Source organism: Nelumbo lutea, chromosome 4 (genome assembly GCF_056320005.1).
Source record: "Nelumbo lutea isolate HS-2025 chromosome 4, American lotus-T2T, whole genome shotgun sequence".
NCBI lineage: Eukaryota > Viridiplantae > Streptophyta > Magnoliopsida > Proteales > Nelumbonaceae > Nelumbo > Nelumbo lutea.
The window spans coordinates 4496816-4557763 of NC_142687.1; the positions used below are offsets into that span (position 1 = coordinate 4496816).

General features: G+C 38.4%; 2 protein-coding genes across 7 annotated transcripts; both read left to right on the forward strand.

The window, feature by feature from the left end:
- Positions 1-32087: 32087 nt before the first annotated feature.
- On the forward strand, positions 32088-37069 carry LOC148853479 (squamosa promoter-binding-like protein 16). Of its 5 annotated transcripts, XM_088940974.1 has the most exons (6): positions 32200-32399; positions 32495-32545; positions 32623-32719; positions 32824-33415; positions 35087-35223; positions 36185-37069. In XM_088940974.1, exons 4-6 carry the CDS (start codon positions 32937-32939, stop codon positions 36820-36822), a joined length of 1254 nt encoding a protein of 417 aa, XP_088797100.1. In that variant the 5' UTR covers positions 32200-32399; positions 32495-32545; positions 32623-32719; positions 32824-32936; the 3' UTR covers positions 36823-37069. The 5 variants fall into 5 exon arrangements, with proteins under 5 accessions (XP_088797101.1, XP_088797099.1, XP_088797098.1 ...); XM_088940973.1 differs by having other exon boundaries at positions 32190-32545; XM_088940976.1 differs by lacking the exon at positions 32623-32719 and having other exon boundaries at positions 32219-32399.
- Positions 37070-40255: 3186 nt separating this feature from the next.
- Positions 40256-60057, forward strand: LOC148853480 (F-box/LRR protein). 2 transcript variants are annotated; one of them, XM_088984117.1, is made up of 10 exons: positions 40256-40715; positions 40850-40957; positions 41041-41133; positions 41253-41390; positions 41550-41654; positions 41785-41824; positions 43253-43450; positions 56799-56989; positions 58757-58875; positions 59441-60057. In XM_088984117.1, exons 1-10 carry the CDS (start codon positions 40494-40496, stop codon positions 59901-59903), a joined length of 1677 nt encoding a protein of 558 aa, XP_088840243.1. In that variant the 5' UTR covers positions 40256-40493; the 3' UTR covers positions 59904-60057. The 2 variants fall into 2 exon arrangements, with proteins under 2 accessions (XP_088840243.1, XP_088840242.1); XM_088984116.1 differs by having other exon boundaries at positions 40261-40715; positions 56796-56989.
- The last annotated feature ends 891 nt before the right edge of the window (positions 60058-60948 follow it).

A 60948-nucleotide genomic window follows, 5' to 3' on the forward strand; every position in this document is an offset into this window, starting at 1 on the left:
CCCATTCACCACAATAGATCTAAATGGATGTGTTTTGGGGACCTGTGATTCCTCCTCCTTGGGCATCGATGGCTAGCTTAGGGAAAGATATGAACAAATCTAGTTGTTTACTCTATTACAACTATAGGTACATAGTGATCGCTCAGATCATCAGAGTATAAAAGATATTGAATTGATATCACATTGACTGTTGCGATGAGTTCACAACTCATTGGTTGCCTGTAATGAGCTTATAACTCATTGAATGCCTGCGATGAATGTATAACTCATCGCACGATTGAGACAAACTCGTACTTAAGACGAGTCGCGGTGAACTTAAAGAGCGTGGTTCTATGATAGACTTCGGACGCGCACAGTTTTGCGATGAACTCGAGACCATTACAAAACCACGAGATCACTATAGACCGAGAATAAATACCGGTTACACGTGCATCTTTAAATTACACGCATGATAATGTGCCACATGGGTTTAATAAAAGTGTGCCCACTAAATAAATGACGTCACTGGTGCCACGTTGGTTAGATGGATCACGAAAGAAAATAGTACACACAAATTATGAGAATCCTTAGGCGAAAGAAAAGTTTATCCTTGAGAGATCTCATAAGACACATGACGAAACCCTAACAGTAAATTTACAGTGTATCTCTCCTTTATAAGTGCACAAATACGATTTGTTGGAGGTTTGAAAAATCTATGATATGGGAAAAATATGATATGAAAAAGAATTTTGACCAATCAAAATCCATTAGTTGTTTTTACCGTATTATATCTTTTCTATATCATATTCAATATATAGTGACGGTGATTCGTAAAGTCGTCGATGTTGCAAATTGGGACAGCCGCAACGTTCCCGGCTTCACGTGGTTTTTTACATGCCGCTGTCGTCGTATGGTCTGGTATGACGGTTTTACCCCCCAAAATATTACTTTTATATAACGAAATTACCCTTCTCAATTCAGGCGATCCTAATCCTACGGTCAATATTACGAAATTACACAAGGAGAGTCGAGACTGCATGGAGATCCGTCCATTGCACTAAATAAATTGGACAACGGTTTGATATCCAGAGATTTCTCATCCGCACCTACCGAATAATAAATAATATATAACTTTCGGGGTAAAATATCAAATTTACTTCAGATCAGATTATAAAAAAAAAGGGAAAAAATAACAGTGCAACCGTTCTTCTTTTTTTCAAAGAAGAAATAGAGACGTGAGTAGCTTTTCCCCCTTGGTCTGTCTTAGGTCTTAATGTGTATATAGTACTAGTTCGTCCTAAAATGTAATCCTAAACATGTATTTATAAGGCGATGATAAGATAGAATGATAAAAGTAATGTTCATACGTATGCCCTTTTTCAGGCCATGAATACTTCTTTTGTGAGCTCCACGTTAGGTAAAGGTCACGTTGGTTGACCATCTGGGACAGGGATGTCACAAAAATTGCATAAAAGTCGTTATGTCAGTGCTACTATTTTTTGTTTTCTATCTAGTACTCTAAGGTTAATAAATAAAAGGTAAGACATACAATAGCAATCTCCCTATATATGTTAAGCCTATCAAACATACAATCCTTGATATATACGCATTAGTTAACATCATGATGTTGTAGTGCCTAATGGTGCGTTTGGTAACATTGAAATGGGGTTTGATATTTTAGAGGTTGGATCCCATATGTATGTATTCATGTATAAGGTGACGTTTGATTAATCTGAAAAGTTAAAAAGATATTATTTGTTTTTGAAATATTAAAAGAAGTATAGGTGTTTTTTTATTTTTTAGAAGCTCTAAATCAATAAGTTTGTTTGTGTTGGATCAACCCTATAGCATTTGAAAATCATTCATTTTACTATTTTACCCCTATAACATACTATTCGGAAATGTTGAGTTCAATTCGCATTCTCTCATAAAAAATAATTTTTAACTACAAAATAATATTGAAACAATACGAGTAAGAAATAATAAATTAATAATTAATAAATAACACAAGTAAAATTAATAAAAACAATTGATATTTACTAAAAATATTAAAATAATTGATGGTGCGTGATCTATATACTCCTAGCTGGAAGATGATTTGAACTCCAGTTGCATGGCGAGGTGGACCAAGCTGCAAAATAGTAGATCAAAGAACCCGAGGTGGCTAACCCGATGAGGTCGCTCCAATGCTTAAGTCAGTATTATACTGTGGATGCGAGTTGAATACTTGAATGCTTGAATGCTAGTAAGTAAATAATCACGCATACCTTTGCCTTGGGGTTTCATGTCCTTATATAATGGAGTAGTAGTGGGCCTTACGAAAGACCTCCGGGATTTATGGGTTGTGCGGATAAAATCTGTTCCATTTTTTAAGGAGAGCAAATACTCGAGCTCCGAATTTTGCAAACTGGGTTCGTTTGGTTGAATTGTCACCCCTCGAGCAGATCGCGTCTACGTGTCCCCTTCTTACTAGGTTATGCCAAATCACCCTTCATCAATTGCCCCCAACCTCGTGTAGGGGTCCTGGCCCGGTGCGGGGAATTCATGATGAGTCCAGGTAGATTTGGCACGAAGTCTAGGCGACTTGGAGGGCGAATTGTTGGTCAGACCTGTTCAATCATCTAGCTCAACCACGAAATGACCCAAATCGCATCTCGGTCACGCACGGACGTCACACTATTTATAAATTTCACAAACACCAAAGGGCACGCTCAATCGATTTTGTCCTCGAGTAGCGTGCAACCAGTTTTCATGGGAGCCATTGGATTGCACAGATCCCAACCGTTGATTACCAGATGTGGTGGACTATAAATAGGGGGCTGAAGGGCCCATTATCCTTGCCATAAATAGTGTAACTGAGCTCTCCTAAGATTGCATCAAAGTCCTTTAGCTTGCCATTCTCTCCCTTGTGTCCAAGGTCGTTATCGACTTCTTTGGTGAGTTCGTCTTCTTTCACTAGTTGTTCAATTTTCCTTTTCTTGTCCAATATGTCTAGTGCTAGTATAGGTAGGTTATTTAGTCATTCTAACGAGCCTGAGGATGTCAAGGTGCAATCCTCAGCTCCCGTCGGTGAGGTCAGCTCTTTGCTAGAGAGTTCCTCTTTAAACCTTTTAGGAGAAATGCCTTTACTTGACGTCAGGCCATCTCAGCTTGAGGAACCCGAACCTCAGGTAGGGCGGACGACCTCCGAAGAGGGGGTCTCGTCTTCTACTCGAGGTCAGGATCCGGACAACTTTGGCCTTCCACGATGACCTCGGATAGCTTGTTGTCCTTGATAGCTCGTTACCGTCTCCCCGACACTCTTATTTTCAACATTCCTTTGCGTTAGTACCATTGGGTTCACGGTCATCACGAACTTACTGTTTTTGAGGAACAGCTCGTAGCTGGGCTGCTCTTCCCGCTCCACCCCTTCATCGTAGAAACCATTAAGTTCTTTAACATCACTATTGACCAACTACACTCGAACTCTTGTTGTTTTTGAGGAGCAATTCGTAGCTAGGCTGCTCTTCCCGCTCCACCCCTTCATCGTAGAAATCATTAAGTTCTTTAACATCACTATTGACCAACTACACCCGAACTCCATCCGTACCATTGTTGATACGATTTCACTTTTCCACGAGTATAACTGACCTCTTACCCTAGACATCTTTAGCTCGATTTGTTCCATTAAGAAAAACTCTTCTTGCCTGCACAAGGACACCCGAAAGAACTACTATATCTCACCTCGCCCTGGGTTCAAGGTCTTGTTCGGTAACCCGAACAAGGTATCGGCCTAGAAGAGGAGGTATTTCTTTGTTCGGAACCCTAAAGGATGCCCATTCCTGACTTACTGGCGAGAGGCCATTAAGGACCCCGGGGTGAGGCTGGATACAGAGACTAAGGCGGACATCCACTCTTGGAGGGACCTCGGCCTTGAGATGGAAGATATCCTGGACGAGGAGAAGCTTGTACAAGCTGGGTTGAGTCCTGGTAGGCCTCCACCTTGGCACACACATTACTTCTCCTTTTTCCTTTTCACACTTACTTTAGTTCACAACTAACTCTTTTTCTATTCTCTTGCAGAACCTATGGTGGGTGTTGACGTTGTTAACCTTTTAAGGAGTGTTCAGAAGGGGAAGAAGAGAAAGGCCTCAAAGAGGTCCCGTCGAGAGGAGGCCACCTCATCGGTTCCTATCGAACCCGAGGTTGCAGCGCCAGAGCCACCCTCTACCGAGCTCCCAGGGGAGGAGGTTCACCCCCAACCTCCGGTTGTTGACTTGAACGAGGATCAAGATGAGGGAACCCCACCTCGCGAGCCCGAAGGTACTTCAGTGCCTGAGCCTTAGCCCCCCTTAGAAAAGGAGAGCATAATGACTCCGAGGCTCAGGCTCCTTAAGAGAAAAGATGTTGTGTTTCCTGCGGAGGTCGCAAAGTGGCTGACATGCCAACAAGTCAGCTCGGAGGGAGGGCAACTAGCTATTGTATGGTGGTAAGTAACCAGCCCCTTCCTTTACTTTCTTATTCTTCTGTCAATGACACATACACTTTCTTTCTATATTTTAGGTGAACTCTGCTACCCACTCGCTCGTCTACCAATCTAAGATCCGCTTGAAGTGAGCTCAGAAGGCAAAAGAGAATGCTCGAAAGCTTTACCGCGAGCTAGATTTAGCTCGGGGTGAAGTTCTTAGAGCCAAGAAGGGAGCTCGGAGCTAGGAGGAGCTGATCCTAGTGTTGATGGAGGAGAAGAAGAAGCTCAAGGGGGAGAAGGAAGCTCTCCTCTGGGAGAATGAAAACCTTGAGGCGATGATCAAGGAGTGCATCAAAATCTTCGACACCACCATTCGGGAGGCGAGGATTCAAGAAAGAGATCGTGCCATCAAGGAGTCCCTTGAGTTTCACGACCTCTAGGTCGAGTATGGCTCTGGCTCATACCAATCAGGCTTTAAGCTCTACAAGTGGTTGATGCAGTAGAAGTTCCCTAAGCTCAATTTCGGATCCATCTCCATGTCCACCGTTACTAGATGGTGAAGGAGGCTAAAGAGGAACATGACTCCTCTGACCGTCAAGGGATGCAGGTCGAGATGACGTGGAGGAGAAGTGTTGGTTATCCCAAAGTGCCAGACTAGCGAGCTGGACTCCAGGTGGGAGTAACCTTATGTTTTTGTATGCCAAGGTGGATAGACACTGTAGGGTATATACCCAACCTGTCTATGCACGGGCTACTTAGAGGCAATTGGTTATCTCTAAGTGCCAGACTAGCTAGCTGGACTCCAGGTGGGATTAACCTTATCTTTGTTGTACGTCGGGGTGGATAGACACTGTAGGGTATATACCCGACCTGTCTATGCACGGGCTACATACTTGCCCAAGCTGAGGAGGCGATTGGGGATCATTGCGCCTATGCCGAGGAGGCGAGTAGAACTTATCTGCCTATGCCGAAGAGGCGACTAGGACTTGTTTGCCTATGTCAAAGAGGTGGCTAGGTGTGACTCACAGTCCTCTCTCCAATCGATTGTTTTTTTTTACCAGTTCAATGGTCACATAAACTTAGAGAAATTTTACCTAGGAGTCACGGGCTCATAAGTAGTACCTTCTTAGGTTATCGATATTCCATGCTCGAGGTACCTGCTTCCTTTCCAAAGTCTCATGCTCATATGTTCCTTTCCCGAATACTTTCTTCACATTGTACAGACCTTCCCAATTCGGTCCGAGCTTACTTACGTCGGGCTCAAGTACCATAACTTTCCGAAGAACCATGTCGCCAACACGGAACTATCATTTTCTAACCCGAGTGTTATAGTACCGAGCTACTCTCTGTTGGTAGGCTGTAGTCTAAATGTAGGTCGGGTCTTGCACCTCATCTACCAGGTTCAGGATGGTATGGAGTTCGTCATCATTTGTTTCCTCATCATAAGCCTCCAATCGTAATGTGGGTACCTTGATCTCTATCAGGATCACCGCCTCTGTGTCATACATGAGGTTGAAGGGGGTTTCACCCATAACAGTCTTGATAGTAGTTCGGTAGGCCCAAAGGACACTAGGCAATTCGTCACCCACAATCCCTTGGATTGAGTTAAGCGAGCTTTTAGTTCGTGAAGTATCGCCTTGTTAGTTACTTCTACTTGTCCGTTCGCTTGGGGGTGTGCCACAGAGGTAAAGTTTTGTTGAATCCCCATCTCGGCACACTAGTTTTGAAACTTAACATCTTTGAACTGCTTCCCATTGTCGGATATCAGCACCCGGGGTAGTCTGAAGCGGCATACTATGCTTTTCCAGAAGAAATTTTGTATGTTACAGGCTGTGATCGTTACCGGGGGTTCGGCTTCCACCCACTTCGTAAAATAATCTATTGCTACAACCAAGAACCTCCTTTGCCTTGTTGCTGGTGGAAAAGGACCAAGAATGCCGATTCTTCACTGCGCAAAGGGCCACGGGCTGGTGAGGTATTTCAAATCAGTACCATGTTGGTGGTGGATGTTGGCATGCCTTTGACACTTGTCACACTTTTTGACAAGCTCGAGTGCATTTTCCTTCATTGTAGGCCAATAGTAGCCTTGCCTTAATACTTTCTGTGCGAGGGCTCTACCCCCAAGTGTCCACCGCACAAGCCTTCATGGGTTTCGTGAAGTACGTGCTCAGCTTCTGAGGGTCGCAGGCAGTGCAAATAAGGGAGTGTGAAGGGTCTTCTGTATAACTGCCCATCTATGAGGACGTACTTGGATGACTGGCGCTCTACCCTCCAAGTGGGTCCCGTGGAGCAGATAACCAGCGAGTGGGTTGATCCAGCTGGGTTCCACTTGTGACACAGGAGCAACCTCTTCTACCCCCCCCCCCCCCCGAGAATGATGGGCTGAGGCAAGTCCTCTATGTACATAATTCGCATAGTGTTGCTGCTTGTGCTCGCTAGACGTGACAAGGCATCGACCTCAACATTCTTGGACCTCGGAATTTTCCTAATAAAGCAAGAGACGAAGCTGTGCAGGATCTCTCTGACTCTGGTCAAGTAAGTTGCCGTAGTTGGGTAACGGACTTCGTACTCACCAGTGACTTGGTTGACCACTAGTTGTGAGTCGTTGCATACGATGAGGTGCTTTGTTTTCATTTCCCTTGCTAAGGTTAGCCCGACGATCAGTGCTTCATATTCTACCTCATTATTCGATGCCTCGAATCCAAACTGGAGAGCACACTCCAGCTTCACCTCGCTTGGGTCGTACAGTATCAGTCCTGCACTGCTTCCCTGCTAGTTGGACGAGCCATCAATGTGGAGGATCCAGGGCTCCTCGTCCCAGGTCGGTTCCGCTCTGACTGGGGCTGGCACCGTACTGGTTGATGCTCCCATCGTGTGAGCAAGCTCGATCAACTCGGGGGTCGCTACGCCGAACGTGCACTCTACTACGAAATCTGCCAAGACCTGGGCTTTGACTGCAGGTTGAGGGTCATACTAGATATCATATTCGCATAGCTCGATGGACCACTTCGTTAATCTTCCAGACACCTCGAGCTTGAGCAGAATCTACCTCAGGGTTTTGTTGGTGAGAACAACAATAGTATGGGCCTGGAAGTATGGTTGAAGTTTCCGGGATGCTATGATCAATGTGTATGTTAGCTTCTTGATCTCCGAATATCTAGTTTCTACATCCTGCAAAATTTTACTAACATAGTAGATGGGTCGTTGAACTTGATCTACTTTTTTGATAAGTACCGAACTAACCACTTCATCGTTCGCAGAGATGTATAGTTTTAACACGTCCCCTTCTTCGGGTCGAGTTAAAACTGGGGCAGTACTTAAGTACCTTTTCAACTCATCAAAAGCGAGTTGACACTCTTCACTCCATTCAAAGTTCTTGTTTTTTTTTTTATAGCTTTAAAAAATGGTAGGCACCGGTCTGCCGATTTAGACATGAAGCGGCTTAGGGTGGTTATCCAGTCAGTCAGCCTCTGGACCTCTTTTATTTTCTGGGGTGGTCTCATATCTAGGATCGCTTTTATTTTATTTGGATTGGCCTCGATGATACATTGGTTGACTATATAGCCTAGGAATTTACCTGAAGTGACTCCGAAGACACATTTATTCGGATTTAATCTCATGTTATATCTTCGTAAAATTTGAAAAACATCTTTTAAATCATCCAACAAAGAATTTGAAAACTGGGTCTTCATGACAATGTCATCAACATAACATTCTACTTTGTCGCCAATCAAAGGCTCAAAAATTTTATTTACAAGGCGTTGTAATGTTGCTCCATCATTTTTCAATCTGAAGGGCATGACCTTGTAATAATATAACCCGAGCTCAGTTATGAAAGCGGTCTTGTCTTCGTCAGCGGGATCCATCCTAATCTGGGTGTAACTGGAATAGGCATCCAGGAAGCTCAGCAACTCATGCCCTGAGGTCATGTCCATTAGGCGATTGATCTTGGGTAGCGAGGAGCAGTCTTTCGAGCAGGCTTTGTTCAGCTCGATGTAGTCGACGCACATATGCCATTTGCCATTGGCCTTTTTCACTAGAACCGGGTTGGCCACCCAGCTCGAGTAATGGACTTCCCTGATGAAGTCTACCGCAAGGAGCTTCTTGACCTCTTCACCGACTATCCCCCAACGTTTAGGGGCGAGGTTGCATTTCTTTTGTCTTACTGGCTTGACTAAAGGGTCGGTATTAAGTTTACGAGCTATAATTTTTGGATCAATCTCAGGCATCTCTACTGCAGACCAAGCAAAAATATCTAAATTTTCAAGTAAGAAACTTATTAGCTGGGTTCGAAGTGGTTCGCTGAACAAGGCACCGATCTGAAGAATTTTGGTTGGTTTGACAACAGAGACTGGTATGTGGGTCGTTTCTTCTTTCAGGGCAGCTCGCTCGTTGGTATACTCCACCGGTTGCTTGAGCTTGACATCCTCTACCAGTTTTGTTTTTTTCTTTTAAGGCAGCCATGTAGCACTTGCGGGATTTGAGCTAGTCACCTCGCACGACTCCCACTCTATAAGCAATTGGGAATTTCATTACTAAGTAGTAAGTGGACACTATCGCACGTAAAATGTGTGTGATAGGCCGACCTACTATTGCATTGTAGGGGAGGGAGTCGTGACTACCAAGAACGTGTGCTCAAATCACACAATGTTTGGCCATGTGCCGGCTTCCACGGGTATTGTGATTCGACCAAGAGGTTTGACCTCCTCACCGTTGAACCCTATCAAAGGCGTATCTACCGATCGGTCACTCTGCTGTAAATCGGTTCTTCGAGCCGAGGTCGCTTTGTTGGGTTTTCACCTTTGTTCTCCAATTTGTGGACCGAGGTCCTCCCTGCACTGATGTACATCCGGCAATGATGAACCCGTCGATGATCATGTTGATCACCCTGCGGACTGGTCTTTCCTCTGGCAATTGTCGCGGTGGTTGCTCATTCTACCTGTTGATTTCGGGGCCTTTCTCCTCTAGTCCCCCTATCGATCTACCCGTCGATCTGCTTGCCCTCTCTCTTCTCGCAATATGTAATTCTTCAGGTACCCACAGTGGAAAAGTTCCTCGATCTCATCGTGGAGATTCCTGCAATTCTCCTTGTCGTGTCCATGATCTCGGTGGAAATGGCAATAGAGATTCGGGTTTCTTGTTGCTGGGTCTTCCCTTAACCTGGGAGGACATTTGACGAAGGAGGAATCCTTAATAGCCATTAGGATCTCTCATCGCTTAGCATTCAAAGGCGTATAGCTCGTTCTCTCCATGGGCAGGGTCTTAGAGCGCAGACCTGGCTTGTAGGTGCACGAGGGGACCAACTTCTTGATTTGCTTCTTCCCCTGCTCGGGGACTTGCTCTTCTTTCTTTTCTGCCCACCATTGCTTGTCCCTTCATTCTCTCTCTTCCTCTTTTTCGGTAGTGGATTGTTAATCTTTTGGTTGATCTCCTCCTCGGTACCAATGAACTGATCTACCAACTTGAGGAACTCGGTGATATCTTTTGCTTTGTTAGCTACGACGTGCCACTTGAACTCTTTATGGGTGATTCCTTTCTTTGCCGTAGTGAGTCGCACTGCTGGATCAATGTTCGGTATCTGCAAGCAAGTATCGTTGAAGCGCTTTATATAGCTTCTGATTGATTCTCCTTCCCTTTGAACCCCGTTCAGAAGGCTTTCTTGCGACTTTAGGCACTTCTTGCTAGCTCGTCAGCCCCAGCTAGGTGCATCTGAGACTGGAAGGAATCCACATGATCGTTGGGGTCAAACGACCCGTCATACTTATCCAACAGGGGCACCTTGAAGTCTTTTGGCATTGGAGTTGCTAGGAGCTTGGGAGACAGAGGAGATGACCGGCAAAGCAACGAAGGCACAATCTTCGTTGCCACCGAGCTCACTTCTTCCTTTTCTTTAGCTTTCTCTGCTTGCTAGCTTGGCTTCGTTGGCGGACTGTTTCTGGCCGAGGAACGGCATGTCTTGCGACATCGTCGCTGCTGCTTCTTCACCGGCTCGGCATTGGTACTGCTGATTTCAGTATGATCTGGTATTTCGGCATCACTATGGACATTATTGCGAGGTGGATCCTGGTTCCTTCTTGTCGGGTTCTCTTGGTTGTGGGGTTCGCACCAGCTATCACGAGGGACGGAGGGGTCCTGCCTCGAGTTTGCACCCTGGACTCTAGGCTGGTTGTTATCTCCTTGCAAGCCGTTATTTTCCTGCTGGGAGTGTCGAGACGGATTGGCCCTATTGAACTGACTATCCCCGGGCTTGTTTTTAAAATTTCCTTGCGAGACTTGAGTAGTACACTGACCATCTTTCCTCCCACAGAGCGAAGCCTGACCCTTGGGAGGAACTGACACCTGCGAGGTCCCTTGGCCGGTTCAGGTTCTAGCCCAGACGTAACCCTGGGTGCTGGGGTGGAATTGGCTGCTGATTCGGCTGCAGTGCTGGGAACTGCTGTTGGTACAGATAGTACTGTTGATAATGTTGGAACTGTTGGACCTGTTGCATCTAGATTTGTATTGTCCGAACGCACTGAACGAGGTCATGGAATTGGGAGTGCCCGATTCCAGGAAGGACCACAGATGACTCAGAGAAAGTTGCACCCACTGGGGGAAGTAGGACGCTCACTTGTGTAGTGGCCTGCGGTACAGACAATGACGAGACTTCTGAAGATGTGAGAGGAATAGTAAACTAGCCAATGCATACCGTAGGACCTTGGGGGAAGGTTGATTGCTGATCTTACCCCCCGGTGACGTTCATCTCGATGCTTTTTCCTATGTTGCTAGAAGAATCCATTGGGACAAATCGAAAAATAAAACTGCAAATAATATTGGGATGACCTTTCGATCGATTTCCCACAGACGACGCCAATTGATGGTGCGTGATCTAGATACTCCAAGCTGGAAGATTATCCAAACTCTAGTTGCGCAGCGAGCTGGACCAAGCTGCAAAATAGAAGATCAGAGAACCCGAGGTGTCTAACCCGGCGAGGTCGCTCCAATGCTTAAGTCAGTACTATACTGTGGATGCGAGCTAAATACTTGAATGCTTGAATGCTAGTGAGTAAATAATCACGCGTACCTTTGCCTTGGGGTTTCATGTCCTTATATAATGGAGTAGTCGTGGGCCTTACGAAAGAGCTTTGGGATCTCCGGGTTGTGCGAATAAGATCTGTTCCATTTTTTTAAGGAGAGCAATGTGTTGATAAGGTTTATCGTCTAACTCCGATTCAGGCAGAGCTGGGATGAGTCTCGTCGCGATCCCGAGAAATTCGAGGTCCATTGGGGAGGCCTTTGGAGTCGATTACGTGGTGCTTCGGCTCGTTAGCTCCGAACTGGCACTTCGATTCTTTTGTCCCGAACTGGATTGGGTGTCGAGGTGTCTCTACAACAAGGTGGTTTTTGGGCCGAGATGGTTGAATACCGGAGCTCCGAATGTTGCAATCTGGGTTCGTTTGGCTGAGTTGTCACCCCTCGAGTAGATCGCGTCTACATGTCCCCTTCTTACTAGGTCATGCCAAATCACCCTTCATTAATAATTAATAACTAATAATTTGTAAAAATAAATAATAATTAATAATTTACACAAATAAAATTTAAAATAATTTTAAATATTAATAAAATAATTAAAAATACTGATTATTAATTAATAAATAACACAAATAAAATTTAGAAAAAATAATTAATATATAATAATTAGTAAAAACAATTAATAATTAATAATTAGTAATTTACACAAATAAAATTAAAATACTTTTTAAAAATTAATGAAATAATTAAAAACTATTAATTAATAGAAATAATAAATAATTAGTAAATAACACAAGTCAAATTAATAAAAATACATATGACTAATAAAAAATAATAAAATAATTAATACTCAACTCAAAATATTATGAAAATATTTAATAATTAATAAAAATAGATAATTAATAATTACTTCAAATAAAATTTATACAAAACTGAAAAATTAAAAATAAATTATTAAAAATATATAAATTCCATTGATAATTAATAAAGAATAAAATATTTGATGATTAATACAAGTAATAATATAAAAATAAATTATTAAAAAAATAAAATAATATTAAAAATACAAATAATTTCCACATAGTATAGTCCCTACACATTCAATTCTCAATTGAAAGGAATATAATATGGTTGTCCATAAGCTTATACATAATAAAGCGATGACATATTGCATTGAATACCACACCCAAGGTTAGATGGTTTATCCATCCATCTAACACTTTATACAAAGAAGTTCCAAAAATCCATTTAGGTATAATATTTTTCTAGGGCTTGAATAATTTCTAATTATCTTTATTCTTATTGGTTCATTTTATTTCCTTTAATTTCTTTTTATCTTTTATATAGGGTAAAGTCTTGAATTATGCCAGCATGTTCTTTTGACTCTGACCTCTAACAATGATTAAAGTCCTAATTTACTTCGTTGAAGATCCTTTCTTTTAAAAACAAATTCATTTCATATCCATTCAATCCAACCTTTACCAAGACAAAATATCTTAATTTCCAAAACAAAAAAATAGTTCCTCTTCTTCCAAAGTACATCTCATATTCTAGCTTTACCATGTTTTATTTGGTTCTTTACTTTTCTCCATATTCTAGCTTTACCATGTTTTATCCAACTAGGGTTTCCTTTCTTTATTTTTATCCTTGAAAAATTTAATACCGATTCCTTACTGCACTATTTACTAAAAAATGTTTTGCTTTTGTTATAAAAACAAAAATACATTTTAATCACCAGCCTAATTATTTGCTATTCTAGTCCCAACTATTTCTTCTAATAGAATATAAAAAAGAGAAACAACGACAGTGGTGAATCCTAAATATTCCAATACAGCAGTGGAGATTTGCTATAACAGTCCCAACGGAGTTCCATGGAGAAGAGAAAATATAGGGAAACATGACACACCATAGATAAAAAAACAACGGAAATGGAGAAAAAAAAAACAAAACAAAAAACAAAACAAAAATGATGGATGAAACGAAGCAAGAAACAACAGCAAGCAACGACGAAGTAGAAATACCTGCGAGATAATGGATAAAATCGAAAATGCTAGAGATTGGACACAGAGAAATTAGAGAAAAAAACAATCAATAGTAGCAAATAGAAACCCTAAGGCTTATGGAAGAAAGCGTGAAGAAATCAAATCCATCTGCAAGTCAAAACCATATACCTGAGAGAGAACTCGATGGCGGTGGAACTCTATTCTCGTCCCAGTGAAGGTGTTGAATAACCTATCTTTTTTATTTTATACGAAGGATAAAAACAAGTCATTTTAAAAATTTTGCAAGGATATTAATATCTTTCACACAAGTCTGAAACGCGTCTGACAACATTAAGAACCTAGTCCGCCTCTTATCAATTAAGATCTGAATTTGGATTTTAAGCCTACTAATCAGAGAGCAATGCAAACAAAGGTGGCGTCTGAAAAATTAGAGTTTTCAGATTTCAAACCCCTTAAAAGCGTTATCAAACACCACGTAAATCGTATCTCTCAAAAGTCATATAATAGGTCTGATATGATAAGCCGTGTTCATGCATAAAATACAATTTAGACACATTTCAGATGGTCATAATGACTTAAATAGATTGCTTTTTTTTTTTTTTTTACAAAAACTATAAAAAAACTAGTTAGAAAATAGATTTATTGTATTCAGATTTCAATCATTCCATAACTGTTTTTTCTACTTCTCAATTACACCTTTATTAAATGCCACCTAGCTATTGTTTGCTATTGATATAACATATATCGAGTAATTATTCGAGCATACTACTTCAACTACCAAATCAGTCATTAATCGTCCACGTTTAGAATTTTACCTAAGCATTTTTTTAATCAATTAAATCTATATTATATATAAAAGTGTGAATGCAATGTGAAATTTTTTTCCATTAAAATTACCCGACCTCTATTTCATTATTTGATAAAGGGTATAAAAGTCATTTTGTTATAGTTGGAATGCTAGCTTTAATGGCTATTATAATGGTCATATTTCTGTATTTAATCCATCTTTAATTGTAAGGGTTGAAAATGTAACTTCAATTATTATTTTCCACCTCATTTAATCCGCTCTCATTAAGTCTTGAGCTTAAGGTATTAAATATCATTTTCTCTTAAATCCTAAGTTATTTTCACTAATAAATGCTACTAATTAGATCTGTATCAATATTTTTAACAATATAACCCATATATTTTAAAAATGACTCAAAAACAAAACCATTCTTTATCCAAGTGGTGGCTAAACAATTCAACCATCCGAGTATGATCAACCTATGGAGTCATAGAAAGGTAATAAATATTTTTAAAATAGAAATAAATATATAAATTTACAAAAATATATAAAAAATAGAAACATTTATTATACTTATATTAATCAAATAAAAAAATAAGTATAATAAACAATAATTATTTTTATTGATAATGAAAATTAAATACATAATTTAAAATTGATCAAAAATATATAAAAAATAGAAACATTTATTATACTTATATTAATCAAATAAAAAAATAAGTATAATAAACAATAATTATTTTTATTGATAATGAAAATGAAATACATAATTTAGAATTGATCAAAAATAAAATATAATTTTGGGATACATGTGTTAACATTTAATGTCATAAATAAATAATAAAATATATAAATAAAAAAATATACAAATTTTGCAAGAAAAGTACTCAAGTACATGTATAATGTCATGTACTTATCATATTAAAAAAAAAGTAAGTGTGACATTTCAGAATTATTTGTATACACAGAAATATTAAAAAAATTATAAAAAAATTGAACACATCTATAATTCTATATTTACACTACTATTAAAAATATAAATAAGATTGTGGAACTTTCTTTTAACTAAAATCAAGATTTTAAAAACCAACCCAAAAACGAAACCGCTTTGGATTCCGATTTTTGTCAATGGTTCAACCATCCTGTTTGAGTGAGTCAAACCAGTAAGATGTAAAAGATAATGTAACTTTTTATTTTGATCGTTAGATTAAGATTATGTTAAAGTCCACAATATATATACATTATTATGAGAATGGAGTGTGAGGCTTTGAGAAGGAGGTGATTGGTTAAAGCTGAGAAGTGATCAGAAAAAAGAAAGAGAATAAGAGAAGTGTCGTTGGAGGCGGTTGTCACCATGTGTCACTGACCATTGTTGTAGAACCATTTTGCCCTAAGAAGAAGAAGAAGAAGAAGAAGAAGAAAAAGAAGGAGGAGGAGGAAGAGGATTTGCCACTAGCTATCTCCATGTTCATCATCACTATCGCTACAACACTAGTCGCTCTCTTTTTACATCTCTCTCATCTCTCAACATCTCTCTCAAATTCCAAATCGTTTGTTTCTTTGGTGTATCTCAGATTTTAATATAAGATCGACGTTTAATCTTTCATCTCTTGCATTGATTTTTCAATGAGATTATGAGATATGAAAGTTTCTTCTTTCAATTTTTTTTTCTAATTTCTATTTTAAAATAAATAAAAATTTTGGAATTAGTTTGAATGCAACTCGAGAACCATTAGCCGGGTTGAAAATTTTAATGGTTAAACCATCCGGGTCAACGGTTCTCTGACCATTTCAATGTTTTTTTTTTTTTTTGTAAAATAGCAATTCAAGGCCAAAACAAAACTGGTGACATGACCAGTTCTCAGGCCAAATGGTTTGATCGTCCAATCTAGTCTAGTTTTTAAAATAATGACTAAAATATTCATTCTTTTAATTTAGTCCCTATTTAATTGTAAGGCTTAATTTGTAAATTGAACTATTACTTTTCACTTTATTCAATTCCCTCTATTTAAATCTTACATTTTTTTTTATAAATGAACAAAAGAAAAAAGATACACCAAAAAGATAAAACACTATTCAAAGAAGAGTCTAGCCAAATAAGTAGCCCTGTCAATGATACTTAAAACTTCACAATTCGATCTGATTATCACATATTTGGATGGGGTATTTATGTAATCAGATTTGAATTTTGTAATGTGCAATTAATTAATAATAATAAAACAATAAATAAAAAATACATAAAGTTTATAGAAAATTTTGAATATATTATTATTATAATTATCATCATTTAGAATTGCCACATGCAAAGCATCTGTACATTAAATAGTCAAGGTAAAAAGTACGAAATCCATGGATTTGCAACCTCTCCATGGTATGGCTATTGAGCAACATATGCGCCTTTCTCTGCCCCACCCTCAATTCCCCTATAATGTGTAGGTATGTAATATCAAAATAGATAAATTTACAGTATTTCTCAAATTGTTCACTTTGAAAAATGAAATGTATAATATGATATAGTAGTATTGTAGGTATTGATTTGTACCTTGGATAACATTACTTCAACATTCAAAGAAAGTAGCCAACCAATTCTAACATGTGCGAAGAACCTATTAGGAGAAAAAAAGTATCCAAATTCTAGAGCTTTTACAAGGAAAACTCTTGTACAAATCTATACTACTTTAAAAAGTACGAATAACCTCAAGAATATTTCTGGAATTTTCTTAGGACAAAACTTACCCTTCTATATTTAAAAAAAATGAGGGCATATAGGGTAGTTGGTTATTGATATTAAATGAGTTGAAAAGAGATAATTTTAAGATATTCAATGCATTCAATTCTCCCTCATTAAATCCAATATTTAATGTATTAATTTGCATTCACCTTTATTGAATCATATATTTAAGGCTTCTTTGTTTTTCTTATCATTAATTTCTATAATTAAATACAGGCATAATAAATTAATAATTTCAATAACATAAAAACTTATACTTTTAATATCTACCTAAAAAAATTAGTGTTTTCATCTAGGTGGTGGTAAGAAATTAAACCATTTGGGTCAAATGGGCAAATCCATGTTGCCATAATTAAATAATTAAATTCAAAAACATATAAAATGCAAAAAATATAGAAATTAAAAAAATAAGAACGTTTTTAACATCATTATTTGACATATTAAACAATAATCATTATAATAAACAATTAGGGGTGAGCAAAAAAATTGAAAAACCAAACTGAAAAATCGGTTAACCAAATCGGTCAGTTTGGTGTTCTTAAAAAACCAAAGGTATTGGTTCAGTTTCGGTTAACCACTATAGAAGACTAGCGGTTAACCAAACCGACCAATATACATATATTTCTATATATTTGATATATATTTATGTATATTATATATATTTTATATATTATAAATTAATAAATATGCATTATATATAAATATATATTTATTATTTATTATTTAAAATATAATATTATATATAAATATATTTAGAATTTTTTTTATATTTATATATATTTTTTATAATATATATTGTAAAACTAAAAAACCGAAAAACCGATGAACCAAACCCACGACTAACTCAACTGTTCAATAGGTTAACCAATTGGCTTCAGTTCGGTTCTGGTTACCGGTTTTTGGAAACTAGTAGCATTGGTTCAATTCCAAAAAATGCCCCATGGTTCAATTAACCGAATCGTGAGCACCCCTATTGATGTAACGGATTCCGGTCATGTATCATTTTTGTGATGTATCAATTTTTTTTTGGCTAAGTGCCTCGTCATTTGACCTGCTCCCAGGAGAGGATGGTGGAGCTCCCTGATGGTGAACTGCCTGGTGGTGAGCTACTTGGTGACAAACTCCCTGGTGATGAGCTCCCTCATGGTGAGCTACCTAGTGATGAGCTACTTGGTGACGAACTCCCTGGTGGTGAGCTACCTAGTGACGAGCTACTTAGTGACAAGCTCCCTGGTGGTGAGCTGCCTGGTGACAAGCTCCCTAGTGGTGAGCTGCCTGGTGACGAGCTCCCTAGTGGTGAGCTACCTGGTGATGAGCTACTTGGTGACGAACTCCCTAGTGGTGAGCTACCTAGTGACGAGCTACTTGGTGACAAGCTCCCTGGTGGTGAGCTGCCTGGTGACGAGCTCCCTGGTGGTGAACTACCTGGTGATGAGCTACTTGGTGACGAGCTCCTGGTGGTGAGCTATCTGGTGACGAGCTCCTTGATGGCTAACTGCCTGGGGGAGAGCTATGCCGAGCTGGGGGAGAGCTATGCCAAGCTGCCCGAGTTATGCCGAGCTTCTTGATGGCGAACTTCCCAGGGGAAAGCTAGGCGGCCTATAACTCAGAGGATGGTGGAGCTCCCTGGTGTAGCGCAACCCAACTACCCTTTGCATGAGGTGATCTCCTCTCCTTTGTAGGCGGTGGGAGCTGAGGGACCTACGAGAACTCCATCTTTTCCTCTTCTTTGTAGGCGGTGGGAGTTCAGGAACCTGCGAGAACTGAACTAGGGGGCCCGGGGGTATTTACCCGATGGGGACTCTCCGATGCCTAAGTTAGCACTCTGATTGTCGAGAGCTTGAAGATGATATTAGAGGAATGAGAGAGCTAGAGAGCAGGGATTACTTCCATTTTTTTCACTCTCTCCCCTTGCCTTTGGGGGTTGGAGTCCTTATATAGCAATGTCCTATCAAATCAGGCATGATCGCCTCTATCAAGTCAAGCATAACCACCTCTGTCTCTCTACCACAGTCGTCGCTGTCAGAGCTGAGGCATCGGATGCAGGCAACTATTGCGGAGTACGGATCTGCCAGGCAAGGCGTCGCCTAGCGAGAGACGTGGGCGCAAGTCTCCAGATTTGTCAGGTACGGTTGTCAGGTAGGAGATCTTCCTGCGATATGCCAAACTACTCTTCTGTACCGAGCTACCCTACAAGTGGCGAGCTGCCCGGGGGAGCTATGCCGAGCTCCTTGGGCTATGTCGAGCTGCTTGTGGCGAGCTCTGCCGAGCTACCTAGCTCCTTGGTGGCGAGCTCCTTAGAGAGCTGCCTAGCTCCTTGGCGAGCTCTTTGGTGAGCTATCGAGCTCCTTGGCGAACTCCTTGGTGATCGGTGGGCATGTCTTATGGGTTACCAGGTCGGCCAGGTCGGGTTGTGTGCTAGGTTGATCTAGGTCAGCTAGGTCGGCCAGGTTGGATCATGTGCCGGGCTAATCCAAGTTGGCTAGGCCGACCAGGTCGAATCATGTACCAGGCTGATCCAAGTCGGCCAGGTCGTGCAGGTCGCGCGCAGGTCGTGCACCAGGCTGGTGCCCGGGTGGGACACCAACTTGGTAAGTTGTTGCCTGGGTGTCGCCTAGTTGTCACGAGGTGCCACGTGTCACAGTTTCACTAGAGGGCCAAATCTACCCTCATCACCTATAAACAATGTTTTAAAAACTGACTTGGAGGCCAACCCGCTTTTGCCTTCAGATCACAAGTCACTAGTTCGACTATCAAGGTCAAATGAGTCAAACCGCTCTGCATCAACACAATATGTGTGTATGTAAAAATAAATATTTTATCAATAAATAGTATAATTATGTTTTACATATATTATAGTTATACTTTACATATATTTTATGATTATGTTTTACATATATTATATATAATATATGTATTATGTTACATTTATTTATATATTTTTAATTCAAATTTTAATTTTTTATTTATAAAATATATTAAAATTTTAATTTGGGGCCAAAAATGGGTTTTTCGCAAAAATAACAAGGCAAGGCACTTAAGTCCCTTGGGATGTATAGATATTCAAAAGTTACTCAAAAAAAAAAAAGATAACGCTAATAAGACATCAGAGTGCGAAGTTATGGCTTCCAAAAGTTTGCACATAATTAAGCATGCAACATGTAACTTGATTATCGGGTCGAACAGGGCAATGGTTAAACCACATAGGTTAGATAGTTTTTAACTGAAATGGGGAGTTTTAGCAGAACCAAACCTAGGATCAAGGCCGAGTGACAGTTCGAATGGTTCAATCGGCCAAGTCAACAATAGGTTGAAAACATTGATGATAAATAAGAAATGTTTTTTTATTAATGATGGAAATGGAATGTAAAATTTAAAACCAATTGGAAGTAAAACTATTTTCTATTATCTCTCATTAAATCTCATATCTAAGGTATATTCTCTTATTAAATCCTATATTTAAGAAATATTTTTCTCAATATTATTAAATTCTACTAATTAAATCCATAACTTCAATTTTAATAATATAAAATAAATATTTTGAAAACAAAACCATTTTCTTTCCTCTCGGTGGTGGGTAAGCAATTCAACCATTTGGGGTTAAATGCATTAATAGAATGATGAAAATGGAATGTCAAAAATAAATATGAAATGTAAAGGTATTTTTATAAATAATGAAAATGGAATGTCAAAAATAAATATTAAATGTAAAAGTATTTTTATAAATGATGAAAATGGAATGTAAAAATTAAAATTAACCTAGAAATGAAATGATGTCATAGTCAAATAATAAAATTTTTAAAATTGAAAATACAAAGAATCACAAAAATAAATGTTATACATAAGATATAATGTTATGTATTTATAAAAAATAAAATATTGGGTTAATCTATAATATTATACATTCATAATATTGAACAAAAATAAATATTATACATAAGATATAATTTTATCAATAATGAAAATGTAATACAAAATTTAATATCGACCTAAAAATCAAACTTTTTTTTGGGTCGCGGGTTAGTGGTTTAGGTCAAATGGATTAATCGATGATATGATAGTTAAATAATAAATATTTAAAAGTAATCAAAAGTACAAGTAATCAAAAGAATATTTAAAAAAAAACATATATTAATTATTTCTAATAAAAATTAAGTGTGATAAGTAAAAACTATTTATATAATGTAGATGGAATATATAATTTAAAACTGACCTGAGAGCAAAGCTATTTTCTTATCTAAATGATGGGTCAATGATCCAACTTTTCAAAGAAATTCATGATGTCATAATTGAATAATAAATATTTAAAAAAAGATCGAGTACAAAATAAAAAAGTACAACGTTTTTTCAAAGACATGTCAGCATTTCTATTATATAACAACAACAACAACAACAACAACAACAACAACAATAATAATTGTAATTTAAAATTTATGCGTATGCACATTTAGTACATGTATTTAAGTTTATTTTAGTCATATTGTTACTTTTATTAAATTTTAATTTATATCTTAACTATGATATATCTAAAACTCAAGTAATTAATATGAAAAAAAAAATCATATGTGCAACACATGCGCTTTTACTAGTCATGTTAAAAGCAACTGAATCTATTGCCCACAACTCAATGCACAATTTGGATGAGCTGTAGACACTATTATACACATCGGGCCAGGCTATCTATCACGTGTGAATACACCAGTCACTACATGACCCATTTGGGCCCATCTATATTAAACACTGGTGTGTTCACTTGTGATGTGTAGTCCAGCCCAATGTGCATACTTTTGTCTCCGACGAATCTAGGCTTGTCACTGTAGCCATGCGTCAAGAACATAATTGACAACATACAAATACAGAAGATGTGTGGCTACAATTAGGGGTGGATTCAAGCTGAAACAAGCCAAATATCTAGCTATTCAAGCTTGGCTCGCTAATACACTATGTGGCTCGAGCTCGATTCAAGATAGAGACTTGAGCTTGAATTTGGCTCGAGTCAAAAGCTCGTAAGTTCGAGCTTAGCTTGGCTTGGCTCAAGTTTGACTATGAGCCAAATGTTTTATAAAAATAAAAATTATTTTTATTTGACATAAAAGATTAGTTTATATATATATATAAAATTCTGCATATGTATAATGTTTTTATATTTATTATTTTTTATATCTATAATATGTATGTATATATATATACATGCATATATGTAAAAGCTTGATTAAGCTTGTGAGTCTCACGAGCCAAGTTTTATTGGGCTCGACCTTGGCTCAATTAGCAAACGAGCCTATCTATTAGGCTTGATTTCAACTCGAATCTCAGTTTAAACCAAGCCGAATTGAGTTTTTCACAAGCTGAACTCAAATAACTCATGAAAAGCACGACTCATGGCCGCCCCTAACTACAATGTATTGGGTTAGGTGCATTGTTAGTAGTAGAGAACTCCTTGTGGGTAAATGTTTCCCATGTTTGTCTAAAGGCTGTTTTTGGTTTGATATAAAGACAAAGTTACTTTTGAGAACTTTCCTTAATTTCCCGTTTATGTTTTATTTTGTGTCAAGCCAAACATAGAGAACTCCTTGTGTAGTGGTACGGGAAGAGTTGGCATCAACTTTAATTACATTTGTTTTATTAGTTTGAAAGGAGTATAAATACAAATGTACGGTAGAATGCAAAACCTTGTATTTTGTATTATTTTGTATGCATTTGTATTGTAGATATTTGTATTTTTACTTTTTTAAAAATTACCAATATCCTATACGTTGATTCCATGGTGTCAATGGATCAGTTTTGAATTGGACCCTGTTCAAATCAAAATCAATTTAGATTGATTATGCAGATTAATAAGACATATTAAATTGGACCAGTTCAGATTTAATGGTCTAAAGTATTTAATTAGATTGGATTGAATTTGGTTCATCCATAATGAATTTATACTACATTGGGTCAAATGTTAATGACCCAGGTTTGGGTTAGACATTAAATTAGACTAGTCTAAAATAGTCCAAAATATTTATCGGAATACCGGATCGATTTGATCTCCATATCTCAACTTATATTGGATTGAATCGGATTGGACCAAATCCGGGCCAATTAACACCCCTGATTGTTTCTACCTACAGAAAAAAAAAATGAATAAAAAAATACTACAACTGTTACATGTGGTACAATATCACTCTATCGTCGTAGGGTTTGGGCCTTTGCCTACATTCCAAAAGGTGAGTGGTCAACTCTCCCATATGCTTATTAAAAAAAAAGGAAAAAATAAATAAAAGATTCCAAAGGGCAAGTAGTGTTGGTATTGCTTAAAAGCATAAATTGTTTTGTGCCGCTGCATGATGGATGCAGACAAGGACGCAATCAACAAGACAGATTCAGAGGATCTTACATTTTGAATTTGCCATGTCAGCTTCCAAGTGGCAGAATCCCCAAGACTGTCGACTAACTAGATTAGGAGTTTAAATCAGCCTCCCTACAAGTTATCGAGAATGATGTTATCATCGCATTACACGGTGTGTGAATGTGCTGTGGGACGTTGTTGGGGGCAGTTTTATGGGAGGCTGATTCAGTCTGACTTTCCTCCACCACGTACATAAAATACAAAACTTGTTAGGTCATGCATTGTTGTCTATATGCAACGACTAGCTGCTAACTACTATAGGCTCTGTCTTGCGTTTACTGTTGATAATATTTAAATTAATGGTACTTATATGTTCTCACAAGTGGTGCGAGGTTGGGAGTACAATATTTCGAATAAGGGAAAACAAAATTATAGAATTTAAAAAAATTTTAATTAATTATTATTTCCCACGGATAAGGGCTTATTTCTTCTATGCCCAAGTGAACTCTTCCAGTACCACACTTGGGTGTGTTGGCCCTACTCAACATGAAAAAGTTTCGATTCTACCACTATAGGAATCAAATCAATAAATATTTAAAATTTGTAAATACTCAACTGCTAAAACCCTGGCTTTCAAAAAAAATTGGCTAAAACCTTGGGTTCCCAAATGCCATGAAAACTGAAGCATTCCGAATTCCAAAATGTAAATTAATTTTCCCTAAATTCAAGAATCATAAATTTTAATGCTCCTAACTCTGGACACAATTCACTTTCTGTATCCCACTAGCAATCTAATATTATGCCGACATTTTACTAAGGCAATTTGAGGAAAAGGAGTTTCTTTTTTAAAAAAAAAAAAAAGAAGAATTTTTATAAGAAGGTAAAAGAATTTTGATTCATGTAAAAGAATATAGTGATCGATGTTCTCTTATTTCAATTTTGTAAAGCTCAGTTTGGAAAAAGTATAAATACAAATATATATATATATATATATATAAGATTCTGCACTTTATAAATTTATATTTATAAAATATTCCCAATGTACGATGAGATGTGCATGCCCGGCACTCGTGAGACGCCAATGTGATCTCCCCTTGTGGAGGCATGTCTCACACAAGTCTTAATTAGTTATCTCAAATCTTTTACGTCTATCAACCATGAGCTGCTTATCTTTGGTAGTTTACAAGTAAATTAGTATTGGTTGTTGTAACCTTATACATGTATTTGGTGGCACTTTATTCCAGTCCATGATTAAAAAAAAAAAAATAATAATAATAATAATAATAATAATATCAGCCTGATCTAGACTTATGATTAACCATAGGGGTAAAAAAAAGGGACAAGATCGACTTGGTTCAGTTCAGATTAAGTTTACAGAAGTACTTTGATTATTAAGTATATGTTTGGCATCGATGTTGCAGATATAGCATAGTTTTTTCATGCACATCAGAAAATGGTGCTGCTGATGTGTGGATTGGAAGCACTGGTACCCATTATAGGAAGTCCACGTCATTATCACATCATGTCCTCGTTGGCAGCAACAAGCTCTAATATGAGAAAACATCAAATTCAATGCTGTTCCAAACCATGCCTTTTCGATTTCCAAGTCATGGCTTGGAGCACCGTTTTTTATAGAAAAATGATTTCAAACATATTGACATTTCCTAGAGCACCGTTTTTTTTAATATAGTGGAGCAACAACATCGATGCCAAACAGACATTAATTTATGAGTTTAAAGATGTTTGGAAACCTGAAATTGAAATTTGAGTAAAGATAAACTAGTTTCTATTTATTTTTAGAGTCCATTTCTTCAAATAGAAATGCAATTGCACACTAACCCCATCGCCCCACCAGGGCATGGGTTGTTACAACAACTACTCCCAATTAGACTTGTTCATGGGTCTGGCCGGGCCGGGCTTTTACTCTTCATAAACAAGATTTTGTTAGGCCCGAGCCCAGCCCGACCAACACCTGTTTCCAGGTGTTTCAGACCCCCAATAATTTTTAATAATAAAAAATATCTTATTAGCTTCCCAAAAAACTAAACTTTGAAAAAAAACTAAAAAAAAGTATGTATTGACCGTTTCTAAGTACCAATACGATACAACCGAAACTTGTATTGTATCGATACTTTGAACCTTGGCTTGACCTCACAAAAAGATAGGTCGGTGCCTGTGTCTGTGTTCGCCGCCAACCAAACAATAAGAAAGGAATATAACAAAAGGGCAAAGAGAAAGGACTCGCCGTCGGTGCCTAAGTTCACGTCTGATAAATGAACGGAGTTGATATTCTGAGTGTGAGAAGGAGAAATGAGAAGAGGAACAACCGAACAATGAAGAGAGAGAGAGAGAGAGGATTCACCGCCAGTGCCTGAGTTTGCGTGACTCGCATAGTCGCATTTGATAAATGAGCTGCTGAAATCAATTCTATGAGAGAAGGAGAAGTGAGAAGAGGAATGAGAGAGAGAGAGAGAGAGAGAGAGAGAGAAGACTCACCAGTCACCGCCGGAGTTCACTGGTTGCGCCAGTTTTGTCTTCTTGAGAATGTTTGGCTATGTGAGGCTATGATTGAGAAGGGAGTTCATTTGGCTAAAAGAAAGAGATGAGTGATAAGAGAGGGGTTAATATTTAGGGTTAGGGTTTAACTTATACAAAAGTTGGGTCGGCCAGGCTCGGGCCAAAGTCCAACCCATAAAATAGTTGGGCTCAGGCTTTTAGGCCCGAGGTCAAGCCCGCGGGCTAAAATACATGCTCAAGCTTGTCTGGGGGCCGAGCCGACCCGTCGGGCTACCCAGACCATGAGCAGGTCTCCTCCCAATGCAACTGGTTTGTCTGGAGAAGAGTGTTGGTGGTCAAAAAATGATATGGACAAAATATGACTGATAAAAATGTAAATAATTTTTTAGCAAGAAAAAAGAAGAAAATTTAAATTAAATACTTGAAAATATGTACATCTAACCATTGGGAGGGTAATTGAAATACCAATTCAGAATCCCTCCTGCAAGCCTTAATAGCTACTCCATGAGATGAGCTAGTATATTATGCTGTCTATTTACATACTGATAGTACATACATCATCAAAAAACGTCCTAAGAGAGTGGAAACTATTGCCTTCCATTCAGCTTCAACTGTAACCATTATAGCTACCTCTGCACTGTAACCATTATAGATTAAAACATAAGCATTTGCTACTCAATGCATATGATAAGAGAAAGCGCCATCTGTATACAAAGCATAAGGCTTGAATTTGTAAAGGTGGGGGAATCTCTATTGTGTAGCTTTAACTGCCCAGATGGGTTCATGACACATTTTCGTGTGTCTTTTTGAGATGGATGAGTGAAAAAAAAAAAAAAAAAAAAAAAAAAAACTAGGAAGGATAGGATTTTTTAGCTTCCAACACTCTTCTTAGTGGATAGAAGAGTATTTATAGAAAACCATTTACAACACTCTTACAAAGAAGTCATCTATTACAAGTGGGCTAGGAGAGTTCACTTAACATAATGGAATGGTGAAATAGGATTTATGTAGTTGACTCCTTATAGTTTGGACAAGGCTTAGATGATGATAATAATAATAGTGATCCACCCAGCTTTAGCTTCAACCCTTGAGAAACCTATAACCTTCTTCGTATTTGAGTATGGATGATCACTTCTACCTTGGCTTGGCATAGCATGGGTCTGAACTGACATTAAGCTCAAAAATTTGTGGGTCAGTCTTGGATCATGGGTTGTGGTAATAAGGAATGGTTTAAAGGCTTATAATTTAACAATGGATATAGCACTTAGCAAAAACGGAATGGTGAAACATGCATGAGTCATGTGGTTGACGTCAAATAGTTAGGACAATGCTTAAATGATAATGATGGTGATAGTAGGGACCTTCTTAGTACTTGAGTAGGGGTGATCATTTCTAGCATGGCCTGGCCCAACTAGGCCTGAGCTTAGGTCAGGGACAAGGTTTGAGGTAGTAAGGAATGATTGAAGAGCTTATATACAATAATGGATTTGGTACCAATGGAATAGAAGTGATTTATTATAAGTTGAATGGGCTAAAAGGGGAAAGGAGTATATCGAAAAGGATAAGGGTAGAAGTAGTAATAAATGATTTAAGTGCCAATAATTTTACAATGGATATGATATTAAAGGGAAGGGGGAAATAGAATTCATGTATCTGACCCATATAGTTGGGTTTAGGCTTGGATGATGATGATGGTGACCCACCATGTAGTTGGGACAAGGTATAGCCATATATGTGATGATGATGATGATCCCTCCAAACCTTATGTTTCTCTCTTATTTTCTATCAAACCAAACACGATTCAAGTAATAGCCCCTTAAAACCAAGAAAAAAAGCTTAGGTAGTAAGAAGTAAGAAATAATTTAAGGGCTCATAGTGATGTGACACTTTATAAAATGAAATGTTAAAATAGGGCTTATAGTGTACTTTGTCCAAGAATTCTTCATTAACAAAAAGATGCTCAAAAGACTAAACCATTCATTTATTTGTTTGGTCCCCAAAAATGTGGATTGTTCAAAAGTTTAGGACTATTGTCCAATCAGCTTGTGTAATGTTTTCTACAAATTTCTTGCAAAAGTAATTACTAATAGACTTATAGACTCAGACCCCTCCTGGACAAGTGCATTTCCCCTTCCCAAGTAGCTTTTGTGCCAGAAATGTGGTTACCCCAAAAGTGTTTCCTTTCCTCAACTCCATAAAAGGGGAACATGCTTTTTAGCCCTAAAACTAGATATGTCTAAGGCCTATGATATATTGGAGTTGTCCTATCTTATCAAAATTGTGGCTAGTTTGGGCTTCTCCCCTGACTTCTATCAGCTAATCAAGGAGTGTGTTTCTACATAGTTTCCTTTTTGGTCCTAAGAAATGGGACTACTAAAAATCACTTCGACCCCCTAGAGGCCTTAGACAAGGGGACCCTCTTTCCCCTTACCTCTTTATTTTAGCCATGGAGGGCCTTCCAAGGCTGCTTTTAACTGCTTCTAAAAGCAGAATCTAAGAACAAATCCAAGAGATCCAGATGTCATCAGGAGCTCCTAGCATTTCTCATCTTTTCTTTATTGATGATATTATGCTATTCATGAGGGCCCATAGGGATTATATTGAGAATTTGAAGGAAGTCCTTGACCATTTCTAAGACATCTCTGGTTAGTGCATCAACTTTAAGAAATTTGGCATCTTTTTTTAGCAAAAATATACATTTGAGACGTCAATGGATGATTAGGAGGCAACTCCACATGAAACCTCTAGATCCTAAATCTAAGTATCTTGGAGTCCCCACGAGTTGGTCTAGGAACAAACATAATGACTTAAACTTCATCCTAGAAAATATCAGCTCCAGACTTAAGTGATGGAAAGCCTCAGCTTTGAGTCTGGTAGGAAAGAAACCTCTAATCTAGTCTTTCATCTAATATGTGCCCATTCATGCCATGAATGTAGTAAAATTCCCCTAGAAAACAATTTCTGAAATAGAGAAGAAAATAAGAAACTTCTAGTGGGCGAAATCACAGGCCAACCCAAACCCTTATAGATGATGTGCGTGGAGCAAATTAACTTGATCAAAACAAATTGGGGGTTTGGGTTTTGAAAACTTGAAAAAAAATATTAATTTGGTTCCGCTCAAAAAATTGGCTTGGCAGTACTTGAATGAACAACATAAAATTTGGTCTCAAATTTGGAGGGCGAAATGTCTGAACAAAGTCGGGATCTTCCCTTGCTCTATTAAAAGGAATAGCTCATCTTTGTGAAAAGTTGTAGTGCCTCTTATACAAGGTTAGCTAGATGAGATCGGGTACTTAGTGACCCCTGAGTCATCAGACCCTGTGGATCAAATTCCTTGGGTGCAGTAGAACACCAAGTTTCAGTTGATTTCCTAGCCTACAACAACGCTCTAAGAAATAAATCAATTGTTGCCCTTATCCACAATGGGGTTTGGGATGAACAACAAATCCAGTGTCATTTTACACCCCAAGAAAACTAGGCAATCATCAATACCCCTATCTTCCCAACAGACACTTCAATGTCTTGGATTTGGCTCCCTCACCCCTCAGGAAAATTCTTTATGAAGCATGATTATGGTCAGTTGGAAAGCCTTTTAATCTTTCCCATCTCAAAAATTCTTTCAAACAGATATGGAAGCTGAATATACCAGCTCGATATCAATTGATCTTTTGGAGGGCAGTTAATAATTATGTTAGACTCTTTGCTAATCCTTAGGAGGCCCAATGTGTGCTTTGTAATCAAGAGGTAGAATCAGTAAACCACTTATTCTTCTATTGTTCGTTGGCTAAAGCCATCTTATTTCCTGCTCCTTGGAATGTGGCCCTCCAAACATTGTTCCACTCATCTTGGCTTCAATGTATTCATACGCTATATATCCCAAAGTATCAACGACAAAAACTTGGTCAATTCAGTCTTATCTTGGTATGGGATAGCTTTATACTACATTTGGCAAGCCCGGAATGAAAGAAATTTCAAGGATCTCAATGGATAGTTAGGAGAGTGAATAACTTGTTTAATGGGCTGCAAAACTCTGAACAACAGTTAATTATGTTCGTTACTCATGAGCCCCTATGATTAATCTGAATAAAAGTGCTTAGGTGCAGCTAATTCTTTTCTTAATTTGATGGGAGTACAGTTTCTTACTCATCCTATTCCTATGGAGTAATCAGCCTCACTAACACTCTCAATTGTGTGGGTATTATCGGTGGTAAGCCTTGAGTCGGGGCTTTGTTGAGGAGGCTGAACTATAGGTAGTCTACCAAGGAATCTCTTTTGCTAAGCATACGGGAGCGAAGGCATATTCTTCTCTATTTGGATTACCTTCTGGTGATTCAAGCCTTACAGTCTAAGACTTCTATTCCTTGGTTGTGCCTTTGGCTTTTGAAAGCAACCAAGGCTTGATTCAAGATTTTGCCTCTTCTTTTTGTTTTGTAAATAGACCTCATAATACCCCAATTCACTCTGTGGTTAAAAAAGCTATGACTTTGACTCAGGACTCATATTTGTTTATAAATTAATTATAACTCCTATCCTAAAGGAGCTCCTGATGCAAAGAACTTCATGAATTTGCTTTGCTTGTAGTTTAATTTTGTGCTTTTAGTGGTCAAGAAAAAAAAATGAGGCCATTTAGTTAAAACTTCTTTAATGCTTGAGTAGGGGTGATCATTTGTAGCTTGATCTGTCCTAATTTAGGCTTAAGCCACATAATTAAGCTTATGTCAAGTTCAAAAATTCACAAGGTTTGGCAATGTTAAATATGTCATATATAAATATCATAATACGATGCATAGAATACATTATATATATATAAGTAATTGAGTGGCAGGTGCATTTGCATTTGTAAGAGAAAATTAAATGAATTAAGATAGACATGAGTTAGGTGGCAATTTTTCTCCCAATTCGTCCATTTAATTGGCGGGTTGTGTGATCAATCCATCACCCAATCCACCCATTTAAATGAGTTGGGTTGGGTTGGGTTGTGGATTATTTGGCGGGTTGTGTGATCAATCCATCAACCACCCTTGATGTGATTAGCTCGAAGATAATCCAATTAGATAGTTCAAGTTGGTTTGACCAATTTGAAGTTAAGTGATTCGGTAAAACCCAAAATCCGAACATAATCAAATAGCTTCGCCGCTTGTGTAAAAATAACATACATATAATGTGATTTGAACCTTCACCACTTGTATAAAAAATAACTACTATTACCACCAATCTATGGCCAAATCATTTGTTAAGAAAGAGTTTGTTTGTTTTTTAAGTCCATAAATATAAGATTAATGGGTTTGGACGGATTGGATTGGATTAAAGCGGGTTTGAATTAAATCCAACGCATTTAATTTCATATAACTAAATTATTAATGGATTGACGGATTAGATGAATTGGATTAAAGTTCAACCCAAACCAAATCCAACTCACCCAATTGCCACCAAACATGAGACAGATATTAACCAAATGCTACGATTTAACTTCTTGATCCTCCATATTATATAGAGAGGGAGATTATATGATATATTATATATTAAATATATTCAAAAATGTATTATAGTCCCAAAAGCGGAAAATCCCAGCCTGTTCCCGAATTACGCCTCTTGTCATTGGCGGGCGCTAAGCCTGGCCGTCCATGATCGCCCTATTCCTGACTAACTCGTCCACTTTGAGACGAAATAAAAATCATTCAGTTGAAGCAGCCTCCAACTCAAGGCATGACACTCCGGTTGGTTAATACAGGTTGCCTTGGGGCTTTTCTTAGAAAAAGGGGAGAATAAAAAGCATCGACACAGAAGCTATAAGCTTTGCTTCACCCAAAGCCCTAAATCCCAAAGGGTCCATAAGTTAAAAACCATCTTGACTGAATGTTACTCTTTTTCTTTTTAGTGTTATTGTGGGTGAAATTTTCATAAAGAGTTAAGGGCAATTTGAAAATGTAATTAAAATATATCGATCAAATGATATAGGGAATATCGACCCTAACCATAAACAGTGTATGAAAATAACAGGTGAAAAAGAAGAGCCATAAACATAACCACAATCATAGAGAGAGGAGGGAAAGGGAGAAAGAAAAACATGTCATCAAATGTGAAACACAATACCACATGCCTTTGTACTTTTCCTTCACTTAAAAAGTTGAAAGCAACAACACCCTGTCCCTTTCCTTGCCACTCGTTTTTATATTGTTTTCTTCTTCATCTTCTTTATTTTTTATTTTATTTTTTTCAAATTATGACAACATTAATGGACACTAAGTTAAAAGAAACAGATAAGAGAAAGCAAATTTCCCACTCCAATCTCTATGATATTTGTAGAAAGTTCTCACCAGAAAAACAAACAAAAAAAAAAAAAAAATCATGGTATTTGTAGCAAGCAGTTCCCTCCTTTTCTTATTTTATTTTTGGAGGGGGGCAGCGAGAGTGGGGGCGGTGTTGAGGATGAGGCGGTTCAGCGATCTCTCTCTCTCTCTGTAGCGCAATTCTATATGTATATACTTGCATGGATTATCCACCTTGTTACCTGTTGCTCCTCCCAATAACTTCACATATAAAAACCCAAATGGCTCTTTATCTCATGCTTTGTGCTACAGGGAGCCTAAAGAGTGATTCTTCTTAACCTACGCCCCTCGCTTTTCCCCTTCTCCTTTTCCTTTTCAGTTTCCTCCCTTTTATTGATTTTTAATGGAATCCATGTCAGGGAATGAACGGCTAGAGAGCCCAGATCAGTCTTCTCATGCTGTGCTTGTCTGTAAGTACTCTAACTGGTCTTTAGTTTTCTTGCTTTGTTTCCCTTCTCTACTTTAGCTTCTTCCCGTTTTGTTGGAGATTTCTCTGCAATTCGACTGCGTCGAAATAACCAAGATGGATTTTCCCCTTTTGAATTTCGTCCTCGATTTGCCTTCCAAATGCTTATCTCTTTGAGGTACCCATCTTTGATTTTTAGTTTTGTACTGGTTTAGATAATTCTGGGCCTTGTGCAATTTTGACAGTAGTAAGCTTACTACTGATTTGTGTGTGTTATTGTAGCTGATTCTTGCCCCCTACCTTTTGAGTTCTCAACTTCGGTGGTTCTGGTAGAATTTTGAACTAGTATGTGATGCACTTGCGAGACAAATAGGAAGGAGTTCCACTAATAGCGGATGAGAAGGAGAGGAGAGTGTGAGGAGGGAGAAAGAATAAAAGAGGAGGACAAGGGAAAAAGTTTTATGGACTGGGATTTGAAGACACCTTCTTGGGATTTAGCCGAATTGGAGCGGGAATCCATCTCTAACATTGCCCCACTTGTTGGGTCTAGTAGCTTTCAAGGACAGAACACTAAAGGGGATTGCTCAGTAGATTTGAAACTTGGCAGACTGGGGGATTTCGGGGATGGGTCACTGGACAAGTTGAAGGATCCAAGGATTTCCACTGTGCTGGCACGTCCATCGGGTTCCACCAAGAGGTCTCGAGCGCCTAGTAATGGAACTCAGACGGTTTCGTGCTTGGTTGATGGGTGCAAGTCGGACCTTACTAACTGCAGGGACTATCACAGGCGCCATAAAGTCTGCGAGCTTCACTCTAAGACACCAAAGGTGATGGTAGGTGGTCAGGAGCAACGGTTCTGCCAGCAGTGCAGCAGGTATGGATTTCGAGTAGTCGTAGAGAGCTAGAAATTAGTCGGTTTTTCTCAACGTTCAATCCCTCTAATTGCCTTTATCTATCGAATTGTTGTATGTTTGGCTTTGGCTATCCAATCATCCAATGTTAGATTTTTATTTTGGCTTTACACAATTTTCAATTATTATGATTGGAATCTCTTCTCAACCATATATTGGCCGTTCTTACAATAACTCCTTTTGAGGGGTTCGTTGAGTGATGCATGTAGTCCTATACTTGATAGTTGTTATTACAAACCTTTTGTGGTTCGGGGTCAATGACTTGATTTGGCTTGGTAGTATTTACTGGCATAGGTGGGATCTTAAGGCTTATCCGTTCTAACATGTTGTTTCCCTGTCATTCTGCTAACGTATTATTATTTTTGGCTCTATGGAGCTACACAACGCCCATCCCCAAACCTATAACCCCCCCCCCCCCCCCCTCCCCCTTGGATCTGGCGGAATTGGATCCCAAGTCTCCACTACAACCAGCAGGAGACCTTACCAACTAGCTAATTGGCTCAATAATCATTTTGCTTTCAATATATAGATCTTTGTGCATGGAAAATTTATAAATGGGGCTTAAGAGTTCTTTAGGAGATTAATCTTGTACATGTAGGGTTCCATGGACAATTATTTATATTGTCAAGCTACCAAGCAAATAATTAAATTGTTTATAAAGAAAAGTAAATAATTAAATTAGAACAATTGGGTTTCAAAATTCCCCCTCTCAGATTGAAACCCTTGTCAATAGGTGCTCATTTTGCTGCAGTGCTTTTTATTCTACCAAATGATTAACCGAGCCAAACAGAGAAACCTCTACGGATAATTGGAACTATATGTTTGGGTGGTGGAGCTGTGGAGACCCTTTTTCTGTGAGTCCTGATTCTTGAAATATAGAACACAGTGAATTTCAACTTTCGAGTTCCTCAGACCTGTCTAGATGTCCTCTGTCCCAGACCAAAGATGACCCAACTCTTAAGTTGCTTTATTTTAGTAGGTCGTAATGGATTGATTATTTGATAAAAAAAAATCAACTGATAACAGTTTGCATATACATGGTACATAATCTTTCAAATTGTGGGAACTTTTTAGTTACATTGCGTGTTTTGTATATGTTAGTTATTTGCTCTTCATTTAGGAAAAGGATTGTTTATTCATGTGAATTTGTTTATATGCCATGATATCTTATTTACTTGCAAGTTGTACTTTTGCATTCTTATTGTGCTTTTATACTCTATATAGAGTCACAGGAAAAAAACTTAGTTTGTTTTGGAAAGTAGAAGGTAAAAAAGTCCTGGGAGCTTTGTAATCCCTTTTGTCCCATATTGGAAATTTGATTTTGCATTGCCGGTGTATGAAATATTCCAAGCCATATAAATGTTATTTTCTTCTGTGGGAATAGAACATTGTAATACATTAGAGATGGAAAGTCCCCCCCCCCCTCTTTTTCTTTTGCTTCTTGCTACGAGTTTGAGCTGGGAGCTAGGTTCCTTATGAAATCCCTGTTTTTTCTTGTTTTTTGGTTTACTGTTATGTTCCTAAGTTACCACGTGCTGCTTTTCCCCTGTATTGACTGCAGATCTAGTTTATTGTGTTTTCTTTTTGATATATATAATATATCTTAAGTCTTTCACTTGTTTGATCACTTTTAGGTTCCATTTGTTGGTTGAATTTGATGAAGTTAAGAGAAGCTGTAGGAAACGTCTGGATGGACACAACCGGCGCCGGAGGAAGCCTCACCCAGAATCGTTGTCCATGAATTCTGGAAGCTTGTTTACTAATCACCAAGGTTTGAAAATCTTTCTTAGACTGGTCCATGTCAGGACAGTATTGTTCTGCACTTGTGTGCTTTTCAATCAGCATTTGAGACCTGCTAAGCTGACTTATTTGTATAAGTTGGCTAAGCTTCAACTTGAGGCAAAAGTGCAATTTAAAAATTAGTATGCTTTTTCTTTAAAATCTCACAATTATTTTCCCTTTAAAGCCTTACCACTGTATTGATTCAACCAGCTTTTGGAAAAACTGGACAGGTCTTTCAGGGGGGAATTTCTTTTCTATGTATATTTTGTCAGTAGGTTGCTTTTGTTAAGTTGCTTTTTTCAACTTGCATACATTCCTAAGTCTTTTGTTCACAGTTGAGTCTGAATTTGAATGTTCTTATGCTGGTGGCATATTGATGCTAACTTGCAGTAAATTAGGCAGAACATTTACCACAAGACTCACAAAGAAGTGAATCTTAAATAGTATTTTGTTTATTTAGTCATGTTTCTTCTTACAAAATGGAAAAAAGAAATAATTTTCTTTTGAGGTAAGAAGAGGAGAATTGAATGAAGCTTCACTATCTACCTTGGCTGAACATTTGCTGTGCTTGTAGCGTTTTGTGGACCCCATTGGACTGGAACCTTCAAGGAGATCTTTATCAAAATTTTACTTTATCGGATACTTGATTGGTGATTGTAATTCTTTGATGACATTATGGTTTCTTTTAAAAATCCTTCTTGTTTTACGGACAATCAGTAGAAATTGCCATATTTCTCTGAAAAGATGGTTTGCATCATGTGATGGATCTATGACAGTCCGGAGAAATAAATGGGTGGTTTGCAAATAGTGGTTGACCATCTCCTCTGTGTCACCCACTTTAAAACTGATTTCATTCCCCTTTCCTTTGGAACATATTCTTCTAGTTCTTCTGCATAATCAGATGTTGTGGTCTAATTGGAGTTAAATATTTTTCTCTCCCCATCCTACAGGTAGTAGATTTTTGCCCTTCACTACCACGCAAATGTTTCCCACTGCTGTTGTCAGTCCCCCTTGGTCCGGAGTGGTGAAAACTGAGGAAGATACTACACCTTATAACCGCCACCAGCAGTTGCACTTTATTGACAGACAAAATACGTTTACTGGATCTTTCTCACACAGCTATAGAGGCAAGCAATTTCCTTTCTTGCAAAGCAACGATGTCACACTCATCAATCGAATGCCTCCTGAATCTTCTGTCTGCCAGCCGCTTCTCAATTCCATTGCCTCATCCGAAAGTGAGGGCAGCCGGAAAATGTTCTCCGATGGGTTAACCCGAGTTCTTGACACGGATTGTGCTCTCTCTCTTCTGTCATCGCCACCAATGCAGACTTCAGGGATCAGTCTGAATCATGTGGTGCAGCCAGACCCCATACCTATAGCTCAGCCCCTAGTCCCAGTTCTGCAGTACAGTGGTGTAGGTCGGTATCCATGCTCACAAGGAGTGGAGGATGAGCAGGCCTCAGTTTTGGTTCCTGATGCCAGTGACGTTGATGCCCTTCATTGCCACGGGGTCATTCACTTGGGGTCTGAATCTGATGGGTCAACCCAAAATGGGGGACCACAAACGCTTCCTTTCTCGTGGGATTAATTGTGATAATTCCTGCTCTTCATGAATCATGGTTCATGGGATGGTTTGAACTTTGAATTGAAGGCCGCTTATAATTATCTAAAGAGATTCTTTTTACCCTTTTTCTTTTCTCCACTGGGATCTGCATGTGGCTCAGATGTTTGTACCATAACACATACACAACTCAAATGATGTTGCTTCAGTTAAGATATTAGTTTGTACGGAGGCTGTTTTACTTTTACCTCAAATTGAGCTGTTTTTTACCTCAGAATAGATGGCTGTGTATTGTGTTGGAAATGCTGTCCACTCCAATACTCGTATCTTTTAATCACATTGACTGATGTGATTGGCTTGCAAGCGAACCCTAGGGCCTGTCCCATCATTTGTAGTTTTCATTGGCTTGCTGCTGTCAATATGTAATTTCTTGCAAATTCTGATGAGTTGCTCGTCTTGTCTATGTATTCGTTCACACTGTGACGTCGAAACCTACGTCTTGTACCTTGTACGTAGAATTTTGATCTCTGTTTCAAAACTCTAAAGAAAGTATTGGTACAAAAAGCGAATGGAATCTGAGTCTGAAGCTGAGACTGTTTATATTTTGGACTTTGGAGAACCCTTTAATCAATAATCCCATCAAATGAGAGTGAAGGATCTTGGATTAGGGATAGGTGACACGGCCATCGGCCAATTTCCAATGGATATGCCTGTGACCCCCACTGTGGCCCTTACAAGTGTTCGTTCCATCGGTGGGTGTGGGTTACCTCTTGTTCTCTTATCTGGTGGGCCACTTTTAAGAATATTCGAATAAGGAGCACGCATATGCTGCTGCTGCAGCAGGCTGAGGTGAGGTGGAGTCCAATTTTTTTCAATGGGATCCAAGTCGACTTCAATAATACATCCTGTACTTGACTTGCATTCTTTCTTTTTAATGAGTTCAGATCTTATCCTCACAAAATTGTCCTTTGCGGTTGTACATTAGGAACATCTTGTTATAATTTCAGCGAACAAAAAACGGCAACCCCATATGCTATTTTTACCAATTTTTTTCTGCATAGAGATAGAGGGGATGTGGTGATGGGTTACCTTCCCTATATGTTTAACCATAGACCTAATTTCATCTTCAGCTCCAATTTATTCAGTTAACAATCCAATGATCAGAGTTAATACTCCAGAAATGTATTTGAAGCAAAAAAGTAAACCTCACAGATTTGGTCGCAAGATTCAAGGATTAAAATATTAATATGATATATCTCATATCGGGCATTTCATATTATTATTGGTGCGTCCAAATACATTTGGATACATTGATACACAAATATTTTAAAAACTTTAAAAGGCCTCATGCCTTTTTTAGGATCCTCTCATTATTAAGAAAAATTAAAAAAAATACAAAAAAAGAGTATCATCCATATCAATATTCATCGATACCTATGTTGGGTATTTGTGTGTAAAGATATGTTAATCCTTGCTCACACCCACCTCACTGCACTTGCAGCCGTGTGTTGGAAACATATCCCCATGAATAAAAACATATAAATAGGGAGATGTTCCTGATGTGCTGTGTAAGGGTTATGAGGTGGGTGTGAGGACCAATAATGTGAAGAGGAAATCCGAATTCATCCAATATACACCATCTCACATGGCCTCAAATAGGGGGAGGAATCAGGAGTAAGGGTGTCAATTGGATTGGGTTGGGTTTGGTCCAATCGGATCCAATCCAAATGTGAGTCCATTACAAAGGACCAGGTCCAATCCAATCCAATGAGTATTTGGACATGTTCAATTCAATGTCTAGACCATCCAATCTATTCCAATTTGTTTTAATTTATATTGGTTTTAACGCAAACCTGGTCCATTGACACTTATATTCTTATCTTCTAACAGTGGACCAAATATTGTCTCAATCCAACCCAATCCAATATAAATTTATTATGGATGGACCAGGTCCAATCCAATCCAATAAATTCTTTGGACCATTGAGTCTGGATTGGTTCAATTCAATATGTCTTGTTGGTCCATCCAAATTGATTTTGGATTGAATGGGGTCCAATCCAAAGCTGCTCCATTGACACCCCTAATTAGGAGCATAGTTTTCAAGGCACTAAGGTGAGGTTAGGTGATAGATATGGGCGCCTAGGCAATTAATTTTTTTAAGATAGATCCATAACCATGTTTACTTAATAATTATCTATAATTTTCATAAGAAAAGTATGAATTACATGTTAAAATATAGAAAATCAACACATTTATGAGAAGAAAAAGTAGAAAAAGAAGAAAATAAAAAAAGAAAAGGTGGAAGAAGAAGATGAATATATGAAAGAAGAAAATGTATTGATTAGACACAATTTTAAGTTCTTTACTTCGAAGTTTGAAGTTTTTGAGAGGCCAATACAACATTTAGCAATTTTCATGTTGATTTAACCCTAACAAATAAGAAAATAATATATATATATATATTACAAAATGGATATTTTAATTTAATAATATCTATTTTATAATTATAATCTCAAAATATTAAAATATAAAAATATTTTATAACGCAATGTACAAAATTAGTTCTTATTAAGTGAGGCAAGCCTTTGGCTACTTGGCCTCTTTGGAAGCATTATATACATGATATGTTACACCATTCAATCCCTATTATGCTTTTTATTTTTTCAGCTAAAATACCTTTTTACCCCTCACCCATTCCAACCTCAACATGTCATGCGGAGAATCTCTCAAAAGAGAATTCGGATTTGATTCTCACAAAAGCATCCTTATGGTCTTTTTTAGTCGTGCATTGAGAATATCTCCATAATTCTATGTTTTCTTCATGGGGAGATATTCCCAATGTACGACTTAAAGAGATTGTGAGACGATCTTGTGAAGATCAAATCTAATTTCCCCTCTACTTAGTAAAAAAAAGAGATCACGTATGCACCTGATAGAGGGTGCTCCATATGCATATCTAAGCATGCATTGGGAACATCTCCAGAAGTTGTCAATGGGAGATGTTATATGCGGTTGGGGTATGTTGTGAGGCACATATATGAATTTAGAAAAAAAAGGGAAAATTCTTGATTAGTACCTTGTACTTTGGACGTAAAGTCACTTTGGTTCCCAAACTTTAAAACGTGACAATTCAGTACTCAAATTTTCAAAAGGCATTAATTTAAATTTATCATTAACCATCCATTAAGTGATATTTGAAAAGGCACAAATGCGCTTCAAATGTTATCTAATATTTATCAACAATCCAAATATTGATAAAAAATAACAATCCCAAATCTTTGCTTCTTAGTGACCTTAACTTTCTTGAATAGTAAATAAAAGGATATGAGACTGTTCATTTTTTTGTCAATATTTAGATGATTAATTAAAAAAAAATTAAATCACTCAAATAGCATTTATATATTTTCAAATGCCAAAACTCGATTGGCACCTTTAAAAAATTCAGGTACTGAAATGTCCCATTTTAAAAGTTTGGGGGACCAAAGTGGCACTAGGCCAATTTACAGGGTGCTCACGAGTTTTTCGAAAAAAAAAATCCGATTTCCTCGAAACAGCATGCCATTCCAACAGCCAAGCTTTTCGCGAGGAGTCGGAGTCGGGGATACCTCTCACTGTCGCTTGCTCCGTTCATTTGTGGATTTGCCATTAGGAAACGAAACGGCATTTGTGCATTTTGAGTTTTCGTTGGTGTATAATGTATGGAGCCTCCGCCTCGGCCACCAAGGAATGTGATGGAAGCAGGGGGAGGGTTAGGCATCACTTCTATCGGAGAAGACATCCTTCAAATTATCCTCTCGAAGCTCCCCGCTTTATCCTTCGCATCTGCCGCCTGCGTCAGCAGCACCTGGCATCGTCTCTGCGCTCTAATCCTCTCTCGCCCTAAGCTTCTCTCTGCTCTCTCTCTAAACCCCCGTCTCGAGGTATGTCTTCCATAATAACCATCATAACTCCCTGTATATAGAAAAGCTCATATCCTAATTCACACACACACACACACACACACAATCAATCAATCGTTCGATCATTCAGTTGAGGTTTTCTTCTCTCATTTTAGATTGCTGTAAAAGAGACTCTTGACAAGGTTCTGTCCCAGCCTATTCGACCGCATTTTGCTATCGCCTGTGTTGGCAGGAAGTTCAGCTTGAAGAAAACTCATCAACTCGTATGAGCTCTCTATTAATTATTCCATGTTTTTGTATAGTCCATGTTTGTCAGTAGTAGTAAAGGGTAAAGCTAGACCTGCAGGTTAGGGCAAAATTAGGCTCCCGAATCCCTATTGTCGTTTCTGCAGCTGGTGGTATCATCGGTAGTGATGCTCTTACCAATGAATTCGAAGAGGTAAGTAGCATTTATTTTGTCTACTTTATACTAATTTTGTTTATTCAGTACGGACATTTCCAAAGGGAAGTCTTGGCCCGACAGGATTTTGGGTTTTTTTTTTCCCTAATTTTGTTTAGGTTAAATGGGAGGAAGATGACAGTGGTGAAAATCAAATGCATAATTCGCCGGCCAATGTGAATCGTGGAATCGTTTTGATCGTTGGGTTTATGCCGGGATTAAAAGTCAATGCTATCCCACTTTTACGATCAAGGGAGGTAAGGTTGTTGTATTTAAATGGTAAAAAAAATCGCCCTTGTATAATTTTCTTTTAATTAGATTCCCGTGCTTGGAAGTTGCGATGTCATTCTTCTTGCTTGGTCTGCTTTGTACGCTTGGAGTAACTAAGATTGGATTATTTTTTTTCTCTGACCTAGGAACCTCCTCAAGAGGCCATGATGAACAAGTTTGTGATGGATATCAAGGATTACACAGCTTCCATATCAAGTTGCTCCTCTCCAACGGGGATTTTGATGTTTGCAGTAAGCTAATGTTCTTCAACGTGATCTCAAATCGAGAGATGGATCTCAGATTTAATAGAATTTGTCTATTTCTTGTAAAAGTACTTTGCTATTAGAAATCCTCTAACGTGTGGGCTGGATAATGGTCTAGGATCAAAATTCTGACATGAAACCTGTTCTTCATAAGATGGGTGAGTATCATCTTGATGATTTTGATCTCTCATTTCTATTCTTTATTTTGTATATTAAATTAAAGAAAAAACAGAAACCATTACCGAAGGTGTAATATATACCTAAGAGATGGAGGAGTGTGTGTATAGCTATGTTCATATACAATACACATCATTTACAAAACAGAAGAAACAAAGAAGAAAGAGAGTAGTTGAAATTGAGCTAGAGAGTGGCACTTATGATTTCAAGTTGTACTGACTGGATAATTAGCCTCATCTTTTGGACAAGGATATGGGAGAAGGAAGACAGAGATATGGAACTGACATAATTGAAAAAACATGCTTTCAGATTCTTTCTTTTAAGGAATTTGGAAATGAAGGAATTAGAGTGTTTTTTAAGAGGAATTTTTTTCCAATTGGTCAATAGGATGCATGATTTTCTCCTCCTTAATTCTACGAGAGAGTTAAGAGGAATTCATATGGAGCTTGTTGAAGACTTTTAGTGAGGTTTGTGAATTAAAGTCGAAGGGGACTTCTTCAGAAACCAGGGACCAACTGGATTCATGTGGTATTACCACCACCATGGTACCACTTTTCTTGGATCTATTGTGGTCTAGGTGGATCAACCAATTCAACTTCTACCAAAGTTTTGGCACTACCAACTGCTAAGGATTAGAAAGGGGAGAGAGTTATATCCTTTAAGGAACAAAAGTGACTCTTTAAAGTGCTATTGCCCAATGTTGGTTCCAGATATCTGGGGTCTTGGAAGGGGTGGACTGGATATAGACCTAATCTTTAATACCATAAAATTGGCTAATTGATGGTTCACTCTATGGAAGCATGAGTTTTATTGTCATACAAAAATAGTTGTATGCTTATGCAAGCCTTTTGATGGCCTGCTGTACAGCATCAGTTTCCCTTTCTTGTGTACAATTCATGAAGTTTTTTCTTTTTGACACACAAATTCTTCTTCTAAATCTTTGTCCTTCTTTAATTGTTGTTACTGATCAAGTAATAAATATGGCATATGCTATTAACTTACGTAAAAAGAAATGGCAATAGCACCTTGGTGGATGTGGGTCTGTGTCTCAAACAGTTAAAATGGGTTTTAAAGATATCATAAAACATTATTCATTTATCAAAAAGAAAAAAACAAGATATCATAAAACATGTTATTTGAGGCTATTCATGTCTCAAGCACCTGAGTCACACTTCAATAGGTTCCTGCTATCTCTTGTTTGTTAGGACAACTACATATATTGCTAGATGTGATAGCTCTGCATGTGCAATACTTCCACCACTTATTTTGAGTAGATTATGGAAACATCCACTGACTATGCTTTTCTGAATAAAATGTAGCTAATGTTTGTCAGGACATGACTTGTAATACATTGTCATGGCATGCCTTTGCCTTGTAAGTTGTAACTTACTGTCTCCTGCTTCCTGCAGATTATGCCCTGTCAGAGGAAACAGTCATTGTGGGTGATGAGAGTGGATGCTTTTTATACAGCAGTGGAGATGATTCCTTAATTTCTGGTGGAAGTCAAGGATACTTTTCATGCAAGAATACCAAACAACCGTCATATGGAAATTATAATTGTGATGCTGTGGCTCTTGTGTTTGCTAGGGACAGAGGCAAGCCACATGGTGTGTATTTTTATGCATGAAAAATTAATTATTTAATGATAAACATATATAGAAAAACTCTACATAACATGATTACTTCGTAGAGATATTATCATCAGCTCATAGATATAAAGTCTGCAGCAGTACCTTGGAACTTTTTTGGTAACATCTTACTTTTCTGTGGAATGTGGACTAAGTTATCAAGTTGTCAAGGTGATGCCTAGGTGATAGGGCGCTCATGGAGGGTCACCTCATTGCCAAAACGTTTTTTACACGGTGCTTATAGATACTTTTATGTTCTTAACTTCTTGAGATTGTAATAATAAAATAGCCATTACTAAACTAAATTATTCAGTTTAAGTTAAAATACTAGATTCTTTTTCTTATTTTTCTCATTTGTTAGAGTTCAATCAACATGTATATTGCCTTGAACCCTCAAAGACTTAAAAGCTTGAATTGATAAACATGGAAGAACTCAAAATATTTCTTCCCTTTTATAAGATATAAAGTGGGAAATGGATTTAAAATAAAATTCTGGAAAGATCTCTGGTGGGGAGAAACTACCCTTGCAGCCTCATTCCCCAGACTTTTCAACCTCACCCTTGACCAAGTAGCCACTGTCTCCTCTTGCCTCCCAGACCGAACTGCTGAGAACACCCTAAATCTTCGCCTCAGAAGATCTCTATGGGGCCTGAGATTTATGAATTAATTGCCTTACTTCAAACCCTTAAAGAAGCCCACATCTCCCCTCCCCTAGTACCTGAATCTGGGCTCCTCATCCTATTGGCAAATTTTCTTCTAAGTCTATGCTCAAGGTTCTGATTTTTCTTTCTTTTTTTTTTTTGCAAAAGGTAAATTAATTTTATATAACTCAAAAAGACATACAAGCTGGGATCAGACCCAGGAGGGCAGTCTGATGACCACAGCTGTTACACTTTCCGCCAGAACTCAGAACAGTAAAAAGAAGACAAATTCAGACTTTTAAATTCCTCAGATACAGATATCCAAGAAATCAGTTTGTCCACAGCTCTCTGAATGGTGTCTTCAGGACTTTTGCCTTTCTTATTGAAGATTCTACTGTTCCTCTCAGCCCAAATGGTCCATAAACAGCAGCAGGAATAGTCCTCCACGCCAGGCTCCCTTTCTTACTAAGGCCTCTCACCTTCCAATAACCGAGGAGATCCTTAACCGATCTAGGCATTACCCAACTGAACTCCAAGACTCTGAGAAAGTATCCCCAAATCTGAGAGGAAAATGGACAATGAATACATAGATGATCTGTCGATTCAACATGTTGCCCACACAGACTACATAAAGGATCCATAACCTGAATGCCCCATCTTGCCAAATTAACTCTGGAGAGACATTTATCCAGGGCCATCGTCCATACAAGAAAGTTGACTTTTGAAGGACTTATAGTATTCCAGATCTGAGAAGCAGGAAAATCAGTAGGATCCAAACTACCCAATTTAGACTTTAGAGGCAAGGGACTTAACTGAAAATTCACCATTCGAATTCCATTTCCAACTCCATTTGTCTTCCAACTGCTGATCAATCTTCTCATTTTGAAGAAGAGCCATCAGGTCCCCAATCTCTTCTAATTCCCAGTCAAACAGATCCCTCCTAAAAATGGGAGTCCAAGTTAGAGACCCACCTGTCACACAACAGTACTCAGCCACAGAAGCTTCTTGAGTAAGAGCACACTGAAAAAGATGAGGAAAAGATTCAGCTAGAGTCACATCCAAACACCAAGGGTCCTTCCAGAACTTTGTTCTTTCTCCATTACCAACCTTAACAGAAATCCCTTCCATGAACACAGAGAAGCTTTTCAGGATAGATTTCCAAGGGGAGCTACCCCAACTTAGGGGAGGATCCCTGGATCTCCAGTTATTCCATTCCACCCCATATTTACCTGCAATGAGAGATCTCCACCAGGCCTCCCTTTCAGCCGAGAACCTCCAAATCCACTTGCTTAGCAGGGCAGTATTGAAATTCTTCACTTTCCTAATGCCTAACCCACCCTCAGCCTTAGGAAGACAAACTTGATCCCAACTAACAAGATGCACTTTTCTCACCTCCCCCCAACCCCTCCAAAGAAAATTCCTCTGGATCTGCTCCAATCTTTTGGCAACTTTGATTCCTCCACTCGATAACCTTTTGGCAAAGGACTTACACAGTGAAAATGCCATCTGCATTCCACTCCCAGGTCCAAGAATCTTCTTCCAAGGGGTTCAAATTCTGGTTTGAAAGCAAGCCCAACAGATCCACCACTTGATCCACTTCCCAATCTTGAAAGGTCTTCTGAAAGCAGGAACCCAAGCAATTCTAATTCCATTCACTTCACAACAATTGGCTACCGTTGCATCTTGGTTTTCTGCAAGTTGAAAAATCTGGGGGAACAACTCTTCTAAGGACCTGTTATTGCACTATTTGTCTTTCCAGAATTTCAGACAGTGCCTGGAACCCAACTTAGGGGACAGACCACTGTGAAGAAGAGGATAGACTTCCATGATTTTCTTCCAAAGAGAGCACCCCGGGGAAGGGAGGTTTGAAACGGTTAACCCTCCCCTCTATCTGTTTCATATTTGGCTCCTAGTTGTCAAGGCGATGCCTAGGCGACACGGCGCCCTTGGAGGCTCGTCTCGCCCAGCCGCCAAGTAGTTTTGTGCATTATGTTATAAAATATTTTTATATTTTTAATTTTTTGACATTATAATTATAATTATAAAATAGGCATTATTAAACTAGATTACTCATTTTATGTGTTTATGTACTAATTTCTTTTTATTATTTTCTTATTTGTTAGGGTTTAATCAACACAAACATTGCTAACTGTTGTATTGAACCCATGGTTCAAAGTATCGATAGTTCAATACACCTCTATGTATCGACAATGGTGTATCAGTACTTATAACGATACTCCCCCTTTTTTTTATTTCTTTGGTTTTCAATTTCATTTATATATATATGTTATTTAAAATAATGGGTTCCCAAAAACACTTGTAAACGTGTGTATTGGGGTGCCAAAGATACAATACAATGCACCTGATACAGGGCGTATTGTATCGAAGTTTTGATCCTTGATTGAATCCTCAAAGATTTTAGAACCTGAACTGATGGAGCGCAATCCGGCCGGTTTTAGCTGTCAACGATTTCGCCTCTGACTGGAGCAATGGGGAGCCTGAAACGGAGAAGATGAGGGAACTCCGGGGGGAACCCGGTGAGATAACTCCGAAGCTCAAGTTAGTATTCTCTCAAAGGCAAAGTAAAGACCAGATGGCGCAAAGTTCAGATACCTTGTTGTTGGGGGTAGGGGGCCTTTTATAACCACTTCGCGCACTCACTCCGAGGCCTCTGTCAGGTCGGGTATGATTACCTCTGTTTTTGCCGGTTCGGGTGTCATCCTTTCTGTTGGGACAGAACCGCCACTGCTCCTTGTTGGAGCTGTCTCTATAACTGGAGATGGCTGTGTCAAGTGGTGGTGGCAGGTGGCCGTTTGAAGTGCGGACGTCAAGCGTCAGATCCCAAGTCAGTCAGGTGCGCCGCCCCTGGGTACGAAATTCCTCGGTGTCAGGCATGGTACGATTTGTTCAGTTTGGCGTCCTGGCGGCGAAGTGGAGTGGTGAGCGAGGTGAAGTCTTGAGTTCAGAGGTATGTCCTCCTGTCTTGCTCTAGTGGGAATAGAACATTGACTCTAGTGCTCCTGCTTACTCTGGGTCCGCTCATACGCGAGCTGGGCCCTCGGGCTCGGGAGCACCCGTGTGAGTGGACTCGACGTAAGGGGCCCCTGCCGCTTCCTACATTGAAGGAGCCACCTCGGGCTCCCTGGGCAGATCCTTCGACGTGTGGTCTGGAACCTGAGGCTCCTCATCCTGGGGCTGCTCGGTACGAGTTCGCTTGGCGACCCGCTTCCACCTCTTCATGCCTTGGAACCTGAACGAATAAGCAAGGGAAGAACTTAAAATTTTGTCTAATCAACACATTTTCTTCTTACAGATCCTCTTCTTCTTCCACCTTTTCTTTTCTTCTTTTCCTATAACAAAAGTAGGGGTTCAGCCCCTATATTTTTTGAAATTTCTTTCCTTTGTTCCTTGTTCTTCTCATAAAATGTTGATTTTCTAAACTTAAAACATGAAATTTATACTTCTCTTATGAAAATTATGGATAATTATTAAAGAAAGATGGTTATGGAACCTAGGGAACTACCCTAGGATATTTGGTTTTACTCAAAAAAATCCATCGCCTAGGCGACTAGGCGACAAGGCGCCCCCCTGTCGCTTAGCCTTGCCTTGGCGCCTTAAAAACTATGATTTGGCTGCAATTAAATTCCTCCACTATCTCATTCTCGTGCAAATCTCCAAATCCATTTCCCCATTAAAGCTCTGTTAAAAGTTTTCAGACTTCTCACCCCTAAACCACCTTTTACTCTTGGAGTACAAACCTTTTTCCAATTGACCAGATGGATATTCTTTTTCTCCTCCCAACCTTTCCATAGGAAATTCCACTGAAGCCTTTCCATTTTATGCGCCACTTTAGTGGGGATTGGGAAGAGGGAGAGGAAGGAGGAGGGAATATTAGAAAGAGAACTTATTAGGAGAGTGATTCTACCCCCCAAGGAAAGATATTTGGCTTTCTAAGAAGCCAATTTCCTTTGTAATCTTTCCACCACCGGATCCCATATTAGGGATGAGGTACATTTATCCCCCAAGGGAAGGCCTAGGTACATTATCGGCAAAAAACCAATCTGGCAAGCAAGACCTTCTGCTAGAGCTTCAAGATTCTCTATTTTCCCAATTGGAATTACTCTACTCTTGGCTCAATTGACTCTCAAACCTGTCACCATTTCAAACCAACTCAGCAAGCAGGACCCCCAATTGATCTAGTTCCACATCAATAAAACACAAGGATAGCTTTAAAAACTATGCCTATAGGGTTCCCTTGCCTTACTTTGACAATCAAGAATACAAAGATAGCTTTGACAATCACATGGTCTCAACACTTTCTTTTGACCCTCCAATAGAACACGACATGCTATCAACCAAATGAAAAACTAAATAATCCAATGAGTGCTTGCCTGGGTGATTTGGTTCAATGTGTTCACATGGTCACAACACTTGTGATCCTCTAATAAAACACAAACATGCTATTAATCAAATAAAAACCAAAATATCCAATTCATGCATCGTGCTATTGCTACCCCAAATAACATATTAACAACCTGCTAACAGATGAAAAAATAGAGATTGCCTTCAAGGTTGATAGTAGAAATCACTGATTGCAGTTTTAGATGAATTCCTTGTGAAGAGAAAGAAGAAGAAGATGAAGAGTTTTAGCAATAGAGAGAAGAGAGGAGAAGAAAAGGAGTGGGATGTCAAGCAGAATTGAAAATTAGTTCTGACCGCCAACCCCTCTTTGTATTATATACTCCAATTAAAAGAATAAGAGATTACAAGAATGCCCTTAGTAGGGCGGCTACTTAAGTAGCTAAACAATCACAACTTGAAAAACATAAATTAATGGGCCCAAAGCCCAATAACTTCCTAACTTAACAACTTAAAAATAAAAGATAAATAACTAGGCCCAATAACTAGAAATTGGCCCAACTCAACATTCCCCCTCAAGTTGGGAGTAAATGTCACACATTCCCAACTTGCGTAGGTCATGCTCCAGCTTGTTCTTCGCAACACCTTTTGTGAGAACATCAACAAGCTGCAAATTAGAAGCAATGTATGGGAGACAATCTTCCCCAGAAGTCACCCTTTCTCTAATGAAATGTTTATCCACTTCAATGTGCTTTGTTCGGTCATGCTGAACTGGGTTATGGGCAATGTTAATTGCTGCTTGATTATCACAATACAACATCATAGGTTATTCTACCTTTACACCAATCTCTCCTAACAAGGAACGGATCTAGAGAAGTTCTGAAACTCCATGTGCCATGGCCTTGTATTCAGCTTCTACACTTAATCTTGCCACCATTGTCTGTTTCTTACTTTTCCACAAGACTAGGTTACCCCCAACAAGAGTGCAAACTCCTGAAGTAGATCTCCTATCATCAAGGCATCATGCCCAATCGGCATCTATATAAGCCTCTAGCTTCAATTGTCCATGATCAGCAAATAGTATGCCTCTGCCTGGGTGTCCCTTCAGATAAGCAAGAATCCTGCCAACAGCCTCCCAATGTTGGACTCGTGGGGCATGCATGTATTGACTCACCTCACTTACTGCATAGGAGATGTCTGGTCTTGTCATACACAAATACAACAACTACCCCATAAGTCTCTGATATCTCCCAATGTCCTTTACCAGCTCACCTTGTGATGTATTAATTCTGTGATTCTGATCAATAGGAGTACTGACTGCCTTTGTTCCAAGCTTCCCTGTTTCTTGTAGAAGATCTAGAACATACTTCCTCTAAGAAATAAAGATTCCATGTTTTGATCTTGCAACTTCAATGCTCAAGAAGTACCTAAGCTCTCCAAGATCCTTAATTTCAAATTCCCTGTGTAGATACTTTTTCAAACTGTCAATCACACTTAGGTCATTTCCTATGACAACAATATCATCCACATAAACAATTAGGATTGACACCAAGGATCCCCTTCGCTTCACAAACAAGGTATGGTCAGATTGAGTCTGAGTGTAGCCAAAAGCAACCAAGGCCTTCTTGAACCTGTCAAACCATGCTTTGGGAGACTGCTTTAAACCATAAAGTGACTTCTTAAGTTTTCATACCTTCCCCTTTTCAGCATTACTGTAGAAACCAACAGGAAGATCCATATACACTTCCTCTTGCAGATCTCCATTTAGAAAAACATTTTCCACATCAAGTTGAAACAGAGGCAAAGAGTATGTGGCAACAAGAGAGAAGTATCCGAATAGAGGTCATCTTTGCAACTGGTGCAAAGGTCTCTAAGTAATCAATGCCATAGGTCTGTGTGTACCCTTTTGCAACAAGTCTGGCCTTATACCTTTCTATACTTCCATCTACCTTATAATTGACTGTGTAAACCCATCTACATCCAACAATCTCCTTGCCCTCTGGTAGATCCACAATCTCCTATGTATGATTCTTAATTAAGGCTTCCATCTCTTCCTGCATAGTTGTTTCCACTCAGGTTTGGAGAGAGCCTCACTGACACCCTTGGGTATAGACACACAATCAAGAGAGGAAAGGAAAGCACAGTAGGAAGGAGAAAGTCCACTATAGGATAGATACTGTGGAATACAATGAGCAATACAAGTTCTAGGTTATCTGTAGTGGGATTAGTAGAATCAATGGGAACCGAAACAGTAGAGGGATCAAGAGGAATATCTGAATCCGTGTCAGCAGAATCCGGAGTCTCCAAGGAACCAACAGGAAGTGATGTGAGTTGTTCTTCTGCAGTGGAATCAACCTCCCTGTGAAGTCTCTGTAGTAACACTGAGAAGCAAGACACAAAGGAGGTGGTAAGGTAGGTGACATAGGAGGATCAGACACTAGAATTGGAACTGGAAGAGGAATAGACTATTCACTCACTTCCCCAAAATACTCTCCCTGAGAAGGATTCTTCGAGAAGAAGGATGTGAACTCAAAAAGGTGACATCCATAGTAACATACCGACTCCTAGAGACTGGATCATAGCAGCAGTACCTTTTCTGATTTTCTGCATATCCAAGAAAGACACACTTCTTTGCCTTTGGATCAAGCTTTGAGCAATGAGGACCAAGAATATGTGCAAAGCAAACACACCCAAACACCCTGAGAGGAACATCTCCCCCTTAGGAAAAAGGAGATTGAATGGTGTGCTGAATCCAAGTATACGGGATGACACCCTATTAATCCTTGTGATTATCATGCTTCTTGCAATTTCAACAATGTGTCTGTTCTTCCTCTCTACAACACCATTCTGCTGTGGACTGTAGGAACAATTGCTCTGATGGACAATACCATATTCTAATAGATACGAAGCAAGGTGTTTTTCAAAATATTCCCTGGCATTGTCTAATCTAGACACCTTAATTTGTATCCCAAACTGTGTTAGCACCATTTGATGAAATTGCCAAACCAAGGATGGTACCTCATCTCGAGATGTCATTAAGTAAATCCAAGAATATCGAGAAAAATCATCCACAAATAAGAGAAAATATCGATAGCCACCCATAGAAGGAACATGATATGGTCCCCATACATCAGAATGAATAACATCAAAAGGAGATGAACATCTTTTATTACTAGCTTTAAAGGATCTCTACAATGTTTTCCAAGTTGATAACCATCACACTCCAGACTGGACAAATTAACAGACTCAAAAAGCTTTGGAAATAAGAAACTCAAAGAAGAAAAAGTCAAATGGCCCAAACGATTATGCCAAAGCATAATCTGACTCACAGACCCCAACTCACCATCCCTGCTAACATGATGACCCTGATGACGAGGAAGCACATCTAGGAGGTAGATTCCATTCACTTCATGACCACTCCCAATCGTCCTCTTTGAATTCAGATCCTGCAAGACACAATGACCAGGAGAAAAAATTACTAAGCAATTCAGGTTCTTAGTCAAACTACCAACATATAACAGGTTAGTACTCAATCTGGGAACATGAAGGACAGAGGGAAGAGAAATGGAATCATTAATCTTGACAGACCCTTTCCCAGCAATGGGAACATGAGATCCATCAGCTGTGGAGACTCTGTCTCTACCAGAACAGAGTTGGTAAGAAGAAAAAATAATGGAACTATGGGTCATGTGCACTGAGGTTCCAGAATCTATAATCCAAAGAGGTCCCTCCTTACCTGTAGTAGAAACATAATTTGCAGTGGCATGTGGACTACCTGTGTGAGCAAAGGAAGTAGAGTGTTCTCCACTAGAACCACCTGTACCTAGCTGTCCACCAGTTACTGAATTAGGACTGACTATATCCTGCTGATTCAGGAACTGCCCATATCTCTTAAGTTTGGCCCTCACTGCAGTAGCTGCAACTCCAGAGTAGTTGTAGTAGGAAGGGCCGGTATGTCACCAGTGACTGCCATGTGAGCATTTCCCTTCTTATTTTTAAGTCTATTTGGCACAAGATGAGGATGAAGCTTCCAGCAGGTATCTCTTGTGTGTTTAGGCTTCTTACAGTAGTCACAAATCAAATCCTTTTTGATTTCACTACCACCTTGGTCTCCACCTTGTTTAGGTTTCACAGTGCTAACCATGGCTGATTGATCAAAACCAGAAGTTTTCATCATCACATTTCTCCTGCTCTCTTCTCCTAATACAAAGGCATATGCCTGGGAGTGAGTAACACTGTCCATGGAAAGAATATGCTGTCTTGCAATATCATACTCGGGATTAAGGCCAGCAAGAAATTCAAAAACCCTATACTTCTCTAGGAGCTTCTGGTAGGCAACTACATCCTTGGTGGTTTCCCAAACAACTGTCTCTAGATGGACAATCTCCTGCCACAAGGTTTTAAGGGCTGAAAAGTAAATAGCAATAGGTCTATCTCCTTGCCTTGTAGCAATAATCCGATTCCTCAATTGATAGGTCCTAGCAACATTCTCACTCTGTATGTAGGTTTCTACAACCCCATCCCATATTTCCTTAGCTGTATTTGCCCACAAAAAATTCTTACTTATATGGGTCTACATCAAATTATACAGCGAAGTTATCACCATATAATTTTCCTGTACCCACAGGGAGCTGTTAGTTTCGGGTTTCACTTCTTCACCAGTGATATACCTAACTTTCCGCGAGCACCAATGGCCATCTTCGCAAATTGTGACCATTCTAAGTAATTTGAACCATCCAACTTAACTGAAGTAATGGTCCTAGCCTCGAAAAGGTCTCCGACACCTCCCACTGGTCCCATTTCACTCTCGGGTTTGTTTTCAACTCTGTTACCCTCCATAATTCTCAAAAAGGGGTCAGAAGGTTACTGTAAGATGAAACAATATCAAATAAATCACTTTTGGTACCACCAACACCCTTCTAGTGCCCTAGATGATCCTTCCACAAGATTCCTTTTTTTGCAGGACGGGAGAAAAGAGAGAAGAGGTAGCCGCTCTCTCCAAAGACCTCCAAAACAAGTACAACTTGAACCACCCCTTCAAAAAACTCCAAGGAACCCTAAAAAATTAGGGCGCCACTTCCTAGGCCAAAATTGAAGAGTCCAACAAAAATAGGACACTCCTCCTTTCTCCAGTTTTTCCTAAATTTGATGGGAAACCCTAGACTAGCTACAGGGCATAACAAATTCACCAAAAAATCCAAAAGCTAGGCTTACTTGAGATCTTCGACCAGCCTCTCAAATCACCATGCAGTCGGCCGATCTAAGGCTGCATGATTGAACAACTCAAGGAACCTTCGGCCTACTCTGATACCAAGTGGAAATCATTGATTGCAGTTTTAGATGAATTCCTTATGAAGAGAAAGAAGAAGAAGATGAAGAGTTTCAGCAGTAGAGAGAAGAGAGGAGAAGAAAAGGAGTGGGATGTCAACCAGAATTGAAAATTAGTTCTGGCCGCCAACCCCTCTTTGTATTATATACTCAAATTAAAAGAATAAGAGATTACAAAAATGCCCTTAGTAGGGCGGCTACTTAAGTAGCTGAACAGTCTCAACTTAAAAAACATAAACTAATGGGCCTAAAGCCCAATAACTTCCTAACTTAGCAACTTAAAAATAAAAGAATAATAGCTGGGCCCAATAACTAGAAATCGGCCCAACTCAACAATGATGAATTTAGAAATAACAAGATAGCCTAACATGTTGAGTGGTTAGTTCAAACGACCACAACATTTCCATGCAACCTTCCAATAAAACACAAATATGCTATCAATCAAATGAAAAACCAAATCACCCCATGAGTGCATGCCTAGGTGATTTGGTTTTGACGAGTTCACATGGTCACAACACTTTTTTTTGCAACCCTACAATATAACACAAGCATGGGGATGATCCACTCTTGGCTGACTGTACACCTGTTGTTTAAAGACAGACATCCAAGTGCTTCTTTTGAGTTTAATCTTTTGTTTGTAAGGAGGGAGTAGTTTTCGTGATTAGGGGATTGAGGGCTGTATGGGGCTTTTTTGGTTTCTTTGTATATCCTCTGTTCCTTTCTCTTTGTACAGGGGTTTCTATAGTTGGTTTTAATGAAATCACTTTACCTTACAGTTTTCAAAAAAAAAAAAATATATATATATATATAACACAAGCATGCTAACAATCAAATGAAAAACCAAATCACCCAATTATTGTATGCCTTTTTTCTACCCTAAATGATACAAAAATAGTCCACTAACATATGAAAAAGTAGAGATTACCTCTAAGGTCTACTACCTTACTATGACTAAGGGTGTCAATGGACTTATTATTCATAAAAAAAAGGGTGTCAATTGACCGGTTTTGGACTCGACCCCGTTCAGTTCAAAATCAATTTGGGATGGATTGGACGGACCAAAAAGACATAGTGGATTGGACCAATCTGATCGAAAATATTTATTTGATTGGACTGGACCTAGTCCATCCATGATAAATTTATATTGGATTTGGTTGGATTAAGCCAATATCCTGTCCATTGGTATAAGATAAGAATATAGGTGTCAATGGACTGGGTTTGGGTTGAAACCAATCTAAATTAAAATAAGTTTGAACAAATTGGACGGTCCGAACATTGAATTGGACCGGTCCAAAATGGTCCAAATTATTCATTGGATTGGATTGGACCTGGTCCATTTGTAATGGACTCACATTGGACCGGATCCAATTGGACCAAATCCAGTCCAATCGATACCCCTAACTATGACAATCAAGAAATGCCAAGGCACCTAACATGCGTTGTGATGTATTCATAGGGTCACAATACTTTCTTGTGGCCTTCCAATAAAACACTAACATGCTATCAATGAAAAGAAAAACCAAATCACCTAGTGATTGCATGACTGGGTGTTTTGATTTCAATGAGTTCATGTGGTCACAACACCTTGTGATGACCCTACAATAAGTCATGAACATGCTAATAATCAAATTTAAAACCAAATCACCTTGTGGGTGCATGCCTAGGTGATTTGGTTTCATTTAGTCCACATGAGTGCATGCTTATTGTTTCTACCCCATGTGATACATGAACTACCCTTTATCATATGATAAAATGGAGACTACCTCTAGGATCCACTATCTTATTAGGAATATCAAGAAGTACGAAGGTACTAAAATATAGAGTGCTGAGTTCACATAAGAATAACACTTTCTTGTGGCCTCTAAAAAGACCTAAACATGCTATAAGTCAAAGGATAAACCAAATCACCAGTGAGTGCATGCCTAGGTAATTTGGTTTTCTTGAGTTCACGTAGTCACAACAATTCCTTGCAATCACCCAATAAAATACAAACATGCTATTATCAATCAAATGAAAAACCAAATAACCTAGTGAAGGCATGTTTGCTATTGCTACACCAAATGATACAAAAACAACCCACCATCATATAAAACAGAGACTACCCCTAGATTATACTACCTAACTATGACAATCAGGTAATACCAAGGTAGCTAAAATAGCTTAACATGTAGAGTGATGCCTAGGTGATAAGGCACTCATGGAGATCACCTTACTTAATCGCCAAGATATTTTTTTATACACTGCTCTTGTATACTTAATATTCGTAGCTTACTGAGATTATAATAATAAAACAGATATTATTAAATAAATTATTCAGTTTTAGATGAAATACTAGTTTCTTTTTATTATTTTTTATTTGTTAAATTTCAATCCAGATGTATACTGTCTTGAACCGTCGAAGACTTCAAATCCTGAACTAATAAACATGGAAGGACTCAAAATTTTGTCCAATCAACACATAATGATTTTCTTTTCTTTTTTCCTCTGTTTTCTTTTCTTTTCTTCTTGGGACAAAAATAGAGGCTTGCCCCCCCCTATTTTTTGAAGTTCCTTTTTTTCTTCCATTTCATGAATATGTTGATTCTTTATGTTTTAAATGAAGTTTATACATTTTTTTTATGAAGATTATAGACAATTAGTAGTGAAAGATGGTTGCTGCTTGCTATGAAACCTAGGGAATTACCCTCGGATTCATGGTTTTCATTCAAAAAAGTCCCTTCACCTAGGTGACGCCTAGGTCCCTGCCTCTAATGAGCTGGACACCCTGGGGCAAGTTTTCTACCTGTAATGAGCTGCATATAATTTCATTGTCTTCTCACTTGTTCAACTTTTTGAAAGAAAAGGCCAAACTCAGACACCTGGCTGAGTTGAAGCTGAGTTTTATGACCTTGATTCATCATTTGTATTTTGTAATTCAGTGGCTACAGGAAACTCATTTTTAGTTACCATTGTCAATTTGTTCTCGTCATCCTCTGCTGCTTTGCTTTCTATTGTAGCAGGTCTAGGAGAAATTCAGTTTCATCTTGCACTGTCAACAGGTGTAACACCTGTTGGCCCTACATACAAGGGGGCTTCAGTTAGAGTAAATAAAGGCAAAGAATCTGCATGTTCTACATGGCTCACTGCCAGAAGAGAAGGGTTTGTTGAGAAGTTTGATGGTCAAAGAATTCTACATGATATTGATGGTGAGGTATATGCTCTTAAAGCTATTGAACTTGTAGTCAATTCAGTCAATTGATGGTCTTCAAATATGCTGCTAAACCTTTTCCAAAGCCATGAGTTATAAAGCGTTGTGTGAGGCACAGTGGTTTCTTGTCATTTCATTTTTTTGTTGCCAATTTATGACTTAATGGATACCTTCCATTGCAGCAAGTGGCTTGTCACCGCTAGCCAAACACCTGGCTTGATTGTTTTATGGATTTGCAGTGTTTTTCTCTTAGTTCATCAGATGTTGATTTGTTGACTATGTTAAACAAACATGGCATGGACTATGATACCTGGATACCTGTACAAGGTGCTGTTTTATGTTGGATACTTCAATTTTTAGTGTAAATTCCACATTCAATACCATATCCAGCTATGTCCTTGCTGTATTTGGGAAAATTGGGCAAGGACATGGTTTGGGCAAGGTGTCTGATACAGAAAATTAAGTGTCCGACATGGACACAGCTCTTATTTTGAAGTGTCCATGCAACATAGCTTTTTGATTACTAAAATTCATATAATCTCCCTAATCTTTGTTGTTTTGACAATTTGTGTATCTGTTGTTTCTTTTCTAAATCATGCAAGCATGGATATGAACACATCCACCAAATCTTATCCATGCGCATCACATTTGTTTTTCACTCCTGATAGATGTAGCTCCTTATTTATTTCCAGTGGTGAACAAAATGAGGCAAGTTTCTTGGAAGGAACAGAAGTCTTTTTTTTTTATGCTTTATATAGACATGATGCAAACTTGGTGGCATAAACTCATATCAATATATAAAGGGGGTAAAATTAGCTATTTGCCCCCACTGAAATGTTAGTATCTATACTGCCCAATGGTTCTATAGGCTTCTTACTGGAAAAAAAAATGTTTTTAAAGGCAGAGTTGTGAGTCAAGGCACTATGGTCTTCTAATGCATGAAGGACCACAAGATACTAAGCTTTCTTACAGATTCTCTAAGACTATAAAATGCTTTTAATATAAATCAAACATCATATTAATCCTTAAACTTGGGTTTGTAATGAGAACCTATTGTAACTAATGTATCAATTATCAAATGGAAGCAAGGGATCTTAGAGCTTTAGGCTTGTACCTTCTAAGACATTAGGCAAGCCTCAAGGTATAAAACCATACATTGCTTTCTAGAACACTGATAATGTTCACCTAGTTGGTTGCCACTTGGCAAAAGCTTTAACCACATTTTATTCTTGCATGATTTTTTTCTCCTATCAAACATGCCTAACAAGGATCATGGGTTGTTTACAATAAAATACGAAATGATGGCAACCATGTATTGATGTGTTTGGCTATGCTCCTTGTGCGCCAATTAATTACCTTCCAATTTACAATATCACATTTTATGAGAGATGCATTTATGTTGTATCAATATTCAAAACCCAATGGAATGAGGAAAAGGATAGGGACTATTGGGGACAGCACTTTGGGTTGATAATATAGAAATCATTTATTCTGTGAGATATACAGAAAGCATTTTAATAGATTTGTTCTCTGAAGGTGCTCTTGGCTCAATGAATATTTAATTTAGCAATATCATGCTTTCTTTCTTGTTTTCATTCTGTGCTCTGGGAACTTGTCATTTTTAAGTATGCCCTCCTTTTCTACAGTTGAAAGCTTCAAGAATTACTGCAAATTGCCTTGAAACAGTAGAAGGAAACAAACATATCTTCTTATATGTTCTATTATGTCTCAAGAAATGTTCTACCTTAAGTGCAAAATAATATTTGGCAGATGGGAAATGGCATTTTTTGTGATGATCTGTACATCGGGGTTGTGAAACGAAGGAAATGCTCAATTGGATCAGAGAAAGGGAGGCTGGTCTCATCATTGGCATTTCATGAAGTTTTGGGGTAAAGATACAAAACTTTTATGGCATCCATTGATAGTCTTATTTGGTGTTTTAGTCACACATTTATGATTGTTTCAAATAGGAATACACGATTTCTAGTGATCACCTTTCATAACATGAACCATGTATATGGCACATGGGGCACCGCCTTTTGTTATATAAGAGAAAATTTGGTTAAGGACATGCTGTATAACATATTTCTTCATTATCTGGCGGCTTTCATTTTGTAGCAACAAGTTGATGTGGATGGGTGAAAATATTGCACCATGACTTTGGTAATATAATTGTGTGCAAGTGGTCTCCCACTGGAAATGTCCAGGATGAAAACTTTAAACTTAGAATGTAATGTTCCTCCTCTAATAACTTGATAGAACTTTTAGTTGAATGGTGGAATGCACACTGTTGCATACAAGTTTCTTGAATCTACAACAGGTGTCTAGAGTTCTAGGAAATCTTTTTTTTTTAATCCCCAGTCAACTAATCTATAAGGTAGTAGCTGGTTGAGTATTTTTTGTTATTTTCTTCCTCCAATTTAAAGATCCCTAAATACTGATCTCTTTTCACAGGGGAGATGAAGAATACCTTTATGTTAAGGGTAATGGAATTAAAACAGGGGATCCCTTCCGCTTCTATCATCCAGACCCTAAAGTTGCTTTAACATCTCGCAACAATGTCTTTGAGGATTTCAGAATTTTGAAGCAAGACTTATACTGCAAAGGTTGTCATAATGTGAGGGGTACTGCAGAGGCTGGTGAAAGGAAGTTAGTCTTTGGAGGACTTGTATTCTCTTGCTATGGTCGTGGAGAGTCCTTTTTTGGATGCCCGAAAGTTGATAGCTTAGCTTTCTTGGAGAATTTTCCTGGGATACCATTAGCTGGAATGTTTTGTGGTGGGGAGATTGGCCGCGGCTTCGCAAGCTCAGCCATGCAATATGACAGTGAAGAACGAAGTACTCCCAGTTGCTGTCTACATGTTTATAGCACAGTGTATCTTGTGATGTTGTATACTTCAAAATCTCCGGAATGTTAGGATCTGTGGATGTCAAGCAGAAGATGGTCCATTTATACTTGGAGGCGTGAGCCGTGTATTGGGTCTGGTTTACTTTTAGGATATACAGTCGATCATGGATGTTATACAACGCTGGGGTAATCTGATATGCATGCCTGGATAACATTTTTCTGCATGACGTTGCTACCGGCTGGATCATGGTTTGCTGCATATTTAATACGTCGACTATGATATAGAAAAGATATGATATATGAAAAATTTTTGACCAATCAACTGGTATCATAAATGTGGTAGCCAAATTGGTCAAAACTCTTAGATATCGTATCTTTCCTGCATCATAGATTTTCCCATTTAATACTCAGATATATAACGCTGGATAAAAAAAAAAGTTTATGGTGATTTTGAGAGAAGAGTTCTTTGAATGAAAGTATGTTACACTATATACTACGTCTAATGATCCTCCCCTTTCATAGTTAATATCTTCTGCCCTACTGTCAATTGCTTTCACAAATTCCTAACAATTTTATTAATGGACAAAATGAAGCCAAAAAAACTGTAGAGAGAAATGAAGGCTATGAATTGCCAATTGATCTCTATGCATGATGCTGGATTTTGTTTGGGTTAACGATGAAAAGAAGCTCTAAAAGACCCAAAGATTTCTTATTTCATTCATTGTGATTTATACTTTACTGGAAAGGCGACGAGGCATGGATGTTGTCACTGCAGATGCACATGTGCTCTCTGCTATAACCCACGTAATGTATGTAGTTACCTTATATAAAATGTGGCATCAAGAAATTAGTTTATCCTGATTTTTCAAAGAGAATTTCGCCCGTCCGAATCAATAATAATATTCCATTATTTGATTTCATTTTTAGATTTTTGAAATACCATTCTTTTTAGATTTGGGGAAAATAAAGTTACGAGGTCTTCCACATGCCCTCGCATTGGAGGTTTTGACTAGTGAATCTTGTAACTTAAGAGTTGTTTGAATACTCTCAACCTAGGGAGACTATGCAGAACCATTAAGTGTCAAGTGATAAGCTCATACATCACATGGGAAGAT

Excerpts from the sequence above, each read along its gene's own strand:
- LOC148853480 (XM_088984116.1), top strand. The coding sequence starts at position 40,494 with ATGGAGCCTCCGCCTCGGCCACCAAGGAATGTGATGGAAGCAGGGGGA. Across the intron at positions 41,134-41,252 it reads TTACCAATGAATTCGAAGAG|GTTAAATGGGAGGAAGATGA; the intron begins GTAAGTAGCATT and ends AATTTTGTTTAG. Across the intron at positions 41,825-43,252 it reads ACCTGTTCTTCATAAGATGG|ATTATGCCCTGTCAGAGGAA; the intron begins GTGAGTATCATC and ends TGCTTCCTGCAG.
- LOC148853479 (XM_088940975.1), top strand. The coding sequence starts at position 32,937 with ATGAGAAGGAGAGGAGAGTGTGAGGAGGGAGAAAGAATAAAAGAGGAG. Across the intron at positions 33,416-35,086 it reads TTCTGCCAGCAGTGCAGCAG|GTTCCATTTGTTGGTTGAAT; the intron begins GTATGGATTTCG and ends GATCACTTTTAG. Across the intron at positions 35,224-36,184 it reads CTTGTTTACTAATCACCAAG|GTAGTAGATTTTTGCCCTTC; the intron begins GTTTGAAAATCT and ends CCCATCCTACAG.